Raw genomic sequence first — 70,619 nt, forward strand, 5'->3', positions numbered from 1 at the left:
TTGTTTGACAATTTCTCCATAAAAATATTAATTATTGTAAGACATAAATTCTTTGATAAAGAATATGATTTCTTAAATTCTTTTATCATATACATATATTGTATTTAAAACCATATATACTAAATTTTAAGTATTTAATTAAATATCTAAATGATGTATTATGCGATTACATTTTATTTTTTTAAACTCAAAATCATTTAACCATATTATTTGAATACACATAATTTTATTAAAAAAAAATCCAAGTTTTTTTGTGCCTGCAGGGTTGTGTTAGAGTGTTAATTTTAGAACTATGTTTGGATCGGTTGACACAAATTAGTGTATGGGTAAACGAGTTTGAATACTTGTTAAAAATGTAAAAACAATTCTTAAGTTTTAGGAATAAGAATTAAAACTAGAACCTATATAAATGAAACCTATCTGATTAGTTATGGTTTCAGGTACCCAATACTATTTACCTGTTTTCTTTTCTTTCATTCTCATTTTCATCCTCATCTCTGTCTCCTTCCTTTACTTCTATTCTATAACCATCTTCACCCCCTTGCTATTTCCAACACCAGCACAACATTCCTTCTTTAAATTCTGCACCTTACTCTCTATGTCTTCGACACAAACATTAAAAAACAAATAAAAATAAACAACCACATAAAAAAATAAAAATAATCTTTATTTCACGATGACAAACAATGAAAAAATAACAACAGTTAACATATTCAATCTACCCGGAAAATAAAGGATCAAGATCAACTCAGATGCATGGAAAAACCAGGCTGCTAAAAAACTTCAATTGAAAAAATTTTAGCAACCTCAACACATACCAAAACCATCTTCAAGCTATCAAATTTCAGCGTTTGGATCAAACATTCTATTGTATACTTAGATTAAACACCAGTCATACACAACGTACAAAAAATTAATACTATATATATATATATATATATATTTGATTAAACGGATGCACCAATGGGGCTTGAATAAGTTGTTTATGTAACCAGACCGAGTATTCTTAACATAATGTTAGATGAGAAATATTATATCTTTACACATTTGAATAGACAATTACATACATAGATGATATATCATCATATGATTGAGTATTATTTTATCTTTAATTCAAAGTTACCTAAGCATATGATGACATATCATCTATATAGTTAATCATGTACTCAAACCTAATAACATCATATACATTATTTGTGTACCCATTTATGAACTCAAAGTCAAAAATATGTATACATAATATTGCTCTTTCAAATAGGGTTCTCGGGTCAATTTCGATTACAAAAGTGATTAAATCGAAAATGGTTTTACTCTTCCTTCTTTATTTGACCCCTTTAATTTTTATTATTCCTTCATTGACTTCCCTATATTTTACTTTTAATCAACTTTGATCCCCTAAATTTTATTTTTGAGTCTGCCATTGGTAGAATATTATATTTCCATCTAACAAGTAAATATTTAAAATATAACAAAAGGTTTCAGAGGAAATTTAGAAGTACAGTTTGTGTAAGAATTAAAAATCCAAAGTTGAAGCCACTTTAGAACAAATACAAAGTTAAACTGAGGTTTTGATTGAGTTTAAATCTCAACTCATCAATCTCAAACCAATTCAGAGTTGGATTTTATTCAAGTTCGGACCGAACCAAATCCAACCCTTTTTATTTCTTATAGTATATAAATATGACAGCAAAGGTAAATCCCGACTTTTTGTCACAAACTTTATTTCAATAATCTTTCAAATCATAAGGATGAAAATGCGAACAAAACTCCTGGAACCCTGAATAAAAATGTTACCTTGATCTGGATTCAACTTAGAAGGAATCCAAAAGCTTCGATCTCTTGGACTGTGGTTCGTCTTCTTCATCTTCTTCGTCGGAGAGCAAGCACAAGCTGGATTCATTCACTGATTACTCCTGGCTCAACAATAAACGGACGCCACACTTCTTCACCACGCAATCATCCAAAGGGCTCCGATGATAATCCGTAACACGAAACTTGATAATGGCCTCAGAGTTAGCTTCCCATTCTGATTTATCATCCACCTGAACATCATATCCCAGAAACACATGATCAAACTCCACATTGGACGGCGCATACTCTTTGGTCCAGGCTAAAAAGCTGCCGCATCCCATTTTCTTCAAGCCATCTTTGCTTTTCAGAAGCATCTCGCACTCAACAACCAACGTACCAGCTTTATAGTCCTGGAATGATAACACTGTGCAGAAGGTGAAGACAATGAAATTATGGCTCAACGAGCCTTTTGGGAGCTCTAGAAATGACGCAGTACTTTGAACGTTAAACCAGTCAGGAATTTCGCTTCCTCGGAAACACATGTAACTGGTAGGACTCCTGCGGGTGTAAGAGGTTTTCTCATACATATTTGACAGAGCGTAATCCAGAATGTTTGTGAGCATTCTCCAGTCGAGATTGAAGCAATTTATGAAGCTGAGATTACCGTTGAAATAGCCTTGGCTTGGAATCGGCAAGTCGGATAATGCTTGGAGAGATTTGCAGCTATCTGCTACCAAAAGTTGTATGTTACCAGGAAGGTTTGGCAAGGATTGAAGCATGTTGCAGTGGCTCAAGTTAAGCGACGACAGCTTTGAAAGGTTGATGATTGTTGTTGGAATGCTGTTAAAATTGTTTCCAGAAAGATTTAAATCCTTCAGGGAGGATAAATCGCCAAGACTGTTGGGTAATTCTGTGATATTGCACTCATTCAGGTTTAGTTCCTTCAAAAACGACAAACCTGATAACACACGAGGAAGAGAACGCATCAGCTCTTGCCCTTTACATCTCTCAAAAGATAATTCACGAATGTTGCTCAAACTTTTCATGGACGATGGTAATTCGGTTGCAGCAATTCCATCAGCTCCAAACACCTCCAAACTTTGCAGATTCCCAATGTCCTCAGGCAGCCTGTCGAGTTTCCAACACCCAGAGATATAGAGATGTTTGAGAGATTTCAGGTTACAGAATTCGCCGGGAAGATTCTCAAGATTTGAACAATTTTTCATACTCAAAGTGACCAGACAGGATTGACACTCGATTAGGGAGGGCAATTCTTTAATTGCAGTTTCATCTAAATATAATTCCTCCATCTTACATGAGATCTTTGGAATTGTCTTGATGTTTGAGCAACCGGAGAGAGACAGATACTTGAGAGATTTAAGCTTAAGGATGCCATCTGGAAGACTCTCAATCCTTGAACAATTCTTGAGACTCAATGTATGTAGATTAGATAGAGACTCAATTGACGAGGGCAATTCTCGTATTGCAATTCCATCAATATATATCTCTTCTATCTTATGTGGGATCTCTGGAATGGCCTCAAGATTTGTGCAAGAAGATAGGGAAAGATGTTTGAGGGATTCAAACTTATGAAAATTTGTTGGGAGGCTCTCCAGCCTTGAACAGTTTTGAAGAGTGAATTGAACTAGTCTAAAAGGACCTTCAACCGTAGAGGAAAATTTCTCTATTGCAGTTCCATCCAGACATAGTTGCTCTATGTTACATGAGATCCTTGGGGCTATTCTGAGATTTGAGCAACCTGAAAGATTAACAAATCTTAGAGAATTTGATTGAAGAATACCCGGTGGAAGACCCTGGAGGCTCTTGCAATTTCTTAGATTCAGAGTAATAAGGTTATTGAGCTTCCTACTTGAGGGGAAAATGATCTCAATCAAACTTGTACAGCCTTCCAGAATCAAACTTTCAAGATTTGAAGCCTGCGAGATTTCAGCAATCTTACGCAGATGCTTTGAGTAACTCAGGTCAATATACTTTAAATTAATTAGAGGCTGCAACCAAAAAACGAAAGGAAAAAATCCAATTAGAAAATCATATGCATACAAACATTTTTGGTTCAATAGCCCATATATTGTCTACATTGAACACATAGTCTAGCATAGTTTTGTTTTTGAGATTTTTAACTTAAAACACTTCAGTTTATGAACTCGCAAGCTATTAAACTAAATTCATTTTAATATTTTTAAACAATGTGAGATACATATACAATCCCAATATATCTATCATTTTTTTTCAATATAAGATTTGTCTAGAAGTGTCAGATAGATTGTTATATAAGATATGTATACCTGAACCATTCTCCAAAGTTCTTTAAGATTAGAATAACGCATCTCAAGAGCAACCAGGTTCTTCGTATTAAAATTACGTGGTAAAGATTTCCACCGATAATTATGCCAACAGATGTATCTTAGCTCAAGGAAATCGAATTCCAAGTCTTGAAATTCATGCACCCTGTTATTAACAGCTCCATAGACCTTCAAGAATTTCAAGCTATGCATATTTGAGAAAGCAAGAGGATTTAAGTGTACTTCTCCTATTTGAAACATGTCCATGCATATGCCTCGAACAATTTCAGTACCCTGACAATCAAAATGAAGCCTTATAAGTTAGCATTCATATGTTCAAAAAATTTACTGACATAAACTAACATTAATTATGATTTGTGTTTAATAAAAAAAACTAATTGAAAAATCCAATAAGAGTTTATAGATAAGTTTAAGTGAATAATAAAGACAAATGTAATACACTTAAAAAATGTGATCATGGTAGATAATATTTATATGAACCTTTAAGTTTATTGGACATTAGATGAAACTCCAATAACCTTACTATATATTAACTAAATCCCTTCCAAAACCTATAAAACAATTTTATCCATAAAAACAATCACTCAAGAGACTTTAGGAAAAGAAAATCTATCACTTCAATACATGCAAATTCAAAACACATAACCGTTTAGGTATTTATATAACTCTAAAGTTTTAATTCAGTATTTTATATATTATGTATAGATCTTGCAAAATTAGGATTGAATGCTTTTATAAAACCTCATATAATGCATGAAGGAAAACCAAATTGACAAAAGGCTATATCTTTGCCTCTCACCATATTTTTTGTCAAGACATGATAAAGATCCTTATGATGACACAATCGACTTCGTTTGCCAATATCCTTTTCTTCTCGAACAATTTTCCTTCCCATTTCTTGAAGCAAATCATGCATGGTTATCATATTATCTGATGAAATAGTTATGAGAGACTTATCAATAAGAACACTTATTCCACACTCTGCCTTCAAGTCACTTGCCTTCAAGATTTTCATCACCATATCTTTGTCCTTCCACTTGAAAAAACATGCAATATCTAAAAATATATCTTGCTCCTCTTCATCCAATCCATCAAAGCTTACTTTTAACACATTGTAAACATTCAAAGGAGGAGTTTCTTCTAGTTTACTTATTGTGCTTTCCCAAACTTGTATGCTCTTTTTAAATAAAGATGAACCCAACACTTTGAGAGATAAAGGAAGACCTTGAGAATAATTTACTACCCTAATTGAGAGCTTCAAGTAACCTTCTGGGATGGGATTTTGTTTGAAAGCATACTGGTTGAAAAGATGTAGATCATCTGGATCAGACAATTTCTTAACTTCATAAATCTTATCCACATTGCAATTCTCGAGCACTTGTTTATCTCTTGTTGTTATAATTACCCGGCTTCCTAAACCCAAACTTTCATAATCTTCAATCAAATCTTCTATCTGCTGAAAATCTGTGACATCATCCAAAACAATCAAAGTCTTCATTGCACCAAGCCTTCCCATGTTGGGATTTTGATCTCCTAGTATAGAAGAAAAAAGTTTTTCTCGCAAGTGAACGAGCCCATTTGGATTTCTTGATTCTTCTCTAATATTTTCAGCGAAGTAGAATCCTTCAAATTCATTCGAAATTTTGTTGAATATAGCACGAGCAATAGTTGTTTTGCCTATTCCGCCAATGCCCCAGATTCCCAAACTGCAAACATCTTTGTTCAATAACAACTTAATCGATTCTTCCATGGTTGATTCTACTCCAACCAAGTTCTTGTTAGTACTCGGACAAATAATATTCCTCAAACTCCTCAATGTATTATCCACAATCTTCTTCACAATTTCAGCTTCAGACCTGGAAAACGATAAAAATTTATGTAAACTGAATTCCAATTTCAAGTTTAATATGAAAAATGTAACATTCTTGACCCACCGTCAAAATATTGTCTTACAAGTGGTTTTACTTTTTAGTTTCGCAACCCAAAACACCTGGTACAAAGAAATTATGGGACAGTAGGAACTTACGTATTGTCATTCAAAGAACAGCCAGATATATTGGCTGCTTGACTCAGAGCAGTCTTCCATCTCTGCACCATCTCCGGTTGTTCCTTAAATCGTTCTTCTAGCTTAGCAAGTCCATCTCCGAAACTCCCGGTTTGATTCCTTACCTCGGACGGACAAACATGATAGAAAACGGGTATCACGATCTGTCCATGAATGTTTTTGCATTCAATGATCTTCACAAGTTCTTCGAGACACCATTTCGAAGACGCATAGTCTTTTGAGAAAATGGTAATCGCGATCTTCGATCCTTCGATCGCATTCAGAAGAGAGCGTGAGATTTCATCTCCTAGCTTGAGTTTATCATCAATGAAAGTTATAATCTTTTTCTGTCTCAGAGCTTCGTGGAGATGACTGGTGAAACTGTGGCGAGAGTCGGGGCCTCTGAAATTGAGGAAAACGTGGTGCTTTGCTTGAAGATTTGTCGAAGAAACAGATGAAGAAGAAGACGTAGCCATTAATTCCGACTAAAGATTCAGCTCCAAAATAAAATCAAGAAGCAGCATTCATTAACCATCTCAAGTTCTCAAAAATAAAACAAAAAAGGCAAAAAAAATAAATCATATTCGGGAAATAGAAGTTTTACCAGATTATTGTAGCCAGGTGTAGTTTTAAATGCATGATTACTTCAAAGAAAAATATGAAATCAGATTTTCAAAGAATTTTGAAGGTGAAAAAGTGAAGAAGGAAAGTTTTCTTCAATTCAAACCCTATGCTGGAAGTAGTTTAAAAAAGAAAAAAAAAAGACCATCCTGGAACTTCCTCTTTGACAGGTGACAGCATTCGGTTTTCTTAGTTTTCCACGATTTTTGGAACATGTACTGTCTTTTTCTTTTTGTCTTTACTAATTAATGCCGTGTGAATTTTACCTGGAAAAATATTTTGCCTGCGTAACGAGTCCCATTGAACCATTTTTTATTGTAAGTACTTCGTTTTTTTCACGTACTGTCGTGGTTTTCTAGAAAAAGTTACAGAGAATATTCTTTTCATTCTCAGCTTGTCACTGTGCCGGCCGAAAGTCATCACCAATCGACCAAAGAAAGGAAGTAAATAACAATGTTTTGCAATCTAGTGTGCCGTCTGATTTAGCATGATATAAAATTTTTTCAAATTAAATTAATAAAATAGTTTGAAAAATTTTAAAATCAAATTTCTTTAGATTTTTAATTAAATTAAATTAAATTTAAAAAATACGATTTGATTTAGTTTATATTACGGTTTGAATTATAGTTATCAATATTCTATGATATATTATACGTATCTTATAATACGATACGATACAAATAAAAAATCATATGTATCATAAGATATATTAAATTAATATGATATAATAAATGAATTCTACACTTTGATACATATTATTATACAAATTGATATATTTTTTTTAAAGAAAATGATGATACAATATGGACATTTATGAAATATTTTCAAATATTAAGGGTATTTATGATATTAGCCAAAATGATTATATGTCATTCATAATTTTTTATTATTTTACTTTTAAAAAAACGCATCATGTGATATGATCCATAATACATAATTTAAAAAATTAAGTTTTTAATATACGATTCGACTACTATAGTTTAAACATTTTAAAATCACTGAAACCGCAATTGAAACTGAAAAACGGTTTAAAAAATTGTCAACCCAAATCAAACCAAACTGTAATATTTAAGCTATTTAATTCGATTTTACAGTTTAAACCAAATTATACATATCTCTAATTTCCTCCAAGGAGTTGTTAAAGGGGTAATGGAGGGAGTCTTATACATGAGAGTTGATGGGCTCAACTTTTTTTTCAATTTTGTATAATTTATCATTAAATATATAATCTAAATCACTTTAATACTAAAATAAACTTAATTTGGTGGTATACATACTTAAAATTAGAAATGGCAGTGGGTCAAACTAATTTCAATGCAAATCATTATGCCTATGGTAATACCAAGTCGACCTCCAAAAACATTAAAGCATGTGACACATCTTGCACTGAAGTGGGTGGTGTTGTGTTGGCCCTTAACAAAGTAGTTCAGGGGATTTTGGCGGGTTCACTGTTAATTATATATTTTTTTAATTTTTTTTCTTTTTTTTTTTGTTATATCTTTTAAATTTTTTATACTAATCTTTTGATTTTTTAAAAAATTAATGATAAATAATTAAAAAGTTTATATTTTTAACATTAATCTTTCAGTTTTTTCATAACATTAATAATAATTTATTATTACTTTTTAATTCTTCGTAATATTAATAAATACTTTTGGATTCCCACGTTAATTCTTTGGATTTCCCAAGGCCACCAAAGAAAGGAAGTAAATATCAATGTTTTGCTTTGTCCAATGTGCCGTCTAGTACAAGACGTTATAAGAATTTTTTAAGATTAAACTAATAAAATAATTTTAAAAATTTTAAAATCAAATTATTTTAGGTTTAAAATTAAACTAAATTAAATTAAAAAAATATAGCTTACATATCTTACGATATGATACAATACAAGTAAAAAATCATATATATTATAAGATATATTAAATTAATACAATACAATAAATTAATCTTATGTTATAATACATATTACAATACAGATTGATATACATTTTTTTAGAGAAAATGATGATACAGTATAGGTGTTTATGAAATTTTTCTAATATTAAGGGTGTTTATGATATTATTCAAAATGATGATATGTCAATTATAATTATTATTTTGTTAATATTTTGCTATTTCATTTTTTAAAAGGAGCATCATATGATATAATACATTATACATAAGTTGAAAAATTAAGTTTTAATATACAATTTGAGTACAATGGTTTAAACCTTTTAAAATATATATATATATATATATAATATCTAAATCACTTTAATACTAGAATGAACTTAATTTGGTGGCATATACTTAAAATTAGAGGTGACAGTGCATCAAACTAGTTTCAATGCAAATCATTTTGTCTGCGGTAATACCGAGTCGACCCCTAAAAACACTAAAGCATGCAACACATCTCGCACTAAAATGGGTCATGTCATGTTGGGACCTTAACAAGGCAGTCCATGGGATTTGGCGGGTCTGTCGTTAATTATATTTTTTTTTATTTTTTTCAATTTTTTAATCTTTTTTTTTTTTGTTATGTCTTTTAGATTTCTTATACTAATCTTTTGATTTTTCCTATAAAATTAATGATAAATAATTAATAAGTTTATATTTTTAACATTAATCTTTCAGTCTTTTTCATAACATTAATAATAATTTATTATTACTTTTGGATTCCTCATGTTAATCCTTTGGATTTCCCAAGTAATAATAAATAATTAATAAATTTTTTAAAAAAATTGTGAACAATGTCATGCGGCATTGTGCCCATAACAATTATTTATTTAGTATTTTGCCTAAAAGAGTTTGAATACAAAAAATTTAGATGGAAATGCCTCTAAAAAGGCTGATACAAAGAATAAGCACAATAGTCTCTCAAGTGTATGAGTTTAGGCTTAATAAAAGATTGAAAGTGAAAGAGAAAAATGAAGAAGAATAGCAACTTTTTTTCACAATATATTTCTCTAACCCTTCTTCAATTGAAATGCTCTCAATTTATAGCGTTTGAGTGGCTATGTTTTGCAATGTTTCTATTGAGTTGAGTTACCTTAGAAAAAATAGTCATTTCTCTGCTGAAAGTGAATCTTTCTCTTAAAAATCCACAAGCACGGTTGGCATGTTTAAATAGCATAGTTAGCATCTAATTTTTACAGCTAAGTCAACCTCATTTAGAGTTCCTAATGAATGGCTTTAAATGCACTGAGCATGGGTGGCACTTCCTTGGCATTAGCGGCTTGCTTCATTTCTTTGTTTTTGTAAGAATTCCATAAGCTTAAGCAACTTGCATGTCATCTTGTGCACGGTTGAAGTACGGGCTTGATTTTACAAATTGCATAGTTGGCATAATTGAAGCAAGGCTGGACAAGACTTTGATGAAGTCTTCATTTTCATGGTTGGACATGCTCTTTGCATGGTTGGAATAATTAAGTGCATGGTTGGAATTCATAAGCATCATGGTTGGACCTTGTTTAGCATGACTGGAAAGCATGAAGTGGAGTGGCATGACTTGACCTTACTTGGCACGGCTAGACAAGTCTCTTGGCATGATAGAGAAGAACTGGGAAGATGTTGCGTGGTTGGCATGAGAAGAGGCATTTCTGGCATGATCTTTCACAGCTGGGCATAAGAAAGTTAAATGTATAGTTGGACATATGTTGCATGGTTGGCATCAAGTGGTGCATGGTTGGCAAGGCAACATTTTCTTTAAATTTCAGCAACATTTCCAAAAGGCTACATAGGTGAGGCATGACTTATGCATGGTTTGATGTCCACTTACATTTTCCTTATGAGTTAGGTGTTCCACATGAAGTCTAATTGTTCCTGATTTTTGTTCTACAAATTTCATACTTTATCAATTTTGTAATGTTTTAACACATTCTTTGCACATATTAGTATTTTAATTTATGCTTTTTTATCATTATTAAAACACTAGGGTCCAACAATACCTTTGTAGGTCACGCCAAAAAAAAAGGGGCTACTGTTCAAATTCTAAAAATTTATTTTTAAAAAATTGATTTTTTCTATTGATCAAGTCAAACAAGGTTTTTTACTTGGCCTTATTGTTGAACTATCTAGTCCTACCCCAAAAACAATTTTCAAGCGAATCAAAATTGTTTTTATTAGTGGTTGACAATTTATCCAGTTAGATCAGATGGTTCGATCTAATTTTTAAAGCATGGTAAATATTACTTAGTCATTTCTTTTATTTTTCTTTCATTTTGTTTATTAATTTTCATTTTTTTCTTGTGAAATGATTTCAATTTATCTCATTTTTTCTTTTACCTATTTCAGTTTATCCCCTCAAACAACCATAAAATACTTACTCAAGTCTTCTCAAGTTCAAATCGTTGCTACCATAGTGTATTTTGTACAAAAAAAATTAAATATGTATATCATTTGGTAACGAAAAATCACATCAATAGTAACACAATATATACATTTTGTATATATAGACATATATTATAGTATTTCATTAGCATTAATACGTATTCATTTAACAAAAGATCCCAAATATATTATAGCCTTTTATAAGTAGTAATAATTATTGGATGTTGTCATGGATCTTACATAAAATGTAATCTTTGCTTGTCAATGATCATTTGATATATCCAGATAAGTTTTACTTGAACTTTTATAGGCTTGTTTGCCATTGAAGCCATTGGGAGGTCATTTTTTTTAATCTTTTATATTGTCATGGACGCTCTCTAGTAGTATTTATTAACTAAAATTAGTAATGGGTAAGTTTTATTGAAATTGCACGCATGATTATTTAGAGGTATTAAGAATCCTACACTAAGTTTGATGCTCGAAAGTCTCACCTCTTAAGTGAGAGAAATCAGATTAAACTTCTAGAGCCTCTTACTTATAAAAAGGAAACAAAGGGTAATATCTTTGGTCTAGTAGTTTGACCTACTGTTAAGATATTGTTCACTTTGGATATACAAGTTATCACAATTTTGTTTTTGGACTTTGTAGTTTAAAGAGTTTATAGGTTATTTAATCAGTCATATATTAGCATCCTCAAACGATATGAGATAAACATCTAAACTCAACATCTTTTCCCCTCATTAAGGCCAACATCTCATCTCACACCCAAACCCAACATCTTTTCTTATCCTCATTGATGTTTATCTCACCATCGCTTAAGAAGACATACAGAATGGCTCAGATACCATTTGTAATTTGGACTTTATAATTTAAAGAATTCACAAGTTATTTAATCAGTCATATATTAGCATCTCCAAGCAATATGAGATGAACATCCAAACTCAACATCTCTTCTTGTCCTCATTGTGGCCAACATCTCATCTCACATCCAAACCCAACATTTATCTTCGTCCTCATTGAGCTTTGTTTCACCATCACTTAAGAAGACATGCAGAGTGACTCAGATACCATTTGTAGCATTTTTGGTCCAATAGTTTGACCTACTATCAAAATATTATCTACTCTGAATATATAATATATTATAGTTTTACTTTTGAGTTTTGCAACTCTAACAACTTAAAAAGCTCATAAGTTATTTATCTAATCATATCTTAGCATCCCCAATCAATGTGAAATACACATCCAAACCTAACATCTTTCCCTTTATTTGACTATGTAGGATTTGTCTAAAAGTGTTACATCAAGTCAACTCAGGTCATATCCAAAGTAAAATTACTTTTTAGCCAAGCTTGAACCATAGCTGGTCAATCTTAAATTGATCTCGAGCTAATTTTTTGGATTCGAGTTGATGTTAAGTTGTCTTGTTCAAACTTAGCCTAAATCAAATTTGACTCTAATTCCATTTCCTTCTATTTTTATTTCTCATATTATCATTCATCATGTTGTAATTCCATAATTATAGTGTCATTATCTGGAAGCAAGTAGTATTTAAACCTCTAGATTTGACCAAATACGATAACCCCTTGTAATACTAATAGTAAGTCTTAACCTGTTTATAATATTGGTAATTACTCTCAACTAGAGTTGTAAATGAATCAAGTCACTCATAAGTCATATGTGATCGATTCAACATGTGTCAAGTCAGGCTCAACTCAGTTATTATTAAGCTCAGCTCAAACTCGAATGGCACGAATATTTACTCAAGTCAAGTTCAAATAGGTTGTTACTCAACGCGATGGGATCACGAGCTTAGACAAGCCATATAATATCAATAATCACTTAAAATTTTAAAATCTCGTACTTACACCCCAAAATCTAATATTTACCTCCTAATTTTCATCTGACCATATTAACTTTTAAACTTTGCATATACAACCAAACATCAAACTTTGAATATATGAGGTAATTAATAAATATAAGTTTCACTTTAATTTTTCACGTCAAGCTCAAGCTAGCTATTTCTATTACAAACTCAAGCTCGAGCCTACAACTCCTCCAACCATGCATCTACCCTATCAAACTATGATCCAATCAAACAAAACTTAACTTAGTTCGATTGTAGCTTTATTCTCAACTATCTTAATGCGTTCACCTACAACATACCCCCTCACTTTAACTTTATTTCTAATAGCTCCCTTCACCCATATTAAGCTTAAACAATTGTTAAATTATGTAAAATATTGCAAGTTTTTATAAGAGAAAGAAAAAAAACAACTAATAAATAAATAAAATTCTAAAAAAAAGAAGATGATCTGGTACAATGAAACGAATAAGAGTTATATAAAAATAAAAATTATAAATTAAATAGAAAATATTTTAAAAATTACTGTACAAAACTTAAAAAATTAATACAAATCTAAAATATTGAACTTAGGAAATGTTTGTTAGGTTTTAGATTTTTTTTTTTCTTTTTTAGTTTATTAGTTTTGTAAGTTAACTTAAAATTTTCAAGTTAAAAAAATCCTTTTAAACCCAGCATTTGTGATTTTGGGTTATAGATTTATAAGCTTTAGGATTTTTTTTAAAACTTTGGGGCAAATTAGTAAGTTCCATGTATAATTAGGCAATTTATTGTGGTTTGTCAAATTTAGTTTAACTCTTATATTTATTAGGGGTCTACTTGGTAGTTTAGAAAGTTTTCCTTAAAAAAAGTTCAATTTACATGATTTAGGGATGCAATTGGTTAATTCTTGATAATTATAAAAATTAAGGTGAATTTACTCTTGTAACCTGATTTTGTTAAAATTAAATGTTAAACTTTAGGAGACTACCGATATGGATTTAGAGTTATTAATTATATCACAAGTAAAGGAAAATTTGAGTCAAACCAAATTTGAACAAAAGTCAATTCAACCTTGGCTTAAATTTGAAAGGGTGAGTTTGAGTTCAAATTTAAACATTTCAAATAGTGAATAATGATTTATGCTAGAGAAGATGACGAGTCATTAGATAAAAAAACAATTATCGAGGAAGAAGAAGAAGAATCATCACAATAGAAAAGTTCTAATGTAGAATTACTAGCAAACCTTCGAACTTAAAAGTTTTAGATTGAGTTCAACTTATCTGAGCCAAACATGCATTAGAGTCGAAGTTTTCAAACCAAACCTTGGAGGGTTACATTTGTTTTGAAAATATGTTTGTAGGAGCCTCTGGAAGGCTTGCCTAAACTTGAAGGGTTAAATTGTTATTACACTCTTATAGTCACAATTTATGAAGAAGCATCTGCAAACTTCCAAGTTCAATTATGGAAGCCAGCCCAAATCCCTAAGCACATGTACTACATTTAGTAGAACGCCACTTGTCACTACATAATTGGCTCAACAAAAGTAGCCGTTACCCCGTGAACGTTAAGCCGACCGTTGCAACATTTTTTTCAAAACAATACCCCACTTTGTGTTTGCTTTATATACACAAAGTCCTTCCATCTTACTCTATGCAATATTCACTTGTCTCTTCATCTCTCTCTTTCTTACAGTAGCAGATTTTTGAAGAATCTCCAAGATTTCAACATGGGTATGGTGGTGGTGATATCTCTGCCATTCATTTTCTTCTCCATATTGCTCGGTCTCGGTTGCTACTTCCTGGGAAGAGCCAGAGGGAGACAAGATATCCGAACAAACCCTCAGGTTTTCGGGGTTCCTATTCCTCCACCCGGCTCAGCCCCTTCTGCTTCTCCTCCTCCTCCGCAGCATTTCAAGCTTGACAATTCTGAAAAAGTTTAAGCTTCGAAGCGCCTGCCTTCTGATTCTTTCATTCTTTAGTTTCCTCCTCTGGGTTTGTAGAGAACAGTGATTGTGTTTGCGTGTGCCACTGATACTTCATCTCTTTCTGTGTGCAAAAAGTAGAAAAAGCCTAAATCTGGCCTGAATAAGACTGATCCAGTAAATCTGTTCTATGTTTTGCAATACAAATTAATATCATTGTGTATGCAGCATCATTGTTTGTGCAGCTTTTAGCAGCAGAAAATTGAGCAGAACAAAATAATGCATTTCATATAAACGTTTATAAAAAGAAAGAAAAGATGTAACTACAGTCAACCTAGTTCCAGCTTCTTATATTCCTACAATTGCAGCCATCCATGGATAAATAATAAACTTGTTTGTGATTACCTATAAAGAGCATAAAAACTGGAGTCAGGTTCTATGTAAAATTGTAGTGAATCCGGACAGTTGCCTGACTTGCTGGTTTTGTGTGATAGATGGAGCCGAAAACTCACAATAAAAAAGGATATATTTGTTAGGTTTTCAATTCTATAAGAGATCTTAAGGATGTTTTTGCAGGTTTTATAGTTATACTAATTAGGCTCCGTATAGGCCTAAAACTAAAAAAATGAACAAGTTTAAACAAAAACTATTTGTCAGGTTTACACAAATTAGACTTAAAAAATTAAAAAATATTAGACCCGGGTAGGTTGACTTGAAGACTAGACCAAGATCAAGATCTAATTATTAGACTCCATCGACAACCCTACCCATAGGTTTTTTTATCATAGCGTCAACAAATATACCTCGACTTACTTATGTTCTTGGCACATACCATCCTATTTTATTATTTCAATGTTTGTCATAACCATAAAATACCTTAGGTTTGATGGAAAAAACAGTCAGATTTAAAAGGTATGCAGGTGAATTGCAAGCCCAAAAGTTTAAAAATTAAAGTTATTGAAATTTGTTTGAGGGGAGGACAAAAACAAATGAGGTTTTTTTTGTTTGTCACATGATAATTGAATGAGCAATCTCATAAGTACCCAATTTTATGTATTTAATTAGATATTTAAATAATATATTATTATATAATTAAATATTATTTTTATCTTTAATTTAAAATAACTTATCATATGATAATACATCTAATCATATAATGACATATTATCTATATATATAATTATGTATTTAAAAGTATATATATATAACATTGAAAAACTGGTGATGGTGCTACACTGAGCAACACCGAGTGAAGAAAGATGAAGAGGAAGAGAGGAAATGTAAAAAAGAAAGAATGGGTGCAAATTTTTTCAAATTAGATAAAAAATTACTGAAATACCTTCTAAAATATATGGTTGATGAAAAATTTTGTGTTGTCATTTTTCTATTTTTAAAAGTGGAAACTTGTTGTTTTAATAAAGTACATGTTAAAAAATAGATGCTTGTTCTCCTTCAATGGGGACAAAGTGACAAACACACAACTCGGTCACAAGCTTCGCTACCACAGCCTTACACCTCAGCCAAAATCACAAAACAATTACATTTTCATTTGGCGCAAAACAAAGCGACAGCATAATCAACGGTCTAGATCTTGTCTGTGAAAAAGAAAACTCACAACTGCCATGACCGCAATCAATCAAGTCTACAAGGTTTTACCCAGTTCAACAAGCTCTCCATGTTAGGCAAGTGATTCAACAACTCATAAAATTTTAAAATCTTATCCTTACACCCCCAAAAATCTTATATTTAGCTCCTAAATTTCATCTAACCCTATAAAATTTTAAAATTTGTATATACAACCAAACATCAAACTTCGAATAAGTGAGTTAATTAATAAATGTATACGTTATAAGACTTCATTTTAATCTTTCACGTCAAGTTTAAGCTAGTTATTTCTATTATGAGTTCAAGCTCGAGCCTACAACTCTTTCAACTATGTATTTACCCTATCAAACTTGATCAAATCCAACAATACTTAGCTCAGCTCGATTGCAACTTTATTCTCAATGATTTTAATGTGTATACCTCACAAACACACCCCTCACTTTAACTTCATTTCTAATAGCACTCTTCACCCATATTAAGCTTAAACTAGACATATCAAATGGGTCGAGTAAAACACAAAAAAGTGGCCTAGCTCATAAAGGTCTAACTAACACTATAACAAATCGTGGACTGACCCATAGGCCTTTATGGTCGACCTTGGACCTAGGCATCAGACATGCATACCGGTCTAGCTTTGCCTATGCGTTTTTCACAATAGATTTAAAAAAAAAAAAACCTTAAAATTTTGGACTGCAGCCTATTGCTAAGAATTTATTTTTTTTATTTTTTTATATAAACTCACTCTACTCTCAGGACCACACAAATCTAATCTAATTTTTTACTCTCTCTACATTCTCTTCTTTCAATCCATTTTACATTCAATATTTTATTTATTCAATTTCTCTTTGCATTATATTCATTCAATTTTTGTATTAATGTCTTTTATCTTTGGTTTAAATTTTTTTAAATAAATATTTAAATTTACTAATATAAATTTTTTTTTCAAATTAATACAATTAAATCAAAGACCATAAATTACCAATCAATCCTCCAAATCATATTATGTTTATTTTTTCAAATGATGTATGGTTACGATGGACTTGTTTGAAAATTTACTAATATAAATGTTTATTTTTTTTGTCTTTGGCTGCAATGGACTTAATTTTTATAATTACGTCTTAATTGTCCCAGTTCAAATATCATTTAATTAGATAGGACAATTAGTAATATAAAATAATTTATCATTTAAAAATTAAATAAAATATAATTTGGGGGATTGACTTGTAGTTTACGATCATCGATTGTATTAATTTTAAAAGAAATTTATATTAGTAAATTTAAATATTTATTTAAAATTTTTGTTTAATTTAATAAATAAACAGGTCAGCCCCACCCAACCGAAAGGTCAAGCCCAGCCCAAAAGCCCGCAATTGTACAGGCTAAGTCCCAACATGGCCCTTAGGCTCGGTGGGCAGTGCCAAAGCTGATCCGACCCACTACTTGTTAAATTATGAAAAATATAAAGGTGTCTTGCCTAAACTTGAAGGTTTAAATTGAAGCCTAAGCACCAGCACTTCATTTAGTAGAACGCCACTTGTCACTACATAATTGGCTCAACAAAAGTAACTGTTACCCCATAAACGTTAAGCCGACCGTCATACCATTTTTTACCAAAACAACACCCCACTTTGTCTTTGTTTTGTATACACAAAGTCCTCCCATCTAGAGTTAGACTCGAACTGAGCTTGTTCAAGCTCAAACTCAAGTTCGAACTTAACTCGAATAAGCCCAAAATGAGCCCACCGTATATGAGCTTGATCAAGCTCGAGTTACCTGTCAAATTTTTTAATTAAAAATTTTGATACAAAACGACGTCATTTTAACCAATATGTATTAAAACGATATTGTTTTGACTAATATATATTAAAACGACGTCGTTTTAATAACGAAAAATAAACCGAACCGAATTCAAACCGAGTTCAAGTTTAGCTTTCACGAACTCGAACTCAGCTATATGTAAACCGAGGCCGAGAGCTCGGCTCGAATCCAGCCCTACTCCCATCTTACTTCTTGCAACATTCACTCATCTCTCCATCTCTCTTTCTTACAGTGGCAGATTTCCGAGGAATCTCCAAGATTTCAACATGGGTATTCTGTGGTCATCTCTGTCATTCATTTTCTTCTCCATATTGCTCGGTTGCTACTTCCTGGGGAGAGCCCGAGGGAGACAGAAAGTCCGAACAAACCCTCAGGTTTTCCGGGTTCCTGTGCTTCCACCTGGCTCAGCCCCTTCTGCTTCTCCTCCTTTGCCGCATTTCAAGCCCAACAACTCTGCAAAAGTACAAGCATCAAAGCCTGCCTTCTGATTCTTTCATTCTTTAGTTTCCTCCTCTGGGTTTGTTGAGAAAAGTGATTGTGTTTGCGTGTGCCACTGATACTTCATCTCTTTTCTGTGTGCAAAAAGTATAGAAAAGCCTAAATCTGGCATGAATAGGCTTGATCCAGTTAAGCTGTTCTATGCTTTGCTATAAAAAATAATATCATTGTGTATACAGCATCATTGTTTGTGCAGCTTTTAGCAGCAGAAAATTGAGCAGAACAAAATAATGCATTTTATATGAAAGTATATAAAAAGAAAGAAAAGAATATAACTAGAGTCAACCTAGTCTTAGCTTCTTATATTCCTACAATTGCAGCCATCAATGGATAAATAAACTTGTTTGTGATTACCTATAAAGAGCATAAAAACTTGAGTCAGGTTCTATGTAAAACTGTAGTGAATAGATTACCTATAAAGAGCATAAAAACTTGAGTCAGGTTCTATGTCAAATTGTAGTGAATCCGGACAATTGCCCAACTTGCTGGTTTTTTGTGAGACTAGACCCGATAAGCCATTCCTACTTCTATCAGTGCGGTGTGGGGTACCCCAAGTGCAGTTGCTGGACTTCGGCAGTTCCTTCTTAAGAACCCGTAGATAATGTTAATGACAAACTTCTTAATATATGAGGATGTGTCAGTTGCCAGGATACAAGTGTTGCCCATCATATATGCCAGACCAGATTCCCTAGCATCCTCAAGTTCCTCAAGTTCCTTGCTGCATCCAACACCACGAAATCTTACTCTCTTCTGGTTAGTCCTAGTACGAGCTCTATTCTGTTGTCTTGCACCACCTGAATCCCCATCCGAGCTTGAATCAGTTACAGTCATCACCCCAGAAGTTCCAGCATCACAGTGATCACTTCTGCGCAGAAACTCAGCTATGGTTTCAAGTAGCTGGTTCTCAAAAGCATCGGCATCCTTCCTAGCATCCTTATAACCATACTGGACAACACATTGAAAGAAACAAGACTCTGGTGGGCCAATGCGGCTAACCAAGAATTGCTGACTAACAGGAACTTTTGGAACCGTGAAAGAGTGAATAGTAACAAATACAAGGATTTGGTGGAAGGCAGGGAAGTTGGTAACAAAGTGGGCAAACATTGGAGGGACCCCTGAGACCACATTGGAGTAGATTAAACAAATGCCAGGAACACGAGTGATACCACAATGGGGTCCCAAGGTTAGAATCATATCCAAGCATACCTTGTTATGTTGCTCAAAGGAATGTTTCTTTAAGGTCCCATAGTGCCAAATACACATAATAGAAAGAACTATGAGGGAAAATGTAAGCGGAAGCCAACCCCCTTTGTGGACTTTGGCAAGGCAAGCACCGACATACAGCAATTCGAAGGATCCAAAAAAAACCACAAAAGCAAGAGCAGCAAAGACATTCCTCTTCCAAACCATAACAATTACAAGAAACATCAAGCAGGTGGTAACAAACATAACCGTGATGACAGCAAGACCTGGCAAAAACAAGCAATAACAAAATGTTAACTTGATAGGAAATGGATAAAGAAAAACAGAGAGCAAAGAGGACAACAAAGTTTGTACCATATGCATTCCCTATCATTTCTGTGTCTCTGAAGCCAACAACAACAGCAATACACAAAACCATCAAGATCCAGTTCACCTCTGGTATATAGATCTGCCCATGTATATGGCTTGATGTGTGTATTACTTTGACACGAGGGAAGCACCTCAGTGCTCTACATTGGCTGATTATCGAGAAAGTAGCAGAAATAATTGCCTGACTTGCCACAACTGTTGCAAGGGTGGCAATGACAAATACTGGCCAAAATACAACCTCTGGAAAGAAAAAAGAAATAGCATGAAAAAATACCCAGAGGAAATGCTGCTGTATCCAGAATAGAAAACACAGTGATCACTTCAGCCGAAACACACCAAAATCAATAGCAAAGTAAGTCTATCCATTATAAGGGCTTCCAAGTCTCGGGTACATTAAGGCTGCTAAAGGACTGTGATACATTTTTCCTTCATTTGTCCCTCCAATTAACCCATAAAAAATTAGCTTCTAAACTAACACATATACCAAAACTATTAATTAGAGATTATGCCTAAAGACTTTTGAGCCACCGATAGATTACAGTAAGAAACTCAAATTTCTGTCAACTAGACCTATCTTATCATATTCTCAGCCAGACAAAATTGAAGATAGATTTTACAACACTGAGCCTGCAGCTAGGTCCCATCATAGGCATCCTTTGTCATAAAAATATGAGTAGAGGGTAAGATACCCAGTGAAACCAGAGCAATATGTTTATAGTCTTACTATAGTTATACCCACTTTTAAGTTAAGCTGGTATCTTACTTGAAGATGTAAAATATTACCAGGGATGGCTTTAAAGAAGTTTCTCTCGAGGTCCCCTCTGTGCTTGGTGTAATAAGCAGCCTCACCCATATAAGCAATAATTAAACATGGGTAAACAACAACAGTAAATGCAATCTGTGAGGCAAAAAAAAAATCATCACAGGAAATAAAAAATTACCAGAATTAATCAAGTGTAATCAATAGCAAATGCATTCTCCCAACCAAAATCTCAATGCTATAAGAAAGTTTATAAACAAGACAATTACTCTAATAGATATTTTCTATTAGATACAACTAAAAATTTTCTTTAAATCCAACCAACTAACAAACAGATGTAAGTATTCATGTAGAAGGTATACATTCTAGAATTCACACAGAATATCCAATTAGAAAGTACCATGCTTGGGTCATTCTTTTTTATCCACAAATTTTTACAAAGTAGAGCAAATAAAATGAGAGCTCACCCTAATAGAAAGCTGAGAAAAATGACCAAGATCAGCAAACATGGCCTCTGCACCTGATAAGCAAAGACTGATTTTCAGTAATTATCATTTAACTAGACTTGAACTGAAAATGGGGTACCAAGATGCAAAACCAACAAACCTGTAATGCATAGAACAACTCCTCCAAGAGATCTCCATCCATCTTTTCCAGCCTTTTTGAAAAAAACATATACATAATATGGTGAAAGAGCTCTGAAAATGCCATGGTTCCAGCGTATTATGTTGTATAAACCAACCAGACTAATGCATAAGAGCCAAGCTATCAAGATAGGAGCAAAAACAAAGCCAACCCTATGCGTCCCAAAATGTTGAAGTGCAAACAGAGCCACCAAAATCAGACAAGAAATTAACACAGTATAATCTGCATGACAGAAATGATATTAACAAAAAGCAACTAGTAAAGAGTGACAGGAAGCATTTTAAAAATATTAATTCATACTAGAGGAAATTATATGAACTTGTATTAGTTAATGTGCAATCAATTCCATAGGAATTTCTATTGAAACAGTGCATGTGTCACACATCAACTACGTGGGAAAATTAGAAAATTGACCATTTTTATAAGAAATACAAAATGCTACTTTCACTTACTCTCATGCAGTCCCTTGGCCTTCACTTTTACACCATTAACTGCAGAAAGGACTGTGTACATGAAAACGAGAAAAAACCAAAAGGATGTTACTTATTTAACCCATCACATCTAAAGATTCCTCATTCTCTCTCAGTCACACACACATGCACATGAACAAACACATACATAGAGAAGCACATATACTGTATATACATTAAATGCAACAAAGAGAAAGCAGATCAAATCTTGGAAGCTAATGCATGGAGATGTAGCTAATAAATTTATCATTGATATAGATCCTATGGACAGAACCATACCATAATGCTGTGTACCGTAACCAAACAATAACTTCACATTGCAAATACACATAATGTAGGAAAGAAATATTACCAGACATTGATGGTGTTAGAACGCCATCACCAATAACCATGCTGGTTCCAAGAAGCACGACCACTAGTAATATAAGACGTGAATTATAATGTTTATCAAAGTACTCCTTTATAAGCAGACTGCCCCTAGTCTCCCTAAGGGGCGTTTCAGAATTGTAAGGAGAATATTCATCAGCTGTTGCATGAGGAGCACTAGAAAGACCTAGCTTTGAGTGCCGACAAAGTAACGAATACAACGCAAAAGTTCCGCCTGCATGAACAAGGCCACTTCAGGAATTCAAAAACAAGCAGACATATATATCTTTGAATAAATAAGGTGATAAACATGCAGGTCTGTCGGAAGCACCTTCACCATTATCATCTGCTCCTAATACAGTTATAATGTACTTGCCGAGAGGGATTAGAGTCAAAGTCCAGAAAACCAAGGAAAGTACCCCAAAAATTACATCTTCTTCCTCGTGAAACCTCAGATTTCCAGAAAATGTGCTCTGGTAAACATAAATAGGTGATATGCTTAAATCTCCATACACAACACCAAAACTCTGGTAAGTCAAGAGTAGAGTACTCTTATAAAATCTCTGCAAGTAAAACAAAAGCCTCAAACAAGTTACAATTTTTACCATCACTGCAGTACCAAAACCACTCATAAACTCACACTATGAGACTGAATATGCCAAAAAGCAAATCCATGGTCATATCACATATACACATAATTGCAAAAACACTAAAGCAAAGGGAGAACATAATGATACAGGCCTTCATAACTGGACAGTTCAATAACATTTGCCAACAACATATCAATGTTAAATTTATTACTCCGATGATAATCATAATTCATGATCATATTCTGTTCTTACTTCTATCACATCACCCAAGTATCAAAACCACTCATAAACTCACACATTGCAAATATCCCACATACAATTCCAAAGTTAGATCATAAATAAACATGATTACAAAAGCACTAAAGCAAAGTGGGCACTGCAAGCTATCACCCCGGTAAGGTTACTGTACAATCAATAAAATTTACTAATATCATATCAACTTTAGAAAACCTGACTAAACCATTGATCAAGCTTCCTACGTCATTTAAAGTACAACATTAGGATAAAAACTAAAATCACGTGTACACATAATTAAAAAAGCAAGATGATCACAATACAGTACCGGGCCAATACGTAATTGGGCAAATTATACGGTACTATCCAATAATATTACAAGACAATTCATTTTCCCATGTCCAGGCAACATCAAATAATATAACTAAACTGATAATCACGCATCTACGTTATTAAAACTATAACGTGAGCATATATCAATCAAATTCCATCATTTCTTCCACAATCAAATTGCCAAAACCGTTAATTTCGCTAACGTTACAGTGATTCACATCCACTTACGTTAACATCACCCCATAAAAATCCAAACATGAAAGAACAAATACAGCTAGGAATCAAACAACCCACAAAACAGAAACAAACCCGGAAAATTAAACACCAAAGAATCACTCTCATGTGTGAAATTAGCCCCGAAAACAAAAACAAAACCCAAAAAAAAAAAACCAATAAAAGAATCGTACAAAACATCAAAAAAACGAAAAAAAAGAAAAAAATTACCAGTCGAGAGTCGTGGGGCTGCGAGGCGCGCTCGGGATCCATTTAAGGATAAGAAAAAGATAAATGGCGAGGTGCTTGCAAAAGTAGAGCTAGAAGCAGAGTGAAAATGAAGAAAAAAGGAAACCAAAAAAAATAAAAATGTAAAATTTTAGAGAGTAAATAAATTATTAATGTAAAGAAGAGTTAACGAAGCAGGTGAAGAACAAGAGGAAAAAGAAGAACAAGAAAAAGAGTGCCTTATTTAGTAAGAAAGAGAGTGTTTTCATGGATTTTGTAGAATGATTCACAGAAGCTTTGTCAAATAAGTAATTTCCTGTTTTTCCTACTTAAACAAATAAAAAAATATATGTCCCTTATTATTTTATTTTTATTGAATATTATTATATATTATATTATCCGGCAATTTTTTTTCTATTAAAGAATTTCATTTAAATTAAATTATTTTTCTAAAATTAAATTAATTATACGGGCAAAACAAATTTTAAATTCAATAATTGACATCATAATTATTGAATCATTTAAATTAAGAGTTTAATTTTAATACATAATAAGAGGATATTTGAACTTAAAATCTTTTATACACATATTTTTCTTTTTTATTATTCAAACTATCTATTAAGAATATCCGATAATTGTTTTTAGACCCAAACCACATCTTAATTGTTAGAGGGTCAATTTGATTGATCAAGCAAATCCGTAATATGTTACTAGTCGTTAAAATTTTAACAGGGGTGTATTAAATAAATTTATTAGATAATATTAAACAATATAAGATTTTAGCCTAATCATGTTTATATGTCCTCAGCTTGATCCTTAGTCTTCAATTGTAGATGGATAACATTGATAATTCGCTTCGATCCATCAATTAAATTATGACCTAATATAATTCACCTGATTCCACCAATCAATTTGATTCAGTTAAATCAAATTAATTTAAATATATAAATATGGGAAATTTTGTTTTTTCTAGTATAGAGGTTAATTATTATATTTAGTACAAATTTATCGTATAAACTAAATTAATATATTGATAAAAATTATTAATCATACATTTTTTTTTTATTAAAGAGTGTTAAAAGCTAATGTTTTGCTTTTTATTTTTCAACTTTATTGTTTTATGGTATTTGAGACTTTTTAGTAATTTGATAAATGTGTCTTAATTAAGAGTAAATTTGAGTAAAACCAAACATAAATAAAAGGCCAATTAGAGCTCAAATCCAAGCCATAATAGCCAACTTGGTTTGATCAGTTGATGACCAAATAATGCTATAGAAAAAAACAATAAAAGTCATTGAAAAAGAAAAATAAGGGCCATTAAAGACAAATAAGAAGGGAACAAGTCATTCAATTTGTGAAGGACAAATAAGATTAAGACATGAAAAAAAGAGGACCAAAAAAAAAAAAAAGGTAAGTGGAAAAAGTGAATAAAAGGAAAAAAAAATCATGACAAAAAAGTGGTAAGGCGAAGATACTTGTGACGTTGAGAATTCATAATAAGAAAGATAAAGAATGGATGACATGAACGACATAGTTTGTGTAGCGCGATGATGTGGCAACATGGCAAGGTGATGTGGCATGAGGCAGTATATTAATGTGGCAAATCATTGGAGTCAAGTTTACTATTTGTAGAAAGTTTAATTTAATTAAATTTCTTAGTGTCATTGAGTTTATTTGAAGTTGATTGTTATGGAGTTTTAAATAATGATTCATTAATGTTTAATTAAACATGTCAAAATTCTTATTTTGATTTAATTATTGTAATAAAGAGTTTTTTTTAATTTGGATTTTTTGATTTAATAAAATTATTTCATAGATTCTTAATTTACTAGGATTTGGAACTAGGATTTGGAGTTAATTTAGATGCTTATTATAGTTAAATTATTTGTGTTTATGTGTTTAATTATTTTAGTATAGTTAAAAAAAAAGTTTATAACATGAGTTCTTGTATTTCAAATTATCATCCATTGACCAAAAGACGGGTCTTTCGGGCAACATGAGGCTTGGGGCATGATCCAACGCCCTATGAGTCCTGTCTTCATGGGTCTTTAGTGGTCAATTTACATGTTTTTGTTGTTGTTTCGTTATATTATAAATTATTTATGTTTTAAAAGTTAATTTTTTTTTTCTAAGGATAAAATATGGGTCGCCTCATACCAACTTGCGTAATGGATTCTAAGACCCTTAACAAGGTCACAAGGCCCACACTACAAAGACAATACTTTTTCAAAGGTACAATCTGACTCAACCTCTTTGACATGTCTAATTATATAAAAAATATCTATATTCAATCAACCAAAATGCCTCCTAAGAATTGATTTGTTAGTTTCCCAAAAGTTGAACAACTAATCAATCATCTATCTTGAGTTATGTAACCCTAGTTTTTTTAACTATAACAACACCCATCAAAATCAAATACATAATCTTTGACTTTTCCAATATTAAACTATGTTTAAAGGAGGTAAATGAAATCAACTGTAAACTCACATATTATAACATTTCGTCTAATAATTACAATCCTTGTTATTTTAGATACATAATTCATCATAATTTTTTTTAATCTCTGTAATCCACTTAAAACCTCATAAACTATTTAAACAATCTTGTAATATTATCTTTTTTGTGCTTTGTGTTAAAACATAGCAATATCATAGCTTAAGTGACTTATATTTATGATGAAATCATATATTTGGACTTCTGGATACCATAAAATACAAGTACAAAGCTTGGATTTCTGTGATTGATGATTTGTGTTAAACAATTACTTTTTGACAAGTTGGAAATCTCTGTCAAAAACAATTTTGACCATAGAAACTTTTTAAATAAACACATGATTGATAATTTAAGCCACTAGATTAGTTAATGTATTTTAGAGGAAGAGTTGAACAAAAAAGTTAACTTTTTAATCTAGACTGAATTCTCTAGTCAATGAAATGATAGAGGTTCATCAGCAACGAATAACGAGTAGTTGTTTGATAGTTTATTAACAGCGGGTAACTTTGTTAACAATGCATAACAAGTAATTGTCCATTAATTCTTATCAACATTAGGTAGCCATGTCAACCATAGGTAACCAAGATGGTGCCGGTCAGTTTCGTCAACAACAAATAGCTATGCCGACTAGCATTTCATCTTCTTTGCTTATATCGACTAATATTATTTTTTAATACATTCAATTACTTAACTCATCAGGAGACCCGCCAATTGGATCGAGTAAGCGTGAAATCTAATTATTCAATTTGAAAATCTTAATTTTGGGTTGAGCAAAATTTGGGTCTCAAGTAAACCTAAAAATTGTTCATTAAATTATCAAGCTCATACTTGAACATCAATTGTTTAAGCCTCATGCTTGATGGAGCCAAAAATTCACTATAGAAAGGGATGTATTTGTTAGGTTTTCAAACCTATAAAAGATTATAATGATGTTTTTGCATATTTTAAAATTATAGATTAGGCTTGAATTAGTCTTACTATAGGCCCAAAACTCAACAAAATTTAATGAACAATTTTTTATTTTATTTTCTAAATTTGTAATTTACATGTTTGTATGATTGTTTTAATTGCTATATCATTAACAAAAATTTACAATAAATTTTTTCTCTAATTAAAAACACTTATTATTTTAATTTTTGGATAAAATTATATTTTTGTGAAAATTATATTTAATTTTTTTATATATATTAAAATTAATTATTGTTTTGTCTATCTTAGGAAGAAAATAATTTATCATATGAATTATATTAAAACGGTAAATTACTAGCTTTGAAATTGAAAAAAATGATATTTTTCACGTTTCATTAAATACTATCAGTAAAGTTTGTTAATTTTTAGAATACACTAAAAAAATGAAAAATAATTTTTATTATTCTTGTCCTCAAACTTTATTAAACACATTTCAACCTCAATTTATTAAAAAAAAAAAAAGTTACATTTAAAACAGTTATAGTCAAATGTTCACTATCATTACTCTTTAATTGCACTGGACTAAAGCAATTCTGATTAAAATCGTATCAAAATAGTGTGATTCTTTTTAACTTTACATTGTTTTGATATGATTCAATCAAAATTCTAACTAAAATAACATGAGAACTGCATCATTCTGATGCAATTCTAGCTAATATTGCATCAAAATAGAGTGATTAAGTGGAAATCTCTCTAGAATGGTGCGATTTCAATTAAATGGAACCATTTCATCTTCTTTTATTATATCAACTTAGATTATTTTTAATATATTTCAACTACTTTTAACTCATCTATCTCTTTATCGTAGTTTCAACAAAAATGTCTCAACCTATACTCTTCACATATACCATGTAACATTTATAGGTACAACTCAAGTGTAATATTGCCTTTTATATGCATTTATGATTATAAATGTATGTGACATAAGTTAGAAATTGTTTCTAGTGTAAAATATGAAATTTTATGCTAATGAACAACTGTATAAGAAAGGGTGTTTGTCTGTTCATCACTATCACATCAGTTGAATAAATAATGTATTATGCAGACAATTTTAAAGTGATGTATGATCGCACATAAAAAGGTGCACATCTGTGTTTCCAATTATAGATAGAAAAATTGATATTAGGTTTAGACAAGTGATATTACAAGTCAAAAAGTAAGATGAAACGACAAACTTGAAAATATACTAAAATATAATTAAATATAAAAAGAAATAAGGGTGTTTTTGTTTTTTTTTTTGTTTTTGACATGATAATGTAAAAAAGGGTAGAGTGTAAAAATAATTTTTCTAATAAAGTACACCTATCTATTTTGTTTAACAATTTTTATTTTATTTTCTTAATTTACATTTTTATATGATTGATATAATAAAAAAAATTAATTAAAACACTTATTATTTCTATTTTGGATAAAATTATATTTTTTATATATATTAAAACTAAATATTATTTTGCCTATTTTACTTATAATATAAATAAGACAAAAATTGTTTCTTTTTTTTTTACCCTTTTACATCAATAATAATTAGAATTTGGGTTTGAATCATTGAATTTAAGCGTCGGTGTTTATATTTAAAGCCGAAAAAGTTAGTATCCACAAATTTTTCATTCAAATTTGGTCAAAACAATCATGTAAAATAAGCGAAAAAGTCCAAAAATGTATTAATATATTTATGAAAAAGACATCAATATTTTCAAAGCAATATGAGGAATCATATATGAAAATATCATAAATAGATTGGCATATACATGGGATGCTTTCACATGTGTAGACTTTTTGGATACTAATCACTCAATCACAATCTCTTTTTCTTCATTTTCTATAAAACTATATGTATTTATTTTAAGTATATAAATATATACACATTTATATGTGTCATCATATAATTGAATATTTTTTAATTAATAATAAAATAATACACAATTATATGATAACATATATAAATATATATATAAATTTATACGCCTGAAGTGGTTATACATAGTATTTTTTTAAACTAATTGCAACTCTAGAAAGTAAGGTAGATAAGGCAACATAAAGGATAGGCCAAATGTTTATTCCCCACCTAAGGTTTGATAAATCAAAAAATTCTCATTTTTTAAATTTTAAAAGGCCAAATTCATATCTGTCATCAACTTCTGATAGTGATTTTGTTCAATTTTTATAGAAACGGTTGTTTACCCTTTTATCGAAATTACAAAACTACTATTAACACTTGATATAAATGTCAAATTATCAATATATTTTTACCAGTTTTAAAATTTAACATAAAGATTATGAAATTATAATGTGTTTTTTAATACTATCAAATATTTATCACATTTTTTTTAACTTAAATAATATGTATTTAATCAAAATGATCTAATATCACTCCTCTAATTTTCTCATATTAAAAACATATGTATAAATAATTAATTTATTTCAACCCCACCAAAATCAATTCTATCCAATTATTCTGTCTAATTAATATTTGTTTATTTTCAATAACTTTTCTCTTTCTAATTAATATTTGTTTATTTTTAATGATAACTATTTAACTTTCAACCAATTAGTCAACCATACTCATTTAATGTTATTCATTATCACTGTAATTTTTTACACCAAACTTTTTTTGACAAATCAAACCGGACTAGGAGCTAGTTCATAATTGAACCGATCAATTCAATCTGGTTTTAATAACACTAATTAAGAGTATATATATTTAAGAGTAATATTATATGTATACACTTTTAAATACATAACTAAATATACAACTAATATGTTATTATGTGATTGAATATTATTTTATCTTTAATTCAAAATTATAATATTCAAAAGTATATACACTTAATTTTATGGATATTTAAAATCATAAATAGTTACTATTCACAAATTTTTAATTCAAAAGAATCTAGTAGAGCGAACAATAAACTCTTAATATTTAATAATATTATTAATATATTTATGAAAAAAGACATCAATAATTTTAAAGCTATATGATTAGGCAAATAACTATGTCCCACCCAAGGTTTGATGAATTGACAAAGTCCCACCTTTAAATTTTAAAAAATCAAATTCCCACCCATTATCTACTTTTCTTAGTGAATTCGTAATTTTTTTTATAGAAATAATTATTTTACTTTTTTATTGAAATTAAATAACTACTATTAACACTTAATATAAATATCAAATTACTAATATATCTTTACTAATTTCCAAATTTATCACTAAAACTTTTAAAAGATATTAAATTCTAACCACATTTAAAATGTTACATTTTGATAAGTGGTTTGAGTATGTAATTATTTTTTGAAACTATTAAAGGGCATTTTGGGTGTTTAACAATTGAAATCATTGTTGTTTTAGACATACTATTTATCATAGTTTTTTTTATTGGTCTTGCAATCACTTATAAATTTATAGATTATTTAATCAATCTTATAATATCATCTCTCCATACATTGCATATTTTGTTTAAGAGTGTTACATATCTTTAGCCTACATGGAATACTTACAAAGCATAATAACATCATAGCTTAATCGACTAATCTTTATGATGAAATCACATATTTGGATTTTTTAAATAATTGATTCATTAATGTTTAATTAAACATGTCAAAATTCTTATTTTGATTTAATTATTGTAATAAAGAGTTTTTTTTTTTTTAATTTGGATTTTTTGATTTAATAAAATTATTTCATAGATTCTTAATTTACTAGGATTTGGAATTAATTTAGATGCTTCTTATAGTTAAACTATTTGTGTTTATGTGTTTAATTATTTTAGTATAGTTAAAAAAAAAAAGTTTATAACATGAGTTCTTGTATTTTAAATTATCATCCATTGACCAAAAGACGGGTCTTTCAGGCAACATGAGGCTTGGGGCATGATCCAACGCCCCATGAGTCCTGTCTTTATGGGTCTTTATTTACATGTTTTTGTTGTCGCTCTGTTATATTATAAATTATTTATGTTTTAAAAGTTAATTTTTTTTCTAAGAATAAAATATGGGTCACATCATACCAGTTTGGGTAATGAATTCTATGACCCTTAACAAGGTCATAGGGCCCACACTACAAAGACAATACTTTTTCAAAGGTACAATCTAACTCAACCTCTTTGACATGTCTAATTATATAAAAAATATCTATATTCAATCAACCAAAATGCCTCCTAAGAATTGATTGTTAGTTTCCCAAAAGTTGAGGGAAAAACATTTTTTGTGTCAAACCCTTTTAATGAACCCTAAAAAATGCTAAAAGTTGAACAACTAATCAATCATCTACCTTGAGTTATATAACCCTAGTTTTTTTAACTATAACAACACCCATCAAAATCAGATACATAATCTTTAACTTTTCCAATATTAAACTATGCTTAAAGGAGGTAAATGAAATCAACTGTAAACTCATATATTATAACATTTCGTCTAATAATTACAATCCCTGTTATTTTAGATACATAATTCATCATAATTTTTTTTAATCTTTGTAATCCACTTAAAACCTCATAAACTATTTAAACAATCTTGTAATATTATCTTTTTTGTGCTTTGTGTTAAAACATAGCAATATCATAGCTTAGGTGACTTATATTTATGATGAAACCATACATTTGGACTTCTTGATACCATAAAATACAGGTACAAAGTTTGGATTTTTGTGATCAATGATTTGTGTTAAACAATTAATTTTTGACAAGTAGGAAATCTCTGTCAAAAACAATTTTGACCATAGAAACTTTTTAAATAAACACATGATTGATAATTTAAGCCACTAGATTAGTTAATGTATTATAGAGGAAGAGTTGAACAAAAAAGTTACTTTTTAATCTAGACTGAATTCTCTAGTCAATGAAATGATAGAGGTTCATCAGCAACGAATAACAAGTAGTTGTTTGATAGTTTATAAACCGCGGGTAACTTTGTTAACAATGGGTAACAAGTAATTGTCCATTAATTCTTATCAACATTAGGTAGTCATGTCAATCATAGGTAACCAAGATGGTGCCCTTTAGTTTCGTCAACAACAAATAGCTATGCCGAGTAGCATTTCATCTTCTTTTCTTATATCGACTAATATTATTTTTTAATACATTCAATTACTTAAATCATCAGGAGACCTGCCAATTGGATCGAGTAAGCGTGAAATCTAATTATTCAATTTGAAAATATTAATTTTGGGTTGAACAAAATTTGGGTCTCAAGTAAACCTAAAAATTGTTCATTAAATTATCAAGCTCATACTTGAACATCAATTGTTTAAGCCTCATGCTTGATGGAGCCAAAAATTCACTATAGAAAGGGATGTATTTGTTAGGTTTTCAAACTTGTAAAAGATTATAACGATGTTTTTGCATGTTTTAAAATTATAGATCAGACTTGAATTAGTCTTAGTATAGGCCCAAAACTCAACAAAATTTAATGAACAATTTTTTATTTTATTTTCTAAATTTGTAATTTACATGTTTGTATGATTGTTTTAATTACTATATCATTAACAAAAATTTACAATAAATTTTTTCTCTAATTAAAACACTTATTATTTTAATTTTTGGATAAAATTATATTTTTGTGAAAATTATATTTAATTTATATATATATATATATATATATATATATATATATATTAAAATTAATTATTGTTTTGTCTATCTTAGGAAGAAAATAATTTATCATATGAATTATATTAAAACAGTAAATTACTAGCTTTGAAATTGAAAAAAATGATATTTTTCACGTTCCATTAAATACTATCAGTAAAGTTTGTTAATTTTTAGAATGACACTAAAAAAATGAAAAATAATTTTTATTACTCTTGTCCTCAAACTTTATTAAACATATTTCAACCTCAATTTATTAAAAAAAAAAAAGTTACATTTAAAACAGTCATAGTCAAATGTTCACTATCATTACTCTTTAATTGCACTGGACTAAAGCAATTCTGATTAAAATCGTATCAAAATGGTGTGATTCTTTTTAACTTTACATTGTTTTGATACGATTTAATCAAAATTCTAACTAAAATCACATGAGAACCGCATCATTCTAATGCAATTCTAACTAAAATTGCATCAAAATAGAGTGATTAAGTGGAAATCTCTCTTGGATGGTGCGATTTCAATTAAATGGAACCATTTCATCTTCTTTTATTATATCAACTTAGATTATTTTTAATATATTTCAACTACTTTTAACTTATCTATCTCTTTGTCGTAGTTTCAACAAAAATGTCTTAACCTATACTCTTCACACATACCATGTAACATTTATAGGTACAACTCAAGTGTTATATTGTCTTTTTTTATATATTTATGATTATAAATCTATGTGGCATAAGTTAGAAATTGTTTCAAGTGTAAACTATGAAATTTTAAGCTAACGAACAACTGTATAAGAAAGGGTGTTTGTCTGTTCATCAATATCACATCAGTTGAATAAATAATGTATTATGCATACAATTTTAAAGTGATGTATGATCGCACATAAAAAGGTGCACATCTATGTTTCCAATTATAGATAGAAAAATTGATGTTAGGTTTAGACAAGTGATATTACAAGTCAAAAAGTTGAATAAAGTAAGATGGAACGGCAAACTTGAAAATATACTAAAAAATAATCAAATATAAAAAGAAATAAGGGTGTTTTTGTTTTTTTGTTTTTTTTGACATGATAATGTAAAAAATGGTAGAGTGTAAAAATAATTTTTCTAATAAAGTACACCTATCTATTTTGTTTAACAATTTCTATTTTATTTTCTTAATTTACATTTTTATATGATTGATATAATAAAAAAAATTTAATTAAAAGACTTATTATTTCTATTTTGGATAAAATTATATTTTTTTATATATATTAAAACTAAATATTATTTTGCCTATTTTACTTATAATATAAATAAGACAAATTTTTTTTTTTTTAACCCTTTTACATCAATAATAATTAGAATTTGGGTTTGCAAGGTCACTTGTTTGAATCATTGAATTTAAGCGTCGGTGTTTATATTTAAAGCCGAAAAAGTTAGTATCCACAAATTTTTCATTCCAGTTTGGTCAAAACAATCATGTAAAATCAGCAAAAAAGTCCAAAAATGTATTAATATATTTATGAAAAAGACATCAATATTTTCAAAGCAATATGAGGAATCATATATGAAAATATCATAAATAGATTGGCATATATATGCATTCACATGTTTGGACTTTTGGGATACTAATGACTCAATCACAATCTCTTTTTCTTCCTTTTCTATAAAATTATATGTACCTATTTTGAGTACATAAATATATAAGTATTTATATATGTCATCACATAAGAATGATTTTGAATTAATGATAAAGTAATACATAATTATGTGATGACATATATAAATATGTATATATTTATGAGCAATGCTATATATACCCACTTTAGGTACACAAATATATACACACTCATATGTGTCATCATATGATTGGTTATTATTTTATTCTTAATTCAAAATCATCCAATCACATGATGACATATATAAATATGTATATATTTATATACCTAAAATGGATATACATAGTATTTTTTTAAACTAATTACAACTCTAGAAAGTAAGGTAGATAGGGTGGCATAAAGGATAGGTCAAATGATTATTTCCCACCCAAGGTTTGATAAATCGACAAATTCTCATCTTTTGAATTTTAAAAGGCCAAATTCATATCTATCATCAACTTCTGATGGTAATTCTGTTCAATTTTTATAGAAATGGTTGTTTACCCTTTTATTGGAATTACAAAACTACTATTAACACTTGATATAAATGTCAAATTATCAATATATTTTTACCAGTTTTAAAATTTAACATAAAGATTATGAAATTATAATGTGTTTTTTAATACTATCAAATATTTATCACATTTTTTTAACTTAAATAATATGTATTTAAACAAAATGATCTAATATCACTCCTCTAATTTTCTCATATTAAAAACATATGTATAAATAATTAATTTATTTCAACCCACCAAAATCAATTCTATCCAATTATTCTGTCTAATTAATATTTGTTTATTTTCAATAACTTTTCTCTCTCTAATTAATATTTGTTTATTTTTAATGATAACTATTTAACTTTCAACCAATTAATCAACCATACTCATTTAATGTTATTCATTATCACTTTAATTTTTTACACCAAACTTTTTTTGACAAATCGAACCGGACTAGGAGCTAGTTCATAATTGAACCGATTAGTCCAATCTGGTTTTAATAACACTAATTAAGAGTAATCTTATGTGTATACACTTTTAAATACATAATTAAATATACAACTAATATGTCATTATGTGATTGAATATTATTTTATCTTTAATTCAAAATTATAATATTCAAAAGTATATACGCTTAATTTTATGGATATTTAAAATCATAAATAGTTACTATTCACAAACTTTTTAATTCAAAAGAATCTTTCAGAGTGAACAATAAACTCTTAATATTTAATAATATTATTAATATATTTATGAAAAAAGACATCAATAATTTTAAAGCTATATGATTAGGCAAATAACTGTGTCCCACCCAAGGTTTGATGAATTAACAAAGTCCCACCTTTAAATTTTAAAAAATCAAATTCCCACCCATTATCTACCTTTCTTAGTGAATTCGTAATTTTTTTTATAGAAATAATTATTTTACTTTTTTAGTGAAATTAAATAACTACTATTAACACTTAATATAAATATTAAATTACTAATATATCTTTACTAATTTTCAAATTTATCACTAAAACTTTTAAAAGATATTAAATTCTAACCGCCTTTAAAATGTTACATTTTGATAAGCTGTTTGAGTATATAATTATTATTTTTGAAACTATTAAAGGGCATTTTGGGTGTTTAACAATTGGAATCATTGTTGTTTCAGACATACTATTTATCATAGTTCTTTTTATTAGTTTTTCAATCACTTATAAATTTATAGATTATTTAATCAATCTTATAATATCATCTCTCTGTACACTGCATATTTTGTTTAAGAGTGTTACATATCTCTAGCCTACATGGAATACTTACAAAGCATAATAATATCATAGCTTAATTGACTAATCGTTATGATGAAATCACATATTTGGACTTCTTGATACCAAAAAAATAATTACAAGATTTGCATTCGTGTGATTGATGATTTGTGTTAGACAATTAGGTTTTGACAAGTCGGAAATTCGTGTTAAAAACAATTTTGATTGGAGAAACATTTTAAAGAAACACATGATTTATGATTTAAGCCACTAGATTTTATAATATATTTTTGAGGAGGAAGATAAGCAAAGAAGTTAAAAACCCCACTCTTTAATCTAGAATGAGAGAAATGAAAAGTTTCTCTTATCATTGACACGATAAAGTTTTCTCAACAGCAGATAATAAGTAGCTATTAGTTGGGTTTTTCAATAGCGAGTAACTTTGTTAACAACAAGTAATGGGTCTTGTTAATAGTATGTAATTATGTCAACAACTAATAATGAGTACATGTTTGTTAGTTTTGTCAACAACATATAACTCTATCAATAATAAATAGCATTTCATCTACTTATATTATATCAACTTAGATTATTTTTAATATATTTCAACTACTTTTAACTCATTAATCTTTTTATCGTAGCTTCAACAAAAATGTGTCAACCTATACTCTTCACACATACTATGTAATATCTTTAGATACAACTCAAGTATAATACTGTCTTTTTATATGTATTTATGGTTATAAATGTATATAGCAAAAATTAAAAATTGTTTCAAGTGTAAAATGTGAAATTTTAAGCTAATGAACAACCATATATAAAAGGTATTTGTCCATTTATCCAATGTCACATTAGTTAAATAAATGATATGTTATGTATACAATTTTAAAGTGATGTATGATCGCACATTGAGTCGTGCACGTCTGTGTATTCAATTACAAATGAAAAATTTGACGTTAGATTTAGATAAATGATATTACAAGTCAAAAGTTGAAGAAAGTAAGATGGAAGGGAAAACCTGAAAATATACTAAAAAATAATCAAAATAAAAAGAAATGAGGGTGTTTTTCTTTTTCTCTTTTTTTTTTTTTGAATTTAATTAAAACACTTATTATTTCTATTTTGGATAAAATTATATTTTTTATATATATTAAAACTTAATATTGTTTTGCCTATTTTACTTATAATATGAATAAGACAATTTTTTTTTTTTTTACGTCAATGATAATTAGAATTTGGGTTTGTATTTAAAGCCGAAAAAGTTAGTATTCATAAATTTTTTATTGAAATTTGATCAAAAGAATCTTGTAAAATCAACAATAAAGTCTTAAAATATATTAATATATTTATGAAAAAGACATTAATATTTTCAAAGCTATATGAGGAATCATATATAAAAATATCATAAATACATTGGCCTATATATGGGAAGCATTCACACGTTTAGACTTTTTGGATATTAATCACTCAATCTCAATCACTCAATCTCAATCACATTCTCTCTCTCTCTCTGTTTAATAAAATTATGTGTACCTATTTTAAGTATACAAATATATATACACTTATATGTATTATCACATAATTGAGTGATTTTGAATTAATAATAAAATAATACACAAACAGATGATGACACATATAAGTATGTATATATTTATGTATATAAAGTAGGTATGTATAATATTTTTTTAAACTAATTATAAATCTAGAAAGTAAGGTAAATAGGGGGACATAAGGGATAGGCCAAATGACTCTTCCCCACCAAAGATTTGATAAATTGACAAATTCTCATCTTTTAAATTTCAAAAGACCAAATTCATATTTATCATCAACTTCTGATTGTAATTTTGTTCGATTTTTATAGAAATAGTTGTTTACCTTTTTATTGAAATTACAAAACTACTATTAACACTTGATATAAATGTCAAATTATCAATATATTCTTACTAGTTTTACAATTTAGCATAAAGATTCTTAAAAAAAATCAAACTCTAACCAACTTTAAAATGTTATATTTGGTAAGTTTTTTGAGTGTATAGTGTAACTGTTATTTTTAAACTATTGAAAAATATATTAAAATTCTAAACATTTCAAAAACAACCTTGAAATTTGTTCAAATTTTCAAAACCAGCAAAAAATTTTTTATTAATACCCTTAATATTCCTCAAAAATTGTAGTTTACCCCCTTAAACTTTTGAAAAGGGAAAATAGATAAAATCAAGAGGAAAAAAAAAATAAAAAGAATAAAGAGAAAAAAAGAAGATAGAAAAAGTGAGAGAAAATCAGAAAAATTTATGTAAAATAACTTTTTTACCTTTTCACTAAATAAAATTCACTAACAAAAGTGGATGATGGTAGAAATTTGGCTTTAAAGATTTAAAAGGTAGGAATTTGTTAGTTCAACAAACCTTGGGTGGGAATATTTTTTTGGCCTAAGAGAAAATATGAAAACTTATTAGGGATGAAAATGACTTTATAATAATATACTATTAAAAGATAGAGTAATACTATGTGTACCTACTTTGGGTACACAAATATATACACACTCATATGTGTCATTATATGATTGGTTATTGTTTTATTCTTAATTTAAAATCATTCAATCACATGATGATACATATAAATGTATATACATTTGTGTACTCAAAATAGATACACATAATTTTATTGTAAAAGATAAGGAGTTCAATTCGAAATAATAATAAAAACGATAATGACTTTACAATAATGTTCCTTTAAAAATTTACCCTTTTGTCTTTACTCAAATTTATCAACTTTGTACGTGTAACATTTTTCTAATTCCTCTATCTTTCTTCCTTGTATCATTATACGCTTATGTCGTGCCAATACTGAATTCCAATTACGGTCTTTCATGGCAATTTCATTTTCATGAAATAAATACATACATATATATATATATATATATATATATATATATATATATATATATATATATATATATATATATATATATATATATATATATATATATATATTTGATTTTGATTATTTAATATTATTAAATTAAATAATAATATATTATTTAAATATCTAATTAAATATTTAAAATGAGAGTACATAATTTTATTGCTTTAATAATATTATATAGTGGGAAATTAATTAAATTAACCAAGTTCCAGAAGATTTATATGATTTTATCCCACACTCAAAGTATAAGGTTGCGCAAATTTTAATTTTTCTTAATGTATAAAGGAGGTTTTGACTAAAGTTAATCATATTCAAACTTTATGCGGGATGAATTCAAAGAATTTTTAGTAAAAAATAGTCATTCACTAAAGCAAAATTAGTATTATGTGTTTATTGTTTTATTTTAGAGTCTTTTGTGATTGTCTTGATGAAGGGTTTGTGTTTTTCAATTGGAATTGGTTTTAAGAGAATTTCTTCGATACGAATATTGTGTATATTGAGTTAAAATTAGTTTATTATTGATTGAAAAATGAATTAAAAAAAATTTAGGTTATGTTATTTTATTAGAAAATGTTTTCCATTTAATTTGTTCGTTCGAATTAATTAAAGTATTTGATTTGTTTTTCCAAGATTTGCATTAAGAAAAAAAAAAAAACCTTTTTAACTAATTAATAAAATTATACATACTTATTTTAAATATACAAATAAATATATATTTAATGTATATCATTATGTACTTAAATAATTTTCAATTAAACAAATAAAGTACTCTGTAGATATATACCTAGTATTGCTCCTTAATAATATACTATTAACAGATAAAGTTCAAAATGATAATAATAATGATAATGAACTTGACAATAATATTCATTTACAAATTTACCCTTTTGGCCTTATAAATCACAATTAATTTTATTTGGGTAACTATCTTTATATTCCCCTTTTCTTCTCTCTGTTTTTTTTTTTTTTAAGAGTGAATGGCTATTCTCTATCCCATTTATTCTAAAAGGATAACTATTTGTCTTTTAAATTGAAAAAGGATAACTGTTAATTTTTAAGATAAACACATCAAAAGAAACAAAAATACTTTTTATAGATACAAATAAACATAGCAATGGATTGTACACCTAAAGGATAGACTGAGGCAGCCTGCGAGTATGATTTTTTTAAATTTTTAATTCTTTTTTAATGGACTGTACTAGGCCGGCCCAAGGACCTGTCATGGCCTGTGGGCCTGGAGCAGCCCACAGTTTTGCACCTGGGATATCCAAATTGAAAACCCCAAAGTTACTCTGCATGAGGCAGAATTCTTTGCAAAAATTCATTCCCAGTTCAAAATCTGTAACATATCCTCTCTCCTGGTTCTTGCTTTGGCAAGTAACCATCTCTTGGGAAACTTACCAGGTAGCATCAGCCGCTTTCCAGGCTCAAGTATCTCATAATCAATTCCAACAACATTAATGGATTACATCCTCGATCAGTAACTCTAATAATATAGAAAGGATAGCTTTGTGATTCAGTGGTTGACAGTGAAAGTTGATCAAAATCCATTTCCACCAAGCTTTCAACCTGGGCACTTGGACTTAAATGCATGTCTTTTGGGACGAACCATCCCAAATTATAGATCTAATACCCATGTAAGATTCTTGACTTTATCTGGCAACAACTTGTCCGGACACTCATTCGCTGGACCAACAATATATTGAATTTAGCAAGCAATCAACTTCCAGTATTCATTCTGAAACTTCAGGATTGTGGTGTTCTTAAGCTATTAGTATACAAGGGTGAAACTGCAAGTTTGCCAAATTTAAGACACTAAGATGTTATCTTATAAATGGAGTGGCCTTAACTGCAAATTGATAAAACTAAAGGGCTAGTTGGATTTTTAACCACACTCATATATAAACATGAAGGGCATAGATTTATCTGCCAAATCTCTTACAAGAAATATTCCTTCAGAAATAGGCCTTCTAATGCTCAGTCTGTCACACAATCATCTCTCTGGTGAGATTCTAATCACCATTACTGAAATGTCTGGTTTGGAGTCCCTGGACCTGAGTTTCAATAACTTGGGTGGGAAGATTCCTACAGCAATAACATTTTTTTCAATGGTCAACCTGATAGATTTTCTCAATTAGAACGAAGTCTTTATTCATGAAGTTGTCCTCCGACAAATTCAGTGTCCGAGTTTCCACAGGCCAGCACTTTGACACAGTGAACATAGACGGATAGGCAGCAAAAATCCAAAGGTTTAGAGAGCTTTGATTACAGTATACAAACACTAAATTTTAGCACAATCAGCCTCACTTCACAGAGAAAACAGTTCCCGGCTCTCGGTCAGACTCTTCTTAATTTTGGTTGCTCCATCGGCCCAAGTTTCCTTGCCAAAACTGGATTTGAACACAAAGTTGGAGTTTCAAGTGGGTCCGGCCTCAACAACTAAAGCCTAAAGTTATGTATAAATTGGTCTAAATTAAAATAGGACCAAATTGTTCCAAAATTGTCGTTTGATTCAGTATGGGTTGAAGAACAGTTTAGTTTGATTTGAAAATTTCAGTAAAAAACAATTTACGGTTTATAATTTAGTTTGGGTGAGTATGAAATCAGAACAAACTGCAAACTTATTTTTTAAGTTTTCTAATAAAACGAGATTGATTTGTTTTTTAAACAAAATATTTTATTTTCAGTTTTTCGACTGAATAAGTCAGTGCATTGGAATGAAATGGCATGCCCCTAATTCTTCAGCTTATATGGATCTTTCTAGTTCTGTGTATTTTTTAAGGTGGGCTGCTAAAGGAAAAAGTTTGTTTGCTTTTGTGAGGGAATAAGAATACATATTATATGTTTGTATCTAGGTTAGACCTGGCCACGGGCCGGTTTGGCCGGTGAACTGGCCCAGATAAAACCAGAACCGTAACCGGACTGAATCGGAACCGAAACCATATTTTAGTGGTTCGGTTTTGGTTTACCTAATTTTGAATCGTGAAACCGCTGGTTCACATCTGGTTTGTGAGCCGACATGTAAACCAGCGATTTACTATGCTGAACCGAAAATTTTAAATTTTTTTTATTTTTTTAAATTTATTAAAGGAACCAACGGTTCCCTGCGCAGGGGACAATAGTCCCCTGCACATTTGAAAATTGTAGGGGACCAACGGTCCCCTGCAAAAGTTCTTAATCTCATTTTCACCCCTTATTTTTTAAAATTTTTTTAAAATTTTTTTTCCTATATATATACTCATTAAAATTTTAATCTCTCCACTCTCTCACTCAATCCTTCAAACTCTCATTCTCATTCTTTCAATTCTTAATACTCTCTCAATCTTTCAATTCAATCAAATTTAATTAAATTCTTTCTTAATTTTTTATTAATTCTAATTTCTATTTTTATTATACAATTCATAATTAATTATAGAATTTATTTTCATAATTAATTTTATTTATTATTTATTTATTATCTTTCATAATTAATCATATAATTTATTTATATAATTAATTTTATTTATTATAAAAAATGGCAAGTAGTGAAAATTCTTCTGGTAATAGAAGATTTGGTCAATATTCATATATATCAAATGTGAATGAAAATCAATTTATATATGATTTTTCAACACAAGAAAGTGAAAGCCAATATGTAGAGGTGGAGTAACAACAACAACATCAACAACAGATAGAGATGGAACAACACTCTCAAAAAATTCCTACATCCGATATTTTCAAGATTCATTTTAAGAAAATACAAAAGGAAAATAGTAATTTTGATGTTGCTTGCAAATTTATAAATTCAAACAAAGAGGTGGATACAGGACGTTTAAAAGACACTTGGAGTCAAAACATCTGAAAAAAATGGGGCAAAGTCGAGGCCAAACACAAATAACGGGTATGGTTCTACACATAAATCTTCATTTATGTATAATGATAATAAAAGTAAATAAGAATTTACAAAAATGGTAGCAATAGATCATTTAGCATTTAATTTTGGTGAAAATTTAGGTTTTAATAATTATTGTAAAACTGCATTAAATCCTGCACATAAAACTATTCCAAGAAACACATTAAAAAGAGCATTATTTAGTTTATATAAAAAACAAAAAAGAGAATTAATTCAATTTTTTACAAATTTTGATGGGCGTGTATCTATATGTAGTGATATTTGGAGTGACCATTGGCAAGTTCACTCTTATATGGGTATAACCTGTTATTGGATAGATGACAATTTTCAATTACAAAAAAGAATTTTAGCATTTAAGGTGTTTGATGACCGACATACAGCCGATAATATTTATAGAATAATTAAAGGAATATTAGAAGAATATAAATTACTTTATAAATTTTTTTCAATTTCATTTAATAATGCACGTTCAAATACTGCATCAATAAATTATTTAATTAATATTTGTAAACCTAATTTAGGTGGTAGATTTTTTCATATTAGATATGCATGTCATGTATTAAATTAATGTGTACAAGATGGTTTACATTATCTTAATAATTATATTAGTCCAATAAAAACAACAATTTCATTTTTATGGACACATCCCCAAACTATGAAAGAATGAGATAAATTTTGTAAATAACATAATAGAAGACCAAAAAGATTTTCTAAAGACATGCCGACTTGTTGGAATTCAACATATGAATTACTCAATGAGTCTTTTGATTATAAGGATTTATTATGCTCATTTATTTCACAACATGTGCCACAAGTTACATTATATTCCCAACATTGGGAGTTTTATAAAACAATTTTAAATATATTAAGAAATTTTAATAATGCAACTTATACTTTAAGTGGGGTTTATTATCTCACTTCTCATTTGTTTTTAAATGAAACAATTAATATTATTGGGGCTTTACAAGAGGCCGAACAAGATATTACTCTACAAAAAACTATTTTTTTAATGAAAATAAAATGGTTAACTTACTATAAAACAATTCCATAACTTTTTCTTATTGCATTTTTTTTATCCTAGATTTAAATTAGATGGTGTCATAGATTATTTGACATTATATTATGAATGTTTGCAATTAGATAGTGAGGATAAAATTAATATTTCATTAACTATAATTAACATTATGAATTTAATTAAAGAAATTTATGTTGAATATTCATTAATTTATGGTAACCAAGGTGATTCTTCTTCCTCTCTACCACCTATTGCCCCATCATCAACCCAAAATATGAGTTATGATGATCATATTATGATGCAAAGGGGTAAAAGACCAAGAGGAACATTAGGCTCCACCTCGGAGCTTGATATTTATTTAACTACTATTTTTGAGTTTGATGACAACAATATAAGTAAAGACTTTCTAGTTCTAGAATGGTGGAGTCGACATGCATCAACTTTTCCAACATTAGCAGCTATTGCTAAACAAGTCCTGACAACATCAGTATCAACTGTCGCAGTAGAATAAGCTTTTAGTGAAGGGAGTAATATATTGGATGAGAGGTGATCAAGTTTGGCTCTCGAATCTATTGAAGCCCAAATATGCGTGGACGATTGAACAAGAGCTGAATTACGCCAACAAGAAATAAAAGTGGACTTCAATGAAGAATCGCTTGATTTAATTACGAATAGTTCGATGACAGGAAATAATAGTCAATATAGTGGAGGTGAATGATAAGGTAAGGGACTACTGCCACCTATTAAATATGGAAAGGTAAAAGAACTACGTAGACTTTGATTCTTCTAAACCCCAAGAAGATACGTAGGAAGCTTAATTGAAAAATTAAGTCCAAACATTTCTTTTAATTTTCAATTATTGTAATTAATAATTTAAAAATTAAATCAAGATCATATATTAGAATTGACGGTTCAATGTTAGTTTCAAACCGGAACAGTCGGTTCCTAACCGGGGTCATGAACCAGAACCGTCGGTTCTGAACCGTCCTATTACGGTTTCGATTCAAGGTCTTTATTTTTTCAAATTGTGAACCAGCGGTTTCAAACCGAAACTGCCGGTTCATGAACCGTGACCAGGACTCTAGGTGACTTTATGAACATAGAGGCTCATATTCAATTAAATAAAATTATGCGTATCTAATTTTGAGCATTCAGTTATGTATAATATGTTATCATATAATTAGATGATTTTGAATTAAGGATAAAGTAATATTTAATTACATTAAAGCATGTTGTTAAGATAATTAATTTGATATTTAAAATTGGATGCTCAATTCAATGGTAGTTAGTTAACCATTTGTGTGTAGATCTTCTTGTATATTATACTAAATTCATGTGGATAGGATTTGAGATTGAATTAAGATTTTGTTGATGCTTTTGCTTTATGCAAATGTTAGGGGTGCAAAGAACCAAAAATTGTTTTGCTTGAGAGTAGACATGTCCATGGGCCAAGCCTTAGGCTTACACAGTGGGATGGGTCTTTGAGTTGAGCTGAGCCATAAAATTTGTGAGGTCCAAGGCTCGACCCTATACATATAGGGTCGGGCTAAACCTTAATTCGGTTGGTCTGTTTAAACAAATTTAAAAAAATAATTGAAAATTTTAAATACAAATTATTTTTCAATTATTAAAACTAAGCATAGTCCCCCAAATATTTTATTTATAATATTTCATTTGTGATAGAGAAATACTTTGGTTACATGATAAAAAATATTATAATATAATACAAATAAATTAAATTACATATTGTATAATTACAAACATAAATAGAATATATATATCATACCATTTATCTAAATTGATTGAATTAATTTGACATTAGATCATTTGTAATCTTTTGTAATGATAAAATTGAAATGAAAACAAAATTATAAACATAAAGAATTATTGTTTGAAAATTCAGATAATTTTCAAAAGAGAATTGATGAAAGAAAATAAGATTGAGAATATAATAAAAGAATTGAGGTGGAGAGATTTGTAAGTAAAATTAAAAAATGAAGAAGATTTTGATTGTTTAAAGAAAAAAATAAAACAACTCTGCCACAAGCAGAAGTCGTGGCAGGAAGTTGGCTTTTGCTTCTTGTAGAAACCCATTGTCATTTATTTATTTTTTTAATTTTTTAACAATGATGGGTCGGGTTGTGTTGGCCCATTGACATACAATAGTCTTGGGCAGGACATGACCCAATTGACATGTCTATTCAAGAGCTTGGCTTGATGGAGTAGGCATAAGGCTTGGGTTTGAGTTTGAAGCTCAATAAGCTCATGTGTTGCTAGCTCAAGCTCAAGACTTAAAGTAAGGACTCAAGCTTGGCTCAAACATAACTTAAGAAATTACTGTTAAATCTTATAACTTATAAGTTTATCAATTATTTATATATTCAAAGTAATAGAGTGAGATTTAAAGGGTGTAAATATAAGATTTTAAAATTTTTAGGGTGCCCAATATTATTATACTTGAACTGGGAGCTTGTGAGTTCACTAAGATGAGCAATAGGAAACTCGAGTTTGCCTCAAATTCGATAATAATGAATTGGGCTACAAGTAGCCCACGAGTAGTTGTGATCATTTGTAATTGTAATTCATAATATAAGTCTAGTAATAATATTATCGACCTGGTAATAACTATTATTTCATTCATTTGAATTGTCACCTTTATCCCTTTGATTTAAATGTTTTGTAGTTTGTTTTATAACAATATAACACCATTATATTTACAATAATACTATTGCATAATTTTTATACATAATTTTATATATAAATAATGATATGTCATCATGTGATTATGTATTATTTTATCTTTAATTTTAACTATTCAATTACATGATAACATGTTATTATTTGTATACAAAATTATGTAAAAACATTATACACATAGCATTATTCTTATATTTAAGGGTATTTGTTTTAAATTGACTTGGATCAAATTCACAACGTATCTTGAATAAATCAATTTTGGGATAGAACTTTAGTTTGGCTGAAGATAAGTTATTTTGTTCATCCTTTTAGTAACAATGGTTACTTTGATAATGTACACTAGTTCAAATGAGCTTGAGTTCGAGCAAAACACTACAACTTCACTCCGAGCTCAAACTCACTTGGTTAAATCTAGATGGAATCCACCTCTAATTATACCATTACATCAACCAAAATTCAATAAACTTGTACATTCTTTAAGGTGTTTCAAGTGTTGCATGTGTATCTTCAGCAATTGAATTGTTGCCTTTGTAGTGCACATCAATTTCTCCTTAAGATTCATGATTAATTATGGATGGTGATTATACCTAGTTTTTGTAGGAAAATTCTAAATAAAAATGAAGAATCTAGCATCACTTTCAGTCTGGATCTACGAAGATGACTGTTAGAGGTCATTTTGTTCAAAGAATTAAAAGATTACTCAGACAATCTATTTTTTATTATTTACATTATTTTTTTTTGTTTATAAATAATAAAAGATTTCGATAATCTTTTATTACCAATGATGATATCATATGTAATATAAAGAATAATCTGATTACCGTCTCTATCTTAGATATTAAAAGATTATCAAAATAATCTTAATTTTATTATAACTATATATTTATTTATTTTTTAAGACAAAAAAATCTTATTTTTGATGAATATAATAAATAAAATAAAAAATCTTTTAAAATAATTTTATTTAAGCGTATTTAAGTAAAATTATATATTAATTTTTTTATTACCTTTAACCAAATATAATAATTATTTAAATTTATCTATTTTATTAAATTTTATTAAATAAAATAATAATTTATATAAAATAATTTTTCAAATAATATATTTTAAAAATAATTTTTTAATTTTGGTATCCAAACGGAACATCCTTTGATGGTAAATGCTAGCAGGCAGACACCACCAAAAGGAGCCCACCCTGGTGGGGAGCCATTATTTCATATTGGTAGACGATCCGAATTCAACCAAATTTGGAAAAATCGTTGGTGGTAGGTCCCGGTCAATGCATGTGAAGCCCCTTCCTTGGCAATGGCAAAGAAACGACAAGCATGATAAGATTTTGCGGGCTGATGAGGGGAGAGAGTGAGAGTGGTGGATTCGGGTTCGTTGTGAAGGAGGCAAAGATTAATGCTGCTTGAATTTAGTTCGTAGCAGCCATTCTTGAATCTTCATGAGAAGAAATAATAAAAAAAAGAAATGTCTCCATCAAGAAATCAATGAGAGCTGAAAGCAATATCTGATTCTGCAAATGGGAGATGGAGTCGTTTACCAAACTCATCCATTTTTCTGCATAATCCATACTAGAGGAAAATACAGTCTCTTTTAATTGACTCAATTTTGCTGCCAGTCTCCTCCTCATAATGCCGTCTGTGGTGGAGAATTTGTTGAGTAAAGTCACGGCGGTGGCTTATTTGATGCAGCAACATTGGACTTGAAAGAAGATGGAGCGGTTTTATACCGTTTAATTTTACTGAATGAACAAAGATAGGAAACTTCTCCAAGTGATTGAGAACATAGTAGTTGAATTCTTATCGCAGGGTGTATTAAAAACTAAATTTTTTATATTCTGTATGAAGTATTTTATTATATGATACATCTTTTTATAAAATAATATAATAAAATATTAATAAAATAATAATATTTTTAAATTTTAAAAATATTATTAAAAATATTTTTAAAAATTTAAAATTTTTTATATATGTTTTTATTATATATCTATTTTAAAAATATATATATATATTAATTTATATCAATATTTTATATCATATTATAAAATATATATTATTTTGTATAATATATTTATTATTTTATATTAATTTTATAAATTTTATAAATTTTATTATTTCTTATCTCGATTATACCATAAATGTTATATAATAAATGAATAGACTACTGGCCACTATAGTTAAGAAAAGGTGCACTAAAGACACCTTGGGAAAACTGGGAAAAGAAAATCTCTGAATTTAGGGAAAATCTTGACTTTGTCACCTAGCCCCATCCACCTAATATACTATTCAACCTAATTTTCCTACAGTTGTTGTCTGTGTTTCCGGCATATTCATATGCGTTGTCTCTCAATCGGTACTGACGATGATACTGTAGATTTGAGCAGCTTGCATGAAATGATATAATATAATATCATTTTCAGTCGTGCTGGCAGGCTGACACTATGAAAGGAGCCCACCCTGGTGGAAAGTATGAGCCATTTTATACCGGCTGACGATCCCAAATTTGGAAAAATCGTGGCGTCCAAACCATGTAGGTCCCGTAAATGCATGTGAAGCTCCTTCTCCTCTTAATCATTAATGGGCAATCAATGATTTATAATATAAAGTTATAAACTGTTGGGGAAAGAAACCGGCCTCTGAACCTAATCCTTATTTTGATTAGAATCCCGTCATGAATCACGATATATTATAATGAAAAGTCGAATATGATAAGGGTTTATGGATTTATATCATAGAGAAAGTTTCTAAGAAATGGTTTTGACGGGCTTTGAGCGTCTTACAACTAATAGAAAGAGAGGATGATTGGTGGATAGAAAGTGAATGTTCAAAACTTGCATATTCATTTTACCACAGCAATTGAATCAATTTACACAAGGAAGAATGGTCGAATATCACATGATAACTCTGCAATGTAATTCAAAATTTAAAGGGATGTTAAATTTTTTATCCTCTTTTTAAACTACGTATACATATATATCACTTATTTTAGACCCTAAATAAAAATACCACAATAGTAATACATTTTCTTAAAATACTTTCGTTGATGCAATCTATGCAAAAAAAAAAAAACAACAACAGTATACTCTCTCTTTTTTCTTAGCCTTTCAGCAAGAGAGAGAATCTCTGTAACATTAAAAAAATTTAAAAGAGGATGATTTTTAAATAGAAAAGACACTTATGATTGAACAATAAAACATGTGAGAGAAATTCAGAAAAAGAAATCATTAACCATTATAAAAGATTCAACTTGGACACAATAGAGGGAGAGACAAAAATTGTTGCAAAGATTTCACAACAAAATTATCCAAATTCAAATTAGTTTGATTCCAGCTTTTATGTTATGTGTTTTCTTGTTTAACAATTAAAAATCAAATAATATAAGGTAAATTCATATTTATAAGTCATGTGAAATATAATTTTATTGTGATTTTATTTTGTTAGATTGTTTAATATTGTGATTTCATATTATTGTATTGTTTAATATTGTATTAATGGTTAAAAAATATGAAAATTCAGGTTTAGATAAAAAAAAAATAAAGAACAGGTTGGTGTCGATGTTAACGCCAAGGCTTGACATTAACACCAACCCCCTCTGGTTCCACATGGAAAAAGTTGTTTAAGCACAATTGTTTAATGTCAACACCAATCCATTGCATGCCTTATAATGCCCAAGGTTTAAACACAAGTATTTTTATGTTTTTAGGTTTATTTTAAGGCAAGATGGAAAAAGTTGCATTAAAGATTCGCTATGGAAGGCAACGGATTTCAAGTGATGAGATATGTTGGTAGGAATGAGAGAGGGATGTGCATTGATGCAAGTGTTGATTTTGAAGGATTCATAGTAAAAATAAGCTATTGTCTAAGACTCGATTGATGCCAATCAAATATGCACGTATTTATCCTAGGTGATGTGGGTCCAATGGAGATTGTAGACAATGTTGATCTAGAGTATTTGATGGTTGAAGCAAGAAGTTTACAAGGATTGACCAAACTCTATGTTATTGAGAGTCTAACTGATGGAAGAGACAATTAAGAAGCCGAAGATGTTCATGAGGAAGAAATAAAGAATTATCCAATAAATGAGTAGGCACAACTGTAAAGTTTCCAAGAGTTTGGTGGGAATTATAATGATGATGATAATGATGACAATGTGGATGAAGATAATGATGATGACATGGCTAAGGATTTTGAAACTGAGGGTAATGAGGATGATGATGAATTTTCGAGGTTTGATAAGGATATGTACAGTGTTCTAAGCAGGACATTGGTAAAAGTCAAAGTCCTGCTTATAATAAGGGCATGGAATATAACACGAGATATCATAGCTCTATAAATATTAGAGCATATCTAAGTCACGTCCATTATCAAAATTTGTTTCAATGGGTTTCTGAGCTTACTATTGATGCTAAGAATGTAGGTATTAGTAATCAAGTGACTCGAAGGGACAACCAATTACAAGTGATGAGTTTTTATAATTTGAAAGCAGAATTGAAAACATTATTTTGAACATATGCATTAGAGACAAGAATTTAATAAAAATTCAATCACTTTGATAATATACAGTATGAGATTAAGTGTATACATCCACAATGTAAATGGTGGGCATAAGCAACGAGAGAGAAAGATGGAGACTATTGAGTGTTATAACGTATGAATGACACATACACTTCTCCATGAGATCAAATATTACCACATCATAGACGAGTTGGGGCAGAGTCGTTGGAGAACATACTTAAACCAATGTTTGTAGTTGATCATACAAAATCAACATTTCCTACATGCAAGCATGGCGTGCCAAAACATATGCATTAAATGTATTACGAGAATCTCCTGAAAAGTCTTTCATGTTATTGTGCAAACATTGTCACAATTTAATGCTTAAAAACTTGGGAATCGTGACACTTATTGATGTCAATCCGAAAAATAGGTTCAGGTTTTTCTTCATGTGTATGGGTTGTTCAATAAGAAGGTTCCAACAATTTTATCACCTGATAATATACATTGATGCTTCACATTTAAAAAGAAAGTATCTTGGGTCTCTTTTCATTGTTGTTGCGAAGGATGCTAATAATCAAATTTACTCGCTTGTCTTCGGTAGTGGGCACAATGAGGGAATTGATGTGTGGACCTCCTTTTTGACATATTTATACATGTGCATTAGTGATTTGCTAAATTTGACTATTATTTCTAATCGTTGTCATTCAATAATTATGTTGGTGGCGAACATACTACCTCATGCCCGTCATGGGTTTTGTAATTATCATATAAAGGTAATATGTGTACATAGTTAAAAAAAAACTAAACATATTGAAAAATTATTTTGGAAAGCCGCTAAGGCATATCGCCTTAGGGATTTCCAAGTTACCATAAGTAAAATTGCTTAAGTAAATCTCGTGCGGCAACTTATTTGACTAATATTAAGTATGAGAGAAAAAGACGTGCCTACTTTGGAGGATGACAGTACAACATCATAATGACTAATATTGTTGAGTCTTTCAATGCTTTGACATAGACTATTTGCGTTTTGTCTGTCACTATATTAGTTGAGTTTTTGAGAAACACAATACAATATTGGTTTTTCAATAGATGAAACATTGCTAATACATATGACTAAAATTGGTTTGATGGTTTCTTTTTTTTCATTGCATTTATTAGTTGTTTTTATAGGTGAAAAATATCACCCATTAACAATATGGATTGAGGACAAGCTTGTTGGATTTGTGCTCAAATATGCCAATATGGTGGTTAAACCAATCAATATGCAACAATACGAAGTCCATAATTCACGACAACAGGTCTTCATCGTGAATATTCTCTAACAAACTTGTGACTGTGGGAAATTTTAACTTTCCTAAATTCCATGTGCACACACCACTACTATTACAAGGTACAATAACCTCTCGGACTGTGTATGATGGGTCAATGCATATTACTCAATGAATTTTTTACGAGGGATGTATAAAGAAAATGTTAATCCATTAGGGGATCAGTCAATTTGGGAACCATCAAATGTGTTTGTGATTTATCCTTTAGTGATGGAACAATGATTGTTTGGTCGTCCTTCCAACTATGCAAGAAGACTTTCACAATGAAAGGAAGTTTATCCACAAAACTGTAGTCGATGTCATCAACTTGACCATAATCGCTTAAACTGTATAAGTCCAACTCCGATGCCAGTGATTGGCTTGTCCTGTGTATCAGGTAACAGACGAGGATGAGGTCATCATAGTTATGGTGTAACCCATATGGCCAAATAGATTATTATGGTTGATTTTCTTTATTGTCTCATACTGTAATTTTAAGTGTATATATATTGCTTTTTTAATTTATCTGTTGGGTTTTGTGTAAATTTTAATATATTAATTTTTTATTTTTAGGCTCTTGTATGTATACGATGGCAGTGGCTCAAAACAACAAAATAGAATATTATTTATTTTATGTATATATTGGATTTCATTGTATCACACACTATGTATTTTGTATTAACATATTTTCTTAATTCATTTCATTCCATGAATAAGCATTAAAGAATAATCAAAAGGAAGCTATAATAGAAAATGCAAATACATCACTAAAACGATAATAAAATGAAAGTCAATTTATATGCATGCCCACCCATACCTTAAGTGAAATCCTCGAAACCTGTATTTTGATAATCTAATTGAATTTAATAAATACAACAAATTAAGTAAAGTCTGGGAACAAAAACAAACCCTAAACCCTAAATACTTACTAAAGGCCCTTATTTGGAATATGGTCATGGCCACGTGCCTTCTTAGCCTCATAGAATATTTCGATGTGAAGTTAAATGGACGATCTTGGGCAATGTACTCTGTAAAAATAAGCAAAAAAAGCCATAGTCTTTGCTTGCTACATCTTGTTTTAGCATATCACGAACACACTTGTATTTTAATGTTGGTGGAGTCTTTGGTTGTTGGATTCCCTTTGATGTATAAACAATTGTTTACCTTTATTAGATATGTCAATTTCTTGTATGGCATTATCAACCTCTTCATTATCTCTAAGCTAATGGTATATTTGGCAAAGTCATATTCATACAACTTTCAGTCATTGATATCTAATATGTCACACACCTAGTATTGGTTGTTGAAGTTGAAGGGAATGAATACTTGCCAACTAATGAAGAGAAATAAGTACAGTTATCGATAATTGAAAATCTTAAACAACTTACATTTGTAAACCACTTTGTTGACATTGCTCTATGGCTAAAATCATTCATTGGATTGTATACGTAAAACGCTATTAATTTGATCTAGAAAAAATGAAGACCATCAATATTTGCACCCAAACATTTGAACTCATTGTAACATTGTGGGAGATGTGTAATGAACTAGGTCAAAACTATTGTCTAGTTACTATCTCAAAAAGATTTACAAAACAATTCCATGAAAGCTTTGATATGTTATGTAAACAAATAAGTTAGACCATAAGTTGAAAGTGATAACCAATATGAACGAAGACAAAGGAATGGTGCATATTATGTTTTCCAACCATTGCTCCTATGTTACAATTTGGGTTCACCAGGGTTTGCTCACATTGGTGGTAGTTTCGTGCGATGCCTATAGGAAGACATATTGACTGTAAGAACTTTGAGTAATTCTCAACCAATTGTGAGTTTATATGATGATTTTCAGGTATATGTTGTTTGTTCTTTCTTGCCTTCATTAAATTTGTGAAAGGACTTACCAATTGCTTTCTTTTTTGTAACACACATCCAAATGTTGACACTTTTGGTAGTCAATAACTTCTCAATAGTCACCAATAGGTCCTCTTCTTGTTGTTGCATATTATCGTCCGATGAGTTATCCAACTAGAAAAAAATTATGGTTGTCAATATTCTATAACATAACTAATTGATTTAATGAAAAAAAGTATTGTAGAAAATAACTTGTAATGATCTTGATGTCTAAACATATGAATCTTTAAGTCTCGTGATTTGATGCTTTAAAGAGGACTAGAGTTCTTATATTTCCCTACGAAGCATCAATGTCTATTATTGCCACTGCTCTTGTATCTCCCCATAAAACATTAATGTCTACTTTTGTATCTACTTATGAAACACTGATGTTTGCTACTATCACTACTTATGTATCTCCTCACAAAGCATTGATGTTTGCCTCTACATCTCTCCACGAAACATTAATGCATGTTACTATCATTCGAACCCTATCATCACAGCCTATTGATTGAGTTGTTGTTGCATTTGCGAGCCGATGACTTTTGCATGCTTCATTAAGAGTTGTTAAAGATGGTCATATGGTAGATCGTTGTATAAAGTCTCATAAATTGAGTGTCTTACAAGGGAGGCCCTCTGATACTTTCGAGGATAAGAGGCATAGGAGATAGACATTCATGAAGGGGATACATATACATTATAAGAGGTAGGGCTAGATTCGAGGTGAGCTTTTTCTAGCTCAAATGGGCCCGAAACAAGCCTATTATAAGTGAACACGAATATGAACATGAGTTGAAGCAAAAATAAAGAAACAAACACGAGCCCAAACCTAAACAGGGGAATGCTCGGCTTGACTGGCTTAACGAGCCGAGTTAAGCTCGGTATTAATAAGCTGGTGGTATTATATTATATTCGGCTACTGGCCTTTTGAGTTGGTTTTTTATTATGCAACTACTTAAAAAAAACTTGCTTTGTTGGCTTCTGTTGAAAGAAAAAAACGTTGTTGTTTGGGAGCAATTAAACTAAAGTAAACCCAAAATCACACCAAATTAGTTTCCATTTATTATATTGTTGTTTCTTCTCTACTGAAAATAAACTCAAAACTAAACTACGCTGCCACTCCTCTATTTGTTCACACACAGTTGAAACACTGTTTAGCCACTACGATTGCAACGTTGTTCAGCCGTCTACAAGATTTATTTCTGAAAGTTATATGTTTTTTTCTATAACTTACCTATTTTTCTACTTCTTTGGTAGGGTTTATTAGAAGCTTTATATAATTTTCTAAAACGGATATGATGTCATTTCTTATGCATTCAACATGTAAAGTCAAGGAAAAATTTATTACTAGACCATAATTTTGCCTTTTGTGGATAGATAACAGTTAGAAAATGGGTTGTTTTGGAATTTGGGTGTGGTTAGCTTCATAATCTCAAATAGGGCAGTCTGCCACAATGGCCTCTACCACCCCATCTTAGTTGTGCATAACATTAAACTATTGCTTTTTTTTGTGTCCTTTGTCATGCTTTTTTTAAGTATTGAAGTAGATTTATAATCTAATAAAGTCAGGTTCTCTACTCAGCATCTTTGTGAATTAAAGCTAAAACGAGCATATATAGTTACTAGAGCCAAAACGAATAATGCTTACTTGAATTGAAGCTGGTAACAAGTTCAAGGAAATGTAAAAGTCATAAACACTTAGGTTAATGGGCTGATTTAAATCCTGCAAAACAAAAGCAAAAAGAATAAATTCTGCATTAACTTGCCTTGTAATAATTTTATGTGATAGAATAGGCAATACTTCTTTCTATAATTCTTGCAAATTTAATTTAGTATGTCATGTGTTTTCTTAAAGATCGAGTTGTATAATTTAGCAATTAGAAAAGGGGTTAAGCATGTCAAATTCCTTGCAAATTTAATTTATTTTAGCTTAATTGAATTTCTTATGGTACTCATTATATTATTCATTGTGATATAACTGATTTTGCTACTAAATTACGTATGTTTTGAATGTAGATGCACCAAAAAAATATTAGTCGAGGTTCCTCTTATTTATCAACTGCAACTAGAAAGAAAAGTTCTCGTTCATCAAGGTTAGTAAAAAGGAAGAGAATAGCAATTCAGGGATCTCATTTGTGTGATTCTGTCGAGAATACAAAAGTAGAAACTACATTTATAGAAGATTATGAAAAGTCTGAAGAAGATGTTGGTGAGTGGGAAGATATAATGTCTGAAGGAAAATCTAGCTCACCTAGTCCCTTGGTTATCCCATCTAGCAGGAAAAAAAGACCTTTGTTATTTGGGAGTGTTTTCCTAAAGACATGATTATAATGGTAAAGGATGTATGATTTGCTGTATGTAAGTTCTGTAACAAAAGGTTAAAACTACAGAAAACACATGCAACAACACACCTTTTTCCTCATATAGGACAATATGCCAAGCGAAAAAAGGTAGTGGGGAAACAGAGTTCTTCAAAGGGATAAATGTTGTTGAACTTTTAACCAATAGAAGGAAATTGCCCAGGCCCTCTCACTCTACCCATCGTGAGACCGAACGCAAAATACAATCATGATATGGTATGTTCTAAATATTTAAGTAACTTGTTTGGTTATTTTCTATCAATTTCATACTAATTTTTGTTAAAATAATTAACTATTATCGTGATTCAATATGCAGATCCACGAGACATTAGCTCACATGATTCTGATTGATGAATTGCCATTCTCTTTTGTTGAACATATTGGCTTCAATTATTTTTGTAGTATTCTACAACCACTATATGAGAGAATAGACAGAGAACAAGTAAAATCTAACTGTGATCGAGTTGTACAAGCTGAAGCCAAACAATTGAAGAAATTTTTTAAAAAGTTAAGAAAGATAAGTGTGACAACTAATTTATGGAAGTCAGATGCACAAAACATTGAATATATGGTTATAACTGCATATTGGGTGGATCAAGAATAGACATTAAATAAATGCATAATCAGCTTTGTCCATATGCCTCCTTCAAGAAATGGGGAAACTATTGCACAGACTTTATACAATTGCTTTGAAAATTGGGGTATTCAGAATAAGGTAAGGTGAAATTTGTTTATTTTGCTTATCAATGATAAATGACAACACTTATAATTTATACGTGTCTTAATACTATGTTAACAAGTGTTCACTATCACTATAGACAATGCATCAATGAATGACAAGTGTATCAAATCATTGAAGAAAGATTTTAAGATGGATAGATCTCTAGTTTCTAGGGGAAATTTATTCCACATTAGGTGTACGGCTCACATCATCAATCTTCTTGTTCAAGATGGTATTACTGAAATTAAGGATATTATTGATAAAGTAAGGGACAATGTGAAATATGTGTGTGCAAGTGAGGTTAGACAACGAGACTTTGCAAGCATTGCTAAAATTTGTGGGATTAAAGAAAGGAAATTGGTTTTGGATTGTCCCACTAGATGGAATAGCACATATAATATATTGAATGTGGCAATGATTTTTTGAGAAATATAGCCACAATACGGAGCTAAAGATGGAAACTATTTGCAATATTTACCAAATGAGATTGAATGGAACAAATTGGTCAGAGTTTGTGACTTTTTGAGAGTTTTTAATAATGTAAGCAAGATTGTATCAGGAACTGACTATCCAACAACTAACTTGTATTTTATAGAGGTTTTCAGAGTAAAAAAATTGTTAAAAGATAGAGAATTTGATTTTGTCATGGCCTCAATGGTTAGATTGATTATGGTAAAGTTTGACAAATATTGGGGAGGGGTTAACCTACTCATGGCAATCGCAATCATTATAGATTCGAGGTAACTATCTTGATTATTGGTATATTGTTATTACTAGTGATCTAAGTTAATTTCTCGTTATTGTAGGTATAAATTAGAGTTTATAAACTTTGCTTATCCTGTTTTATATGGGGAATATGATGCGGGGGTTGAGTTTAACAACCTACGCCACACATTGGAAGAGTTATATTATAAGTATGTGGAACTTTTATCAATAGACAACCTATCCCTCGCCCTTACATCACAGATGGGATCATCTATCTTAAGTATATAATTTCATTATACATTAATATTAATTGTCATATCATAATTCTTAAAGTTTTAGATTAATTTATAATCACATATTTTTAATAAAAAAATATTGTAGGAATACATATTAGTTTCATATCTTCCTATGGAATGATAGATGATTCTGATATTGTGTTGCAATGGCAAGCACATCGTAAGAAAAGTCAAGCTGAAGTCGCGGGAAAGTTAGAGTTGACAATGTACCTCAAATCCAATGTATTTGAGTCTGAGACATCAGAGGGCGTAGAGACAAAAAAATTTAATGTATTTTATTGGTGGTCTATTAATCAAACCAAGTTTCCAGTCTTGTCATGTATGGCGGCTGAGATTCTTACAGTTTCGATCTCTATTGTTGCTTCAGAAAGTGCTTTTAGTGTTGGGGGTAAAGTGATTGACTCGTATAAGGTATCTCTAGCACCAAAAACTGTAAGTATGCTTATGTGTGGAGGTGACTGGATTCAAGCCAAATATCGAGTGAAAAAACCAATACAGGTATAACTTTAACTTTGTATACTTATTTATTTATGATATTATAATTGATTTAATAAACCATGTCATGTGCTTTCTTGAAGATTGAGGATGAAGAGACTAAGATTGACATATTACTAGACATTTAAATAGTCACATATTGGAGGTAATGTAGTGTTCTCATACAAGTAAGAACAAATTATGTTCATATATGTCTCATGATTAAAATTATGTAATTGCTTTTACATGCTATTCATTTTCTTGTTGATGTTATGGAATGAAGAATTTCTCCTGATACTACTATGAAATTTATTTTAATTCTCATTATCTTGTGAATGGTAAATATAATTGCTTTGACATTCTGGTATGTTAATTTTGATGCAGTGAGGCAAGTTAATTCTAAAGCTCTTTTTATTTTTCATTTAGGCTTGCAATTTATTATCTTGGTGCAACATTTTCATGTTACGCGGGACAAGAAAAATAGTGTTTGGCAAGCTCGATTTGTGGTTCGTTATTATTTCTCAATGCTTCTTTCTTCATTTCTTTATTTTTGATTGGAAAGCATATCACAGTACTATTTAATTTCTCTGATGTATGTGAAGAAACAGTTACTATTGATGCATTGGCATTTTTTGGAGATTAATTTTTTCAAAACAAAACACCGCTTTTGAAAACCTAAATGCATTGGCTTTATCTTACCATTGAATTCTTCTTTTATCAGGGAACTGTAATGGGAGAACCAAATTTACTCCTTTACATCTACTGATAGCCCATTGAGGTTTGTTTTTGTAATTTGTATAGTTTTGATGCAATCAATCAAATTGAAAATATCATGAATTATGAAGAATCAATGTTATAAGATGATTCCTTAATTTACACCAAGACAATAAATTGCATGCCTAAGTGAAAAATAAAAAGAGCTTTATGATGTGTGCCAATTCTTTTAGGTTATTAAGTGAGAGCTTATGAAACTCTTGTTGCTTATTCAATTTTGGTTGGCTTTTGACAAAAGATTTTGCTGCTTTATCTATATCAAAACTTTGAGCAGCCTAGCTAGAAGACCCTCTCATTTATGTGCCTTTCTCTACAATTGTTGTGTTGTATCAAATGGGCTCTCTTTAATTGACATTTTTGAGCTTCAAGTTTTTTTTGTTATTCAACCCTTAAATCAATAAAATTATGTGTATTTATAACAAGTGTTAATTTGAATATCAATAATTATATCTAACCTTATAATATATTGATATTGAATTAATGGTAAATACTTAACATGTTGCTTTGCTCTACTCTTATAAGGATCACTCTGCAAATTTTACCTCAGATACCATTATTTTTTATATCAAATAAACTAATATTTATTTTTTAAAATTAAGTGGATCTAACTTTTAATTTTTCTATTAAAAATGTTGACATAAATTTTTCATGGGATGATGTGAATAAAACTCAGTTAATGGTTGGTTAATTTTTCTATTAAATAGAAGGCACATGACAGCATTGTGTTTCTAATTAACTTTATGATAAATGATGATAATAGGATGCAATATATGAGAAATTTATATGTACTTTAACTGTTGACAAGCCTAGAATACAAGCCCAAACCCGAGCTAATAGATACGAGCCCGAGTTAGGTGCAAGCCGAACACGAATGTATGTTTTGACGAGCTCTACGAGTCTTAAGCAAGCTGAAAATCAAGCTTAACTGAAAGTGAGCTAACAGTGTTCGAGCTTGGCTTGGCTCGTATCTACCCCTAATGAGAGGCCTTTATAACTCTTGCGGGTATGTGGTGAAAAAGTATGACAATTATGGAGGGGATGTCTATCTAATACAAAAAGTGTTAGGAACAAAGGGTTGAGGCCTCGTGATGAGGATATCTATATAGAAGCAGTGGAGACTTAGGGGCTAGCTATATAGGTAGAGGAAACTTGTGCTGAGAGGGATGTCATGGGGATATAAGGGAGTTAATACCCAGCAGTTGAGGACCACAAAGACCTTATGGAGGCTAACTGAAAGGCAATAGGACGAATTGACAAGGTATCATTATTATCGTCCAAATCTGTAGACTTGTCATCTGATAATGCCTATGGTGCTTATTCTCCTATAAACTTTATAGCCCATATGTACCATTCGAACTCTCACTTAATCTCAACTGGACACAATGTAGTTGTAATCCCCTTCTTGAACATTAAGAAAATTTATAAAAATTAATGAAATAAAAAAAGGAATGATAAAATATTAATCTACCAATGAGCAATTTATCGAAGGAGCATCCCAAAGTATTGATATGTCATCATGTCTTCCATTTCAACATATAAGAGACCTAATCATTTGCTTCCAAATAGACATAAGGTAATAGATTGTGAATCGTTTCATAAATTCAATACTGCACAATGCATAACATTTATGGTTAGTATTTATAATCGTCAGTATAAATGTTAACTTCATCCATTATGTGATACTTACCTTAAAAGCAATCGAGTATCCAAAACATTGTAAGCAATAAAAGTGGACTCATGTAGGGTTGTTAGTGTTGTACACAATACTGATATTTGCTACGAGTGTCTTTCTGCTTTGAATCAATTGTTTTGTTCCATGTTACCATCCCTCATAGGTATCGACTAAATTGTCGGCTAAATACAAAAAACAATCAAGTACTTTTATTTTGTTGTCCACCCTTAATAGTCTCGTAGATATAAAAAACAATGCCGCAAACTTTACAACATTCTCGTCATCGTCTTCCCAAATTTGATCACCAACTGCTTGCTCAATTTCTTCATAGGATAATAACCTGTTAATACAGAGGGAGTATTCCTTTCTCAATCGAGGCGTCCCTTACAACAAACATAGTTGGACACCTTCGAGTCCTTCCAAAATATCAAACCATTAACTAGCACAAACGTAATAGGGTTTGAATCGAAACTTAAGACCATTTAATTTGAACCATATTTCTCTCATTGGATCTCTACTGTTAATCATACGAAATAACATCACCTGCATCAAAACAACACTAAACCTTCGCTCTGCCAAATCTAAAAAGCATTCGAAACAGGTTGTCTGAAAAATAGTTCTTTGAGTAAGCGTTAGTTTGTTCTTAATTATAGTCACAGTGTCCATCTTTTTTCTGAAGCAACATGTGCACTTGAAATTTGTATGCCTCATGGAATTTGTATGCCCCCTTCTAATAGTTGATTGCAAATACCTAAAAAATATATTAACTCGTTTATTATATTAATGAAAGAATAATCAAAGATAATCATTAATCAAAGATTAATCAAACAAATTGGATTATCATTAAATTAATATGTTTGACGTTAACTAATTCAATTGACTCCTCTGTTTTTCAAAATTAATAATGGGCTTAAAGTTATATTTTAAAATGAATGTTTTCATGACATATAAACTATACATGAAAAATATTAAATTTGATATGAGATTATTTTTTTTACTTCATTTATCTTCCTAATGGGTGTTTATAATATTTTCAAATAAACTAATTACAACCCTAGTTTTAGATTAGCATACTTAAGTGTAAATGTCATTTCACCTATGCTAATCTAAAAAATTTAAACTCAATCACCAACATACTTCATAATTTTCAATCTCTCAACTCAAGGATGGATAAGAGATTAAATAATTTTATGCTTGATAATTTTAAAAAATTTAAAGTCAATGACCTATACTTGATAATTTTCCGTCACTAGTATACTTAAAATAAATTCTACTCAACCAACCAACTTGAGTAACATTTTATAAAAAAATGGATATAGTAAATTGGTGGTAGAAAGGGTTAGCGTTGATGTCAACCCCGAGCGGCGCTACTGCCAACTTGTTCTTTCACTTCCCTTTGCTTCCATTTTATAAAAATAACAGGAAATCTCACCAGTTGTCTTGTCATTGCGTCGTTGTTGTTAATCGAAGAAGTTTCATCATAAACCGATGATCAATAAAGTTGTTCACTGAATTTTCTTTGCACACATGAAAACAATTTGATGGTCTCTTATACTATATATGTCTAATACGCTTATGCTATATTATTATATGAGGATCTTTTCACAAGAAAGCAAACAAATATGTTTTTGTAGAAAATATTTGTAAAAGGATGCAAAATATGTATGTACACTCAGTGAACGAACACATGGAAGTAAGCAAGCTTGCAGAATGTATTATGCATACTCCTTAAGAATATATTCTTCACAAAGAATATATTCTTTGCTTCTTTGCATATTTTATATTTTTTATATGTCTCACGCTAAGGCCTTCTTTTAGACTGCATGCTCTTCACAAGTGACTTATTGGATTATTTTTCTATGTGCTACTTCAATATTAGATTAATGCTAATCATAATTTAGGAAGATAAGATCAAGTAAGTTTAAAATTTTTTAAATTTAATCTAAAAAATTTAAACTCAAAAATTTTTAAATTCACTTGCTCTTATCTAACACATATTTAAACTTTGTTTCAAATATTAATATCAAATATCTATATATGTTCTCTCTGTAATATATAAAGAAAACAGTGTTATTATATCTGATTTTTCAAGGTTACGCCTAGCCCCGGGAGGCAGTAGGCACAACTAATGCGCCTTTGATTTTCATTTTAGGCCGCCGACGGCGCAGAACGCACTAGAAGATAAGAACACACCTAAAGTGGCAAAAGTGTTTTGAGTATGAAAAATATAATAAAAATGAATAAATGAGCCTCAATTAAAGTAAAAAATTTAATATCCCAAATTTAAATCTTGAAATATAAAGGATTTGATCCTGTCTTAGACACTATTAATGAATGGTACAATAGATTTAATGTCACTCTCATTCGATGACAGATAATGCAAGCTGACGCCGCCTAAAGTTCTAAAGATTCCCTCCTTGAAATAATTTTTTTAACTACTGGGGCCAAAAAGATAACTCGCTCGTCCTTTCATCTAAAATTTTGGGGAGGCTGTCAACTTCATGAGCCCCGGCATGAGTTGGATAACATAAGGCCCTCATTCGTCTTTTTTCGCCGTTCAATGAACTGTAATCCATTGTCAAGTTCTCAGCGGTGCACTTGCTCTGAACACAAAAAAACAAGGGTGAAAAATGCAGAAAGTGGAAGACGAAGCCATCTCCTGTGCATCAAAACTCTTGGAACCGGTGCTGGAACCGGTTGTGGAGGAGATTCGTCATGCTGTCCAGTATAGGAAAAGGGTGAAGGGGCTGGAAGAAGAACTTGCGAAGCTGAAGAAGGAGAAAGAAGACGTGGAGAGTTCTGTTAAAGAAGGGGAAGAAAAATTTGGGTATCTAGAGAGAAAAAAATATGTGGCGACGTGGATTTCCGATGCAAACGCTTTCATAGAAAAAGAGGAGAAATCCGTCAAAGAGGAAGCTGAGAAAGGATGTTTCATAGGCTTCTTTCGTAATCTGCTGAGATGTAACAAGGTGAGTAAGGAAGCTGAGACGGCAAAATTGGATGGAGAAGGTCTCGTCCAACAAAAGGTGAATTTCGAACATCTTTATTTGCAGCGTCGTGATTTGGATATGAGCCGATCGTTACATGATACGAACTACAAAGCGTTTGATTCAAGAAAGTCTGTTGAAGAGAAGATTATAAAGGTGTTGAAGGATGGTAATGTCTACGTGATTGGGGTCCATGGGATTGCTGGCGTGGGCAAAACAACGCTGGTGGAGAAAGTGGCATCGGTGGCCATGGAAGATAAGCTGTTTGATGCGGCGGTTATGGTGGATGTAACAAATTCTCTGAAGAACGTCGAAAGAATTCAAGAAGAAATTGCCGGACAACTTGGATGGCAATTGACAGAGACGGACGTGAAAGAAAGGGCTGCCAGATTGCTTGATAGTTTGAAGAGACAGAAGAGAAGAATTCTGGTTATATTGGATCATGTTTGGGAAACAACAAACTTGAATGTCATCGGCATTCCTTCTGGCTTTGAAGCTAAAGCAGTAAATGAAAGTGGGCGATTGAAAATACTGCTCATTTCAAGAAGTAAAGAAGTGGTTGGAAATTATGCAGATCCTGAAAACAATTTCCCAGTTGAAGCTTTGAGTTTCCCAGAATCCAAGAGTTTATTTGAGTCAATAGTGGGCGACTTGGCAGTGTCATGTTCGGCAGACGAGATAGTTAGAAGATGTGCAGGATTGCCATTGGCAATTAAAGCAATTGGAAATGCACTGAAACAGAATAAGAACATTTCATTCTGCCAAAACATCTTGGAAGATTTGAAGAATTTCAAAGGGGTAGATAACGAAGTGCAGCATATTTTGAAGCTGAGTTATGAATTTGTGGAAAATGAGGATGCCAAATCCTTGTTTCTGCTTTGTGCTGTGTGTACTAGTGCAGGAGATAAAATCTCTACGGATTACTTGTTCAAAATTGGCATGGGATTGGGCTTGTTTCGAGATGTTTTCACATTGAAAAGAGCAAGGAACACTGTGCTTTCATTGATTGATAATCTCAGAGCTTCTTGTTTGTTCTCAGATACTGGGGTTGATGACAGATTTGTTAAAATGAGCCATACAATGCACAGTGTTGGTGTGTCAATTGCAGAGGAAATGGGTAAGATCAACGTCAGTATTCCAGAAGGGGCTAATTCCAGAGAGATCTTGGAAAGTAAAATGTCTGAAGATTTAACTTATCTGTCTCTGATTAATGGAGACATCAATGAGCTTCCTGAAAGGTTGGAATGTCGAAAACTGAAGCTGCTTTTGCTCTTATCGAAAGATAAAGATGAAGATGAAAATCAAGATTGTTTTCTAAATATACCCAACAATTTCTTTCAGGGGGCAAAAGAATTGCAAGTTTTATATCTGGGTGGCATTAACGTTCCATCAGAGCCTTCACTTCTTTCTTGCCTGAAGAAACTCCGAACATTGTGTTTGAAGAGATGCAGGCTGAATGATATAGGAATAATCGGGGAGCTGAAGGAACTGATAATTCTGAAATTTTCATACTGTGATTTTGAAATTTTACCAGGAGAAATTGGAGATTTGAGCAAGTTGAAGTCCCTGGATTTGAGTAACTGTCCAAAACTCAATCAAATTAAACCAAATGTCATATCAAGGCTGACCCGATTGGAAGACCTGTATGTGGCTAACAGCTTTCATCAGTGGGAGGTTGAAGGAGATTGTAATCAACAAGGAAGTAATGCTAGTCTTGCTGAGTTGAAGGAATTGCATCTCCTGTATTGTTTATACATACATATTCCGAATGCGAAGATTATGCCAAGGAATTTGTTTGACCCTGAAAAGCTGGAAAGGTACAAGATACTTATTGGAGAAAAATGGGAATGGTATGGCAAGTACACAACAGCAAGAACATTGAAACTCAGCAATGGTCATAGTTTCTTGGGGACTTCTGGGATTGACATTTTGTTTGACAAAGTTGAAGATCTTAACTTGGATCAACTGAGCGGGGTTGAAGACATAGTTGATGCTCTCCACTCAGAGAAAGGTTTCCCAGAGTTGAAGTATCTTTCTGTTCGGAATAGTGGAGATCTTTTGTATATTTTCAACACAGAGAAGGCTCATTGTCACACTGCCTTTCCTGTGCTAGAGTCAATTTTTCTCCATAGATTGATGAAGTTGAAGAAGATATGTGAAGGCCGACTTTATGCAGATTCTTTTTCCAAATTGAGCACCATAATAATTAAACGATGTGATGAGTTAGAGCATGTTTTCTCCATCTCCATGGCAAAAAACCTTTCACATCTCCTGGAACTTGAAGTCACTGACTGCAAGAACCTTAGAGAGATTTTCGGTGATAAAGAAATTGAAGAATCTACAGACCATGATGATCAAAAGGTTTTTTTTTTGGTTTTACTGTTTCTTTTTACTTTTCAGATGTTTTGATACATTTTGAAGTCTTTTTTTCACGGAAACAATAATTGTGCCTGCAGGTGGTGTTCCCAAAACTTTTAAGGTTGACTGTGAAAGAATGTCATACTTTGAAATTTATGTTTCCATCTTATGTTGTTGAATTCCCCTCCTTGAATGCAATTCACATTGAGGGTTGTCAAAGTTTGAAGACATTCTTCTCCCGGAAAGAAGACGAAGAAATGAACTCAGAGAATGACACTACAGTTTTGCATCCTCTCTTTGATGAAACGGTAAATTTTTTTTCACAGAAGTTCACCTTAACACAATACATGGACATTGATCTTATTAATCTTCTGCTTCATGTTGTACAGGTTCATTGTCCAAGCTTGGAGAAGATGATACTCTTACACTTGGATAGCATCCAGTTGATATGGCACAATAATCTCCATGTTGATTCTTTTTGCAGACTAAAGGTATTGAGAGTTGAATTCTGTGGAAAATTAACCAGTTTTGTTCCTCCCGATACTCTCACAAGATTATCTAAGAATCCACAAAGACTTCAAACCTTTGAAAATCTCGAAATCGTAAGGGTTACAGAATGTTGGAGTATGAAAAACCTCGTTCCAGTTTCTATAGCTGCAGGCCTCTGGAAACTTAAGGAGATTGAGATAATCTCATCTGGGTTGGAGGAAATTGTCTCCATGGAGAAAGTAAAAGCTGCCCCAAAGTTTGAATTTCCACAATTGAATTCCTTGGAACTTGTGGATTTACCAGAACTCAAAAGTTTCTATCCGGGAACACACACAACAGAGTCGCCATTGCTAAAATGCTTGGTCGTTTATCATTGTCATAAGCTTATCACCCAATCCGAAAACCTAACTCAACATCCCTTGTTTTCCCCTGGAAAGGTATGCACTTTTGATTTTAGAGATTTTATTGCTTTTCTTTGCTTTGTTTGCAGAATATGAAAAAGAACATTATTGAATGCCCACCTGGGATTTGCAGGTGATATCCAATCTGAACTTGGATAAATTATCTTTAAACAACGATGATATCGAATTGATAAGCTCAGGCTGCCACCATTTTTCTGCAAATATGTTTCACAAACTTGAACATCTTCAGGTGGCCTGCTTTCATGATGAATCACCGGTCTTTCCGCTACATTTTCTTGGTAGGTTTCGCAAGCTGAGAACACTAGTTGTAGCCAGAAGTAATTTCATTGAGCTGTTTCCTAGTGAAGAACTTGATGAGAATAAGCAGTGTGTGAAAGTGAAACCCTTGCCAATAACAATCTTGAAGCTGGATTCTCTTCCTCATCTGCAACACATATGGACGAGTTCCCAGGGGAAGCTGTTGCTTCCAAAGCTTAAGGTTTTGGAAGTATGGTCATGTGATCATTTGCCATCCTTGATGCCATCCTCAGGATCTTTCAAATATATAGCAAGTTTGGATGTATGGAAATGTTGCAGATTGGCAAAGATTTCAACCTGCTCAACAGCTAGAAGCTTAGTGAACCTCACCACAATGAGAATAAGAGAGTGCAGTGCTTTGATGGAGGTAATAGTATCAGACAATGAAGTAGCAGAAACAGAAGAAGACATTGTTTTCAGCCGACTGAAAATTTTGGAGCTGCACAGTTTGCCAAGCTTGTCATACTTCTGCTCCGCTAATGTTGCCTTCAGATTCCCATGTTTGGAAGAAGTAACTCTTACTGATTGTCGAAGTTTGCAGAAATTTTGCAGGGGAGTCGTCAGCATACCCAAATTACGTAGGCTGCATCCAAGAGACAAAAGGATCCTAATCGAAACGGTTCGAACCTAAAGTTCCATCATCCGAGATGTCATTAGGAGCATGATGTAGAGTCAAATAACCTCTTCTAGAAGATAAGCGTCGAGATGGAGGTTGCATTTATTAGTATCAGCGTATATATGTGGTGCCCAAAGGACATTTATTGGTATTAAAACATTACTTTAATTATCTATTTTTTATTAATTACGTTATTTTATTTAGTTTATAAATAATTTTTTATTATCAATGGTGATGTAATAGGTAATATAAGAGGTAATTCTTACTACTCCTACCTTAGATATTAAAAGATTATTAGATAATATTGATGTTATTATAATTAAATCTCTTATTTATTAATTTTTTAGAACAAAAATAACTTCATATTTAATTGATACAACAAGTAACATGAGAAATATCTTAGAATAATTATGTTCAAGGGTATTTAAGTAAAATTATATCTTAATATTCTTTTATTAACTCTAACCAAATATAATAATTATTTATATTTATAAATTTTTACTAAATTTTATCAAATATAATAATAATTTATATCTAATAATTTTTTTTTAGTAATAAAATATTACTAGAACCAGACGCACCATTAGTATAGACAATCATACAAACTACTATGTACAAACTATTGTATCTCCACTCACAATTAGTATAGTCAATCGTACAAACATACTATCATATCTCAAAATTATGATTAAGTATTAGTATATCTTTAATTCAAAATAACTTAATCACATAAGTATAACTCATTATCAGAATATCGATATTCAAAACTAAGTATAATAATGGTGATAGTGAAGTGTTTTCAAGTTATGAATCTGACAATGAAGATGTTAATTATTATACATCCAATGAAGATGAGGTTGCTACCAGTAAGATGGCTAGTTATATGAAGAGTAAGACTTTTAAACATGGTGCTGATGGGAAGATCATTTTAGAGGTGGGCTAAGTTTTTGAGAGTGTACAAAATTTTAGAAAAGTGTTGAAAGATTATACCATTTAAAGAGGGTTTGGGTTGAGGAAAGTGTACAATGAAAGGAGGGTCAAAGTTGTATGTAGAACAATATGTTGTCCCTTTCATTTGTATGTTGTAACGATGATAGATGAACAATCTTTTCATAAACATAAATATGAAGACACACACACTTGTCTTAGGGTGCAAAACAACCCTAATGCAAGTGTTGCTTGGATTGCTAAAAATACGAACAGTTTTATAAGGTCTTGAAAATGGTCAAGCATAAAGTCTTTAGTTAAGTAGTTAGATCGAAAGCATTTTCTTAAAATTCACCAAAGAAAACTTTATAGGGCTAAGAAAATGGCCACTAGAATGACAGTGAAAAAGCATGTTGATCTCTTCAATTGGTTATACAAGTACACAAACATGTTATTGTTGACTAATCCAAGGTCCATGGTTGTCCTGAAAGCAATTAGAGAAGAAATTTCATCTAGCCCTAGATTTCATAGGTATTTTTTGAGTTTTGCTGCACAAAAGAAAGGATTTCTTAAAGGTTGTAGACATTTTGTTGGGATTGATGGTTGTCATCTGAAAAGCCATTTTGGGGGAGTTATTCTATTTGTTGTTATTATTGATGTCAATTGTGGGATTTTCCC

The 70,619-nt window shown here is 30.5% G+C and overlaps 5 protein-coding genes across 7 annotated transcripts; 3 read left to right on the plus strand and 2 right to left on the minus strand.

The window, feature by feature from the left end:
* Positions 1-1,907: 1,907 nt before the first annotated feature.
* LOC123219714 (disease resistance-like protein DSC1) lies at positions 1,908-6,635 on the minus strand. Its single transcript, XM_044641702.1, has 4 exons — positions 6,142-6,635; positions 4,915-5,971; positions 4,098-4,388; positions 1,908-3,800 (listed from the first exon to the last, which is right to left on the minus strand). The coding sequence occupies exons 1-4, from the start codon at positions 6,633-6,635 to the stop codon at positions 1,908-1,910; spliced, it is 3,735 nt and encodes a 1,244-aa protein (XP_044497637.1).
* Positions 6,636-14,579: 7,944 nt separating this feature from the next.
* LOC123218646 lies at positions 14,580-15,043 on the plus strand. Its single transcript, XM_044640166.1, has one exon. The coding sequence runs from the start codon at positions 14,658-14,660 to the stop codon at positions 14,868-14,870; it is 213 nt and encodes a 70-aa protein (XP_044496101.1). The 5' UTR covers positions 14,580-14,657; the 3' UTR covers positions 14,871-15,043.
* Positions 15,044-18,488: 3,445 nt separating this feature from the next.
* Positions 18,489-18,843, plus strand: LOC123218081. The gene has a single exon (XM_044639296.1). The coding sequence runs from the start codon at positions 18,542-18,544 to the stop codon at positions 18,761-18,763; it is 222 nt and encodes a 73-aa protein (XP_044495231.1). The 5' UTR covers positions 18,489-18,541; the 3' UTR covers positions 18,764-18,843.
* Positions 18,844-18,881: 38 nt separating this feature from the next.
* LOC123218080 (probable potassium transporter 13) lies at positions 18,882-24,432 on the minus strand. 3 transcript variants are annotated; one of them, XM_044639295.1, is made up of 10 exons: positions 24,188-24,432; positions 22,918-23,149; positions 22,573-22,821; positions 22,203-22,253; positions 21,712-21,972; positions 21,573-21,625; positions 21,129-21,243; positions 20,331-20,585; positions 19,980-20,242; positions 19,324-19,888 (listed from the first exon to the last, which is right to left on the minus strand). In XM_044639295.1, exons 1-10 carry the CDS (start codon positions 24,227-24,229, stop codon positions 19,655-19,657), a joined length of 1,755 nt encoding a protein of 584 aa, XP_044495230.1. In that variant the 5' UTR covers positions 24,230-24,432; the 3' UTR covers positions 19,324-19,654. The 3 variants fall into 3 exon arrangements, with proteins under 3 accessions (XP_044495228.1, XP_044495229.1, XP_044495230.1); XM_044639293.1 differs by having other exon boundaries at positions 18,882-20,242; positions 24,188-24,425; XM_044639294.1 differs by lacking the exon at positions 22,203-22,253 and having other exon boundaries at positions 18,882-20,242; positions 24,188-24,425.
* A 39,901-nt stretch (positions 24,433-64,333) lies between these two features.
* LOC123218234 (disease resistance protein At4g27190-like) lies at positions 64,334-69,200 on the plus strand. The gene is made up of 4 exons (XM_044639528.1): positions 64,334-67,193; positions 67,289-67,498; positions 67,580-68,116; positions 68,214-69,200. The coding sequence occupies exons 1-4, from the start codon at positions 64,476-64,478 to the stop codon at positions 69,027-69,029; spliced, it is 4,281 nt and encodes a 1,426-aa protein (XP_044495463.1). The 5' UTR covers positions 64,334-64,475; the 3' UTR covers positions 69,030-69,200.
* The last annotated feature ends 1,419 nt before the right edge of the window (positions 69,201-70,619 follow it).

Source organism: Mangifera indica, chromosome 6, assembly GCF_011075055.1.
Source record: "Mangifera indica cultivar Alphonso chromosome 6, CATAS_Mindica_2.1, whole genome shotgun sequence".
In the NCBI taxonomy this organism is placed as follows: domain Eukaryota; kingdom Viridiplantae; phylum Streptophyta; class Magnoliopsida; order Sapindales; family Anacardiaceae; genus Mangifera; species Mangifera indica.

Excerpts from the sequence above, each read along its gene's own strand:
- LOC123219714 (XM_044641702.1), bottom strand. The coding sequence starts at position 6,635 with ATGGCTACGTCTTCTTCTTCATCTGTTTCTTCGACAAATCTTCAAGCA. Across the intron at positions 4,389-4,914 it reads ATGTCTTGACAAAAAATATG|GGTACTGAAATTGTTCGAGG; the intron begins GTGAGAGGCAAA and ends TTTGATTGTCAG. Across the intron at positions 3,801-4,097 it reads AACTTTGGAGAATGGTTCAG|CCTCTAATTAATTTAAAGTA; the intron begins GTATACATATCT and ends TTTTGGTTGCAG.
- LOC123218646 (XM_044640166.1), top strand. The coding sequence starts at position 14,658 with ATGGGTATGGTGGTGGTGATATCTCTGCCATTCATTTTCTTCTCCATA.
- LOC123218081 (XM_044639296.1), top strand. The coding sequence starts at position 18,542 with ATGGGTATTCTGTGGTCATCTCTGTCATTCATTTTCTTCTCCATATTG.
- LOC123218080 (XM_044639293.1), bottom strand. The coding sequence starts at position 24,229 with ATGGATCCCGAGCGCGCCTCGCAGCCCCACGACTCTCGACTG. Across the intron at positions 22,822-22,917 it reads AGCAGATGATAATGGTGAAG|GCGGAACTTTTGCGTTGTAT; the intron begins GTGCTTCCGACA and ends TTGTTCATGCAG. Across the intron at positions 21,973-22,202 it reads GGCCAAGGGACTGCATGAGA|ATTATACTGTGTTAATTTCT; the intron begins GTAAGTGAAAGT and ends TCTGTCATGCAG.
- LOC123218234 (XM_044639528.1), top strand. The coding sequence starts at position 64,476 with ATGCAGAAAGTGGAAGACGAAGCCATCTCCTGTGCATCAAAACTCTTG. Across the intron at positions 67,499-67,579 it reads ATCCTCTCTTTGATGAAACG|GTTCATTGTCCAAGCTTGGA; the intron begins GTAAATTTTTTT and ends CATGTTGTACAG. Across the intron at positions 68,117-68,213 it reads CCTTGTTTTCCCCTGGAAAG|GTGATATCCAATCTGAACTT; the intron begins GTATGCACTTTT and ends TGGGATTTGCAG.